Source organism: Ipomoea nil, unplaced genomic scaffold (genome assembly GCF_001879475.1).
Source record: "Ipomoea nil cultivar Tokyo-kokei standard unplaced genomic scaffold, Asagao_1.1 scaffold2441, whole genome shotgun sequence".
In the NCBI taxonomy this organism is placed as follows: Eukaryota; Viridiplantae; Streptophyta; class Magnoliopsida; order Solanales; family Convolvulaceae; genus Ipomoea; species Ipomoea nil.
The window spans coordinates 131,199-203,287 of record NW_017618869.1 but is presented as its reverse complement, the minus strand read 5'-3'; the positions used below and the strand labels follow the sequence as shown (position 1 = coordinate 203,287).

The window sequence follows — 72,089 nt, the reverse complement described above, 5'->3', positions numbered from 1 at the left end:
TAATTTAGTAGCAGCAATAGGAACTAGGAAAACCGACAAACTAAATAACACAAGCACAAGCGGTTGCATTTAATTTAGGAAAATATTCTACCCGAGTCCAATTATCACTAAGCCGTCAATAATTAACCCAGTTGCTACTGAATATTAGAGTAATTTGTAGCACAACATTATCTAATATAGCAAATAATTATATCAAATAAATAACTAGTAGGCCTCCCTAGCAATTAAATGACACAATTATTTCAAATAACTTAGAAGAATATTTAATACTCAAATGCATAAAAAATATATAATAAAAATAAATAAATAACCTTACAGCGTAATGAACTCCGGGGCTTCAATTCACTAAACCAAACAAGAAATTAGCCGCGAATGGACATTGATAACAACCTTAAAGAATATTCGAGAGGGGAAGAATGAACATTTTACAATAGGAAACTCCTACTATTTATAGCATTCTAAAAATAACCTAAGCTATTCTCTACCACACATTTCCCTATTATTGTGCCCAAGTGACGAAGCCCTCCGCAAATGTCGTATTCCCGCCTGTAGAACCGGTCGCTGTAGGTAGGAAAACAAAATGTTTTATAATGTTTTATTTGATTAGCTTAGAATTTGGCGTTGAATGGATTATAAAGCATATAATTAACTAAATGAATTAAAATATAATTAAGAAATTAAGCTCAAACATTATTAACTAAATATTATTATAAAACATTTGTTTAACTAATTAATTAATTAAATTCTAAACTGAAATAATTATTAAATAATTATAAATAACTAATGCAAAATTATTATAAAGATGTACCTAAAATAAGAGTCAAAAATATGCCTATCAAATTCCCCCACACTAAAACGTTTGCTTGTCCCCAAGCAAAAATATTATTTGCGAAGTAAATAGAAATGAAATTCCCAAAACTCATAACATATCATGAACAACAATCTGAAGCACCCTGCAATTAATAAGTTAGCACCCTGTTTGAAAATGGAGAAAACTAAATAAGTAAGCCCTCACCGGAATATCACTAATCACTCAAGTGTTTGATGGGTATAAATTTCACTCAAGTTCATTCCTATAAAATTGATCTACCATAGGCTTGCATATCTTCTCAATCTCCACTACAAGAGTCATGCATGACACAAATCATAAGGACTTTTCACAGGTTGTAATGGGGCTAGGGTTAAGGTATGGAATTTTTAGGAAATTAGCTTAAACAAAAGCTTCAAACTAGAGGAACAAATAAATACAAGTAATCCAACACCCTCAATTTCCAATCAAAAAACACATCCCATTGAGGTACAGAATGCTTCCTCAGTATTACCAGAATTTCCCCTTACTTCATTTATTTAGAAGTAACTTCAACTCAAAATCAATTGCTGATTCTTTTTCATTTTCTCATAAATTTTCAGCAATATTCTTCTTTTTTCAAACGTATATTCTTCATTTTTCCATTTCATTTTTTTCAATTTTTCATGCTTTTTTTTTTTTTTTTTTTTGAATCGTGAACTGCTTCCTCTTTTCTTTTTTTCATAGAAGACCAACGACATATTGGCAACGAAGATACAACTCACCTCACTCTCAATCATATTAATAAGAGTAAGTGATCTCCCCCACACTTATCCTTCCCAACCTCACGTAGATTACAAAAATAATCCAAAATTTGCTCCACTAGTTATTCAGCTGGGTGAAGGCATTATTTTAGATATAAAAGGCTTGTAATGTGGTCCAAAATAAAGAAAGGAATGGCCATAAAGCTCAAAGTGGTTAACAAAGGGAAATAAATCATAGGACAAACCGGTTATTTGGCTAGTGAGGCTCAAAGTCAAATAATGGCCTTAATCACATTTGAATCATGCATGGTCTAATTAGCTTTAAAAGAGAATCAAGGCAAGTTCTAGAGAAACAAAATTATGGAAGAAATCACACAATAGAAAGAAAATAAGACCGAAGTGTCAGTCAATGACTCAAAACACTCACAGGTTTATTGCTTACTTAATATAGCCACTACATATCAAACAAGAAATGCTAACAAACTAATCACAACTTGCCAAACTATTTATTCAATCATGTTATGAATTTCAAGAAAGGAAAATATAAATTTTTTTTTTTCAAAATAATACTTATTTTGCATAAAATACTAGTAAAATATTTGTGAAAATTTTTGAAAATTTTGACATAAGCAATTTTTGACATAAGCAAACAAATAATAAAACTAAATTCCCTCCCCCACACTTATTATCAACAGTGTCCTCAATGTTGAATAAAAAAGCACAGAAAAAGGTTATTGAATGAGAATATGGAATAAGAGGAAAAAAAATGGAACAAACACACCTTAGGTTGCCTCCTAAGCAGCGCCTTTGTTTATCGTCGTTGGCTCGACTTATGATATTTCTTTAAATTTCCATCGTCTTTTTGAGTACCTTCGATGATTATGAGTATTCAAAGAAACGATCCCTTCATGCAGATTAGTACTCAAAGATGATTTATTATTATTTTCTTCTTTATTTTCATTATAAGCAATTTCCTCAAATTTAGCAAACATCAAAGATTCAACAAAAATTGTAATATTATCATCACTAGGAGATTTCATGGTATCATAAATATTAAAAGTCACAAGTTTACCATTAGACTCCATAGTAAGCATACCACTATGAATATCAATTTTTGTTTTTGCAGTTTTTAAGAATGGCCTTCCTAACAAAATATGATTATTATTTTCCATATCAAGCACATAAAAATCAGCAGGAAAAACCAAGTTATTAACTTCAACAATCAAATCCTCAACCACACCCCTAGGATATGTAGTAGATCCATCAGCCAATTGAATTATTATACTAGATTTATTCAGAGGTCCAAGATTTAAAGAAGTATAAACAGAATATGGCATGACATTAATAGAAGCTCCTAAATCTAACATAGCATTTTCAAATTTCACCCCACTTATCATGCATGGAATAGTAAACATACCGGGGTCTTTGCACTTTTTAGGAAGATTGCTTTGACTAGCCATAGAGACATTCTCTTGCTCTTTCACTTCCTCAATTCTTTCATCATTTCGTTTCTTTTTCATAGTGCGTACCTCTTTTAGAAAATTTGCATAGCGAGGTACTTTTTTCATAGAATCTAAAAGTGGTTTATTAGCATCACATTCACGAAAGGTCTCATACAGATCATTATTTGAGTTTCCTCTTATTGGTTCTAAAAGAGCTTGAGGAAATGGGGGTATTGGTTCATAATCAGAAAAAGATGCAAGCTTACCTTGGGACTTCTCTTTATTGTTGGCAATGATTCCTGCACTTATTTCCTTATTTAAATCAACATTATTTTCTAGCGACATACTTTCAACACTAATTGCACTTACATTCTCTTTAGGATTAACAACCGTTTGAGAGGGTAATTTGCCAGAACTCTGTGCTTCCAACCGATTAACCGTAGTTGCAAGTTGGCCCATTTGTCTTTTCAAGTTTTGAATGCTAGCCTTTGTTTCTTGAATACTAGCTCTTGTCTCTTGTTGGAATAGTTGTGTTTCTTGTTGAAACTGCAAAGTGTTAGTAGCAAGAGATTTAACAATATCTTCTAGATTCGTACCTGAGCTAAAGTTTTGGGTCGGTTGTTGTCTTGAAGGAAATGGTTGTCTATACTGTTGAAAATTAAAACGATTCTGAACAAACTGGTTCCCTTGTGAGTTCCCATAGCTAAGGTTTGGGTGATCCCTCCATCCAGGATTATATGTATTGGAGAACGGATCATACTTACCTTGAGGTTGTCCAGGAAAACCTCCAGCCATGTTGACTTGTTCAATAGGTTCTTCTTGAAGAGTTGGGCAGGCATCAGTTTGGTGCCCAACTACCGAGCAAATTCCACATGCTTTTACAGTTTGCATATTGCCTACTGCTAATTGACGAACAAGAGTAGTTAAACCAGTAATTTGTTGTTCAAGAGCAGAAATATTTACCTCATTCACTTGCTTAGACGGTTGGACAAGTCTATTGCCGAACTGTTGAGAATTTGCAGCCATGTTTGCAATTAAATTTCTTGCAGCGTCTAGTGTTTTGTCAACTAAAGCACCACCGCTTGCAGCATCAATCATGCTTCTATCCATCGGAAAAAGTCCTTCATAAAAGTACTGAATGAGTAATTGATCGCTAATTTGATGGTGTGGGCAGCTTGCACATAATTTCTTGAAACGTTCCCAATATTCATACAACGACTCTCCATTGTTTTGTCTTATACCACAGATTTCCTTTCTAATGTTGGCCGCCCTTGAAGCTGGGAAATATTTTTCAAGGAACGCTGTCTTTAAGTTATTCCATGTGGTGATGCTTCCGGAGGGTAAATAATATAGCCAATCCTTCGCTAAATCTTTCAAAGAAAAGGGGAAGGCTCTCAACTTGATTTGTTCCTCAGTAACCCCAGTGGGTTTCATACTTGAACACACCACATGGAATTCCTTTAAGTGTTTGTGAGGATCTTCACCTGCAAGTCCATGAAAAGAAGGCAAAAGATGAATTAACCCAGATTTTAGTTCAAATTGTACATTGGCATCCAGAGCAGGGAAAGTGATGCATAATGGTTGTTGATCTAAATTTGGAGCTCCAAGCTCTTTTAAGGTCCGATTTTGAGCCATGGGTTCCTCTTCTAAATCAGAGTTGGCAGAATCGGTAGCCAGATCACTAAACTCTAATTTCCTCAAAGCTTGTTTCCTCCACCTGCGTACAGTTCTTTCAATTTCTAGATTGTATGGCAAGACTTCTTTGTTAGCAGATCGAGTTATAGGCATAAACCGTTAAAGATAGTGTAGCAATTATGTAAAAGTAACGAAAGAAAAGAAAATTATATTTTTGATGATTTTTTTTTGGGACAAATTAACGAGAAAAACAAACAAACAAACAAATAAATAAATAAACAAACACAAAATAAGCTAGAAAATCTCCCCGGCAACGGCGCCAAAATTTGGTGAGCTGTCGTAGGCTCCCAAATTAAAACCTTACAAACGTAGTAGCGGGAGTAAGGATCGATCCCACGAGGAGTAACTAGTTTAACTTTTGTGCTCAAGGAAATAATGGGGGGTTTGGAATATATCGAGAATAAATATTAAATAAAAGAGAAATTAAATAAACGAGAAATTTAATCGAACGAATAAACAGTGAAAATAATATATCGAAAACACTTATAATAAGAAACCTTGGTCAGTAAAGATCCACCACCGGAGTTTAACACTGATCATTGATTTATAAAGTAATTAATATGCAGTTGAATATTTGTCGTGAAATTATTTCATTTCCGTTTTCCCTTAGTTGTAGGTAACTAAAGCACACGCGGTTTAATTACCCCTAACTACTAAATAACCTAAGACAAGCTCTATAGATTTAATTTAGTAGCAGCAATAGGAACTAGGAAAACCGACAAACTAAATAACACAAGCACAAGCGGTTGCATTTAATTTAGGAAAATATTCTACCCGAGTCCAATTATCACTAAGCCGTCAATAATTAACCCAGTTGCTACTGAATATTAGAGTAATTTGTAGCACAACATTATCTAATATAGCAAATAATTATATCAAATAAATAACTAGTAGGCCTCCCTAGCAATTAAATGACACAATTATTTCAAATAACTTAGAAGAATATTTAATACTCAAATGCATAAAAAATATATAATAAAAATAAATAAATAACCTTACAGCGTAATGAACTCCGGGGCTTCAATTCACTAAACCAAACAAGAAATTAGCCGCGAATGGACATTGATAACAACCTTAAAGAATATTCGAGAGGGGAAGAATGAACATTTTACAATAGGAAACTCCTACTATTTATAGCATTCTAAAAATAACCTAAGCTATTCTCTACCACACATTTCCCTATTATTGTGCCCAAGTGACGAAGCCCTCCGCAAATGCCGTATTCCCGCCTGTAGAACCGGTCGCTGCAGGTAGGAAAACAAAATGTTTTATAATGTTTTATTTGATTAGCTTAGAATTTGGCGTTGAATGGATTATAAAGCATATAATTAACTAAATGAATTAAAATATAATTAAGAAATTAAGCTCAAACATTATTAACTAAATATTATTATAAAACATTCGTTTAACTAATTAATTAATTAAATTCTAAACTGAAATAATTATTAAATAATTATAAATAACTAATGCAAAATTATTATAAAGATGTACCTAAAATAAGAGTCAAAAATATGCCTATCAAGGACCGAATTCTTGCTAAAATACGATCGTGGAGCGCAAAGTTTTTATCGAGAGCGGGCAGGGAGGTTTTGTTGAAGAATGTGATCCAGGCAATGCCCACTTATGCGATGATGATTTTCTTATTACCCCTGGGTTTGTGTCGTGAGATTGAGACGTTAATGAATCAGTATTGGTGGTCTGGCAGCGTAGGGGGTGGCCGGGGCATCCGATGGCGCTCTTGGGAGGGGTTGTGTAAGCCGAAAACTTGTGGTGGTTTGGGGTATCGGAGATTGCATGAGATGAATAAAGCGTTGCTTGGGAAGCAAGCTTTGCGGTTGTTAACAAGGCCAATGTCTTTGGTTGCTCGTGTTTATAAAGCACGTTATTACCCGAGGTGTGGTTTCTTTGATACAACGGAGGGTAGTAATCCCTCTTACATTTGGAAGGGTATTATGGCGGTACAAGGGGTGCTGAGAGAGGGGTGTAGAAGGGTGGTGGGAGATGGGGCTGACACGGTCATTGGCTTGGATCCTTGGTTGCCGGATGACCATAATCCTTATGTTGAAACAGAGCTGCACCAGTCTGTCTATGAAGCTCGGGTCTCGTCTCTGATGAATGAGCAAGGTACGGAATGGGATTTAGATTGTGTTAATGACATTTTTAACTCCTGTGATGCAAGTTTGGTTTTGAATATTCCAGTCAGTTGTCGTAGGCCTTGTGACCAATGGACTTGGCATTGGGATCAGAAAGGGGCGTATTCAGTCAAGTCCTGCTACAAGCGGATTACTATGGTTGCTTCTGATGACCGGCCATGGTCAAGTATTTGGAGTCTTTATGTTCCCCCCAAGGTAAAATGTTTTTGTTGGCAGTTAGCATCTGCGTACCTTCCCACGCGAGATGCTTTGGTCTCTAGAAGGGTAGCCTGTTTACTTGATTGTCATATGTCCAGATTGGCTGCCGAATCTGCAATCCATCTTTATGTCAATTGCACCGAAGCCAAACGTGTTTGGAATCTTTTAGGTGTGCCACATCTAAATGCCTATGCAGGTGATAATATCTATGATTGGTTTTTTTGGTGTGTTAGTAAGTTGGATGTTGATTCTTTGCCTAGATTTGTGATGGTTTGCTAGGGATTGTGGTCAAGCAGGAATGATAGTGTCTGGAAGGGAGTAGCGTATAACTCGGCCTTGGTGGTGCAGCGTGCCCTTGATCTTCTTGAAGGGTGGCGTGGGGAGAATCAGGTTCAATCAACGTCTGGGATAGTGGGCGTTGAGCAGTGGAAGAAGCTGCAAGCTGGCAGGTGCAAGCTTAATACGGATGTTTCTGTGCGGTAGGGGGGAGGGACGGATGGGGTTGGGGTGAGTGTTATGTGATGATTGTGGGGGGTTCATGGTTGCGAAGAATGTGCTTGTAACAGGAAATTTCTTGGTTAAGGAAACTGAGGCCTTGTGCGTTCGGGAGGCTCTTAGTTGGCTCAAGGATACGGGACTAGGGAGCCTGGATGTGGAAATGGACTCGCAAATTGTGTACAATCCTATTCGTTCCTTGTTTTTTAATTCGGCATTTGGTTTTTTAGTGGATGATGTAAAGGATTTAGCATCCGTGATTGAGGATGTTGAATTCAATTTTGTTAAGCAATCTGCGAATCGTGCCGCTCACTTTGTTGCTAGGGAGACCTTTTCTTTGTCAGGTTGCGGGGAGTGGTTGGATTACCCTCCATCTTTTCTTGTAAACATTCTCCATTCTGATTTAATGAATTAAGTTTACCTTCTCAAAAAAAAAAAAAAAAAAAAAAAAAAAAAAAAAAAAAAAAAAAAAAAAGATAGAAGAGAAATTATACCTTTAATGCTTTGAAATATGCATATTAATTTGAATGGCTATTGAACCACAACGAATCAACGATTAAATTGATAAATGGGTGATGAGAGAGTCATCTGCAAGGGAAAAAAGGGATGCAAGGTAAAATGAAGACTCATAATTTTTTTAGTCATCAACTCTTTGTATTTATAGGTGAAAGATATGAGAATTATAAATTTGTAAGATTTTTCAAAAGGAAAGTGTATTTTTTTATTTAAGGTATTTCCATAATCAATTCATTATATTGATATTCCTAATCAAGTCATTATATTAATATTAATATTCCTAATTAATTTTATTCCTAATTAATTCATAACATTGATAATACTAAATTGCCCCTAAGTTTTGGGGGGAAAAACTTGGCTACGAGGATTTTACTTTTATATATATATAGAATATAGATATATAGATATATAGATATAGATATAGATATAGACTATAGACTATAGATTAGAATAGGAATTATATTAGACTATTTTATAATATTCGAATATGAATTTTAACCTAATTATAGTACGAAAAGGAAAGTATTAAACAATATATTTTTATTAGAAAGAGAGAGTTTTTAGGAATTGGGCGGGAAGTTAAAGTTTAGGATTTTGTTTTTATATATAGTATAGAAGTATAGATTAGAATATGAATTGTATTAAACTATTTTATAATATTAGAATACAAATTTTAACCTAGAATTATAGTACAAGAGAAAAGTAGAAAAGAATATATTTTTGTTAGAAAGAGAGATTTTTTAGAAATTGGGCGAGAAGTTAAAGTTCAAGATTTTGTTTTTATATATAGTATAGATTAGAATAGGAATTATATTACACTATTTTATAATATTAGAATATGAATTTTAACCCGCATGGGCAGCTCAACTTGTCATAGAGGTGAAACTTTAGAAGAATGACCAGGGATCAATTCTCACCGGCGGTAGTGTGGGAGCAACCTCTCAAAGTGAAGGGGGGTTCCTTATGCGCAGTGAGCACCGGTTTAGCCTCTTGGAAAAATATGAATTTTAACCTAGAATTATACTACGGATAGGAAAGTAGAAAACAATATATTTTATTAGAAAAAGAGATTTTTTAGGAATTGGGCGGTAAGTTAAAGTTCAGGATTTTATTTTTATATATAACTAGTATTTTCGCCCGTGCGATGCACGGAGTGGATTTGTTATAATATATTAAAAATATTTAGATTGATATATAATTATTTAAATTAGAACATCAAATATTATACATTGCAATTGAAGATATGTTTTGGATTATTTATGTGTTTTGATGTTATCGTTGTTTGAATTTGAGTAAATAATTACTCAAATTAATAGTTAATGTGTAGATGTACGCATGCAATGCTGTAACTTTGAAGATTTTATTTATCATTGTTTAGTATTTTTTTTTTTTTATAAATTAAGCAAATATGTTCGTTCTCTAGCAACTCAGTTATAGGAATGAATTGACATCTTAATTCATTTGTATGGAATATATATATATATATATATATATATATATATATATATATATATATATATATATATATATATATATATATATATATATATATATACATATATATGTGTGTGTGTGTGTGTGTGTGTGTGTGTGTGTGTGTGTGTGTGTGTGTGTGTGTGTGTATGTATGTATATATATCATTGTTTAGTATTTTTTTTTTAAATTAAGCAAATATGTTCGTTCTCTAGCAACTCAATTATAGGAATTAATTGCCATCTTAATTCATTTGTATGGAATATATATATATATATATATATATATATATATATATATATATATATATATATATATATATATATATATATATATATATATATATATATATATATATATATATATATATAGCAATTTTGTCATTTAAAAAAACATAATATCAACGATTATATTTACACATTATTGAAACCTGTTTGTAGATGACATTGGTTGTAGCAACGCAATCCTGTCCATCATCGTATAGAGCTAACACCTTCACTCCATCTGGATAGGTGACTCGGGTGAAAATATATAATGGTAGAGTATTAGTCAATTAGCGATCCTTTTATATTTTAAGTCAATTAGTAGTATAAAATTCATTTTCGGCAAATTATTCTTTTATATTTGTAGTCAATTAGTCAATTAGAATATCATATGCAATGATATTTTTACCTAATTTTTGTTAAATTTTTAATTGATGATGTATAATATTATTATTGAAATATTTACGTTCTATTTTTAATTTATCTTTAATATTGTTTAAAATATGCATTTACTCTTTATGATGTAGAAATATTATTGAAATATTTCCGTCGAATTTTAGGTTCCGTTCCATTTTTAATTAAAATGTAATGATCAAAAGATTTTATTTTTTTTCATATTAATCAATTATGGATCATTTTTTATTTGTAGTCAACTATTAATATTCATTTCTTTTTATATTTTCAGTCAATTTGTAATGCCATATTCATTTTCAGCCAATTATTCTTTTTATTTTATTTTATTTTCATTCAATTAGTCAATTAGAATATCAGATGCAGTGATATTTTTACCTAATTTTTGTTCCATTTTTAATTGATGATGTAGAATATTATTATTGAAATATTCCGATTTCATTTTTAATTTACCTTTACTATTGTTTAAAATATGCATTTACTATTGATGATGTAGAATATTATTATGTAAATATTTCCTTTTATTTTTAGTTTACTTTTACTTGATGATGTAGAATATTATTATTAAAATATTTTCGTTCTTTTTTTAATTTCCATTTCATTGTTTAAAATTGTGAAAGATTTATGACATAATTGTGATTTGATGTATTAAACTGTATAATATTATTGTGAAAAATTTAAATGCAATGATCTGACCATTTCTTTTTTCATTTTAGTCAATTATGGATCATTTTTATTTTCAGTCAATTATTAATATTCATTTCCTTTTCCAATTAACATAACTTCAATTCCTTTTTTTCATTTTTAATTTTCAGTAAATTATTAATATTCATTTCTTTTTCCAATTTACCTAATTTTCATTCCATTTTTAATTGATGATGTAGAATATTATTGTGAAATATTTATGTTCTTTTTTTTTTCATTCTTTTTTTTTTTTAATTTACCTTTACTATTTACTATTGTTTGGACAGGAAATCAAGTAAATAGTATTTTGTTTTTAATTATAGTATAGATTTGACCGTGAGGTTGTAACATATATATGAGATAAGAAAGAAATAATCAGTTAAATGATGCATTTATTTGGATGCACTAAGACTATTACAATGCTCCATCACTTTGCAAACATGTACAACTTTGGCTTTATTTTATACTTTAAATTATACTTTGCTTATCCTTTAGATTTTAATGTATTATTTTAAGCTAATTTATTTATTAACATTAAAAAAATACATTTTAAAGTGTGACAATTTATAATAATAAATCATTTTAAAAAGTGGCAAAAGATGATTTTCTAATTTGATGCCACTGCATCAATTTAAAAAAAAAAAAATTATTGCTATTGTTTACCTCAATCATCTCATAAATATCCATAATTTTTATTAGAGGGATCTAATCAACACATAAACTGAAAAAAAAAATGACAATCATAAACAAAATATGTACAAAAATAAATGATAAAAACATTATGATAATGATTAAGACATAATAAATTTACCTTTTCAAAAAATCACAAAACTCGGGAAATCCTGATTGAAAAGGAGCTGTGTATCAAGAGTTACATATCTTGAAATGGCTAATCAAAAAGAACATTCATTACTTGTCCTTATTCAAACACTTTCAAATATAAAGAAAAATTAAAATACTTGTGTTTAGATTAACTCTTCGTATCATTTTAACTCTACACAATTACATAAGAACAACCATAGGATTTGCAAGGCTAGAATTAAAAAAAAAAAAAAAAAAAAAAAAAAGTTTCAACTCTTGGCCTTGGTATATGTTGATCCCACACTGTAGCTTTCAATTGATTGTCCCTACAAACAAATAAACTACGGAGTTGTTAATAAAAAATACATATACAAAATACAATAAAAATAAAAAAAAATAGATAATTTACTTTGTATCCATGGACAATTAGAAAATCAATAAGTTAAGAAAGCTTCCCTGCAATGATCTTATCCAATGGGGAGTATATCTCAATTCCAACGACCCTACCAATAACGTCAAACATGTTAATAATAATAATAAAAAAAAAAAAAGAATTCAGATGTAGATTAAAATTGTAAATGAAACTTACCAACGAATTGTTTATCATCTACAGACTTAAAAGATGAAAATGATTTCAATACATAAATTTTTCTAGAAAAGTTGTCTTTTTTTATATTCTTTAACCAAAGTACCATAGTGGAATTACAACATAAAATAATGAGTGCATTTTTTGAAAATATAGAAATTATTTATCACCATAAAATTTTTAATGGCATAAACTTTTTATTGTTTGAAAAGTTTACAGTACTTACCAACATGCTCCCTTGGTATATGAGCATGAAGTTTCCTACAATGAAGTAAAAAGGAAAAGTGTTATTTTCCAATTTATTTTTGCAGTATAGGAAGCAGCTTTGTAATGCATCTTTTTCCCAATTTCATATACAACACGAGTTATAGAAAAAAAGCAAAATCAAAAAAAATACCATTTGATCGGGAAATATGCACTCTCTAAATTTTATGGAATCACTCCCTTTCTCTATGGGACTTCATATAGGTGCACACCAATCACCATCTAATAGCTTTGAAAGTCTTCAATGGAGAAATATCCTAGGCAAGAATAAACATTGGAGTCGTATAAAAAAAAAAAAAAAAAAAAAAAAGCAAAATTGAAAACAAATACCTCTTGATCGTGAAGCATGCACTCTCTAGATTTTATGGATTCACTCCCCTTTCTCTATGGGACTTCATATAGGTGCGCACCAATTGCAGTCTAATAGCTCTGCAAGTCTTCAATGGAGAAATATCCTAGGCAAGAATAAACATTGGAGCCGTAATAGTTGTATGTTAGTATACATATCTATATCTCTATATATACTTACTCAATATAAAAGAATGAATAAATAAATATAAGGAAAAAATATTATCAATTAATAGATTTACCAATTAGGTTAATATGTGAATATGGAAACAATATTATCAATTAATAGATTTTAATTCATTTCTATTTAAATTTAGTTACCAAATAAGTTTTACTACAAAAGTTTGGGCGGGAAAATGAAATAGGAGGATTTTACTTTTATATATATATATTTAGATTTTTGCAGTATAGGAAGCAGTTTTGTAATGCATCTTTTTCCCAATTTCATATACAACACGAGTTATAGAAAAAAGCAAAATCGAAAAAAATACCATTTGATCGGGAAATATGCACTCTCTAGATTTTATAGAATCACTCCCTTTCTCTATGGGACTTCATATAGGTGCACACCAATCACCATCTAATAGCTTTGAAAGTCTTCAATGGAGAAATATCCCAGGCAAGAATAAACATTGGAGTCGTATAAAAAAAAAAAAAAAAAAAAAAAAAAAAAAAAAAAAAAAAAAAAAAAAAGCAAAATTGAAAAAAAAAAATACCTCTTGATCGTGAAGCATGCACTCTCTAGATTTTATGGATTCACTCCCCTTTCTCTATGGGACTTCATATAGGTGCGCACCAATTGCAGTCTAATAGCTCTGCAAGTCTTCAATGGAGAAATATCCTGGGCAAGAATAAACATTGGAGCCGTAATAGTTGTATGTTAGTATACATATCTATATCTCTATATATACTTACTCAATATAAAAGAATGAATAAATAAATATAAGGAAAAAATATTACCAATTAATAGATTTACCAATTAGGTTAATATGTGAATATGTAAACAATATTATCAATTAATAGATTTTAATTAATTTCTATTTTACATTTAGTTACCAAATAAGTTTTACTACAAAAGTTTGGGCGGGAAAATGAAATAGGAGGATTTTACTTTTATATATATATATATAGATATATATAGACTAGTATAGATTAGAATTGGAATTGTATTATACTATTTTATAATATTAGAATAGGAATTTTAACCTAGAATTATAGTACGAATAGAAAAGTAGAAAACAATATATTTTATTAGAAAGAGGTATTTTTTAGGAAATAGGCGGGAAGTTAAAGTTCAGGATTTTGTTTTTATATGTAGTATAGAAGTATAGATATAGAATAGATATAGATATATAGATATAGATTGTCCTATTGTATTACGAATATGAATTTTAATGTAGAATTATAGTACGAATAAGAAAGTATGAAACAATATATTCTACAGTGTTGCAAAAATCGCGCCCCTAGGCGCCGATAATCGGCGCCTAGGCGCTAGGCGCTAGGAGGCCGCCGATTAATTGGTCCACTAATTTCTCAAAAAAATGCTTCTTTAGCTCTTAATTTTAGTTTTTTATATATTTAGATGGTTTAAACAATCTTTTGAACAATTTTACAACCACTTTTGTAAATAGTTTCTAAGAAATAACTATGGAAACCTTATGTTTTAGTACTAAATTTTGAAAATTTTTAATTTTAAAATTTTTTTTAATTAAAATAGAAAAATAAAAAAATAAAAATAAAAATAAAAATTCGGCGCCTAGGGGGCGCCTAACGTTTTTTGCAACATTGATATTCTATTACGAATTGTATTATACTATTTTATAATATTAGAATAGGAATTTTAACCTAGAATTATAGTACGAATAGGAAAGTAGAAAACAATATATTTTATTAGAAAGTGAGATTATTTAGGAATTTGGCGGGAAGTTAAAATTTAGAATTTTATTTTTATATATATAGTATAGATAGATGTTGAAATTTGATCTTTGTTGGTCCCGAAAGGGTAGCGAGAAGTCTAGAGGGGGGGTGAATAGACTTCTCTAACTTTTTCAACTTTCGTCGAAAACACACAAGGCAAATAACACTTTGGTAAATTCAACTCTAAGTAACAAGCATTAACAGGATAAACAACTTAGAGTGTGCAGCGGAATAAGTAACGGTAAACTGTTATGCTTATAAGTGCGGTGCTCAAAGAGATATTCTAAAGATGCAACACGTTAGAAACACTTGATATGGTTCAAGGATGATGTACGTAAAGTTTGGCTTGCATGCAAACGTGGGAACTATCAAACCCAGACAGATAAAGATATGCGATAAATCGTAATCGGGTTAGTTCGCAGTTAGAATAAGCATGCACAAAATATATGAGCAGTATGTAAATAGAGAGAGAGATTTATAGTGGTTCAGAGGTGGTGTAATCCTCCTAGTCCACTCTTCTCCTTTCACTTCAAGGAGGAAATTCACTATTCTTCGATCACCCAGATACAATAGTGAATAAGTGTCCACCAACACTTCTCCGAGTGCTTCGCACAAAGCTACACTCCTCCAAGGTTTTTCGCAAGCTCCTCTTGTTACTCTGCCTTCCCGAGTACTTCGCACCAAGCTGTACTCCTACACCACGAGAACTACGCACAAAGCTACGTCCTCACAGGGTTTTCACAAGCTCCTCTTGTTACTCTGCCCTTTACACCGAGTGCTACGCACAAAGCTACACTCAACCAGGTTTTTTCGCTCTCTCTAGTTACTCCGCCCTCTTTCTACACTCAGTAGAGAAATCTACAAAGAGATAAAATTTTTCTCTCACTCAGACTTGAATGTAATTCTATGAAGCTCTGTTTCCCCCTTTTCGGCAAAAAAAAAAAAAAAAAAAAAAAATAGATTGTATCTTTTTCTTGTATGTCTTAGCCGCTGTTCAAATCGTTGAACTGCTCAAATCGGGGTTCAGTCTCTCCTAGTCTTCAAGTCTGCTTAGACAATATACAGCTAGTGAAAGCTATTTGCCCGTTGATCAACTTTCGATCTCGATCGTCCATTTTGAATTGTAGTTGATCAAAAGATATTGTCAACTTGATCTGAAATATTAGGTAGATGTCATTTCTCCTTTTGTCAGATGATTTGAATAATTTGCCATTTCCCGTGTCTTGAATTTTGTAGCTTCCAAAATTTGAATAAGTTCGGCGCGGCAAGCTTGATATTTCTTGTCCTTCATAAATGTTCTGACATGTCAAGTTGATCGAATAATTTATCTGCTGATTCTTGCTTGAGAATAAAATAATTTCTCCGTGAATCAGCCTTCTTCGAGCGTCTCTGGTTCCACCGTAAAAACTTTATGCTCAGATGAAAATATATCAGATATTTTCTCCTTCATGATCCTTGTAAAATAATAAGCTGGAACCTCTATAAAAACTTCGTAGTTGTTCATGGTGAGATACTCTGTTTCGAATTTAACCTTGGTCCACCATACTAGGTGTGTTTATGGCTTGTGAAACTTGTGAATTTTACTTAGTCTCCATACTCTTAGCTAGTCTCCCATACGATCCAAGCTAGTCTCCCAAGTAAGTTAATAATGCTTCCCTTGAAATTCGAACTTAGGATCATTTGGCATAGCTCACACGCATTTCTTCCAACTCCTCTAACATGGTTCTTGGTGACTTATCCGCATCATAATTATGTTAAGCTATAATCCCGCTTAACATTGAAAATCAACTTGTGATTTTCCAGACTTGTACATGGGTTGCATGATATGGGTACACCATACTCGTAGACTCAAACTGACTCAAATAGAATAAAAATGGGGACTACTTGATTTTTCAAGAATACATTCGGCTCATCAAAATTTACAAAATATTCCTAACAATTTCCCCCTTTTTGATGATGCCGAAACTTATACCCAAGTCATTTTGGCTTTGTCAATTTTGAAAAATAATTTCTTTTTATTCGATTTTATTTCGACTAGCCAATTGACGGGTTTAACAAAAATTGAGACTTAGAGATTTTAAAATTGGACAGCCTAACCGTATAAATGAGACTTTAATCGTGGGGTGTTCAATTTTCTTTTAGCTTGAATTTTTCTTCCCCTAAATTTTATATCCTCATTTTATACGTGTTACAATATTAATTCTAAGTCCAAATTAAAATCTTGTGACATAAAAACACAAAATAAATAAATTAACTAAGACTCACTTAGTATGGTACGAAATATTGTCATCATGCAATTTCAACCCATTTTAGCTTAGCATGGATATAATATCAAAAAGTAATGTGCTAGCTAAAATAAATTATACACCAAAAATTGATTTGTCAATCAAACTTGTTACCTCCCTTTCAACTTGGCATTGATGAAATCTCTTAACTTCTTGAAATCCTTCTCGAGGCCCTTGTGTTGATACGGTGCGGCTACTTGTCCGGTGATGTAGTTGCCATAAGCTTCTCTTATATTCTCTCCTTTCAACACTCCGACTTCATGCCAAAAGATGCATTCGTCAAGTGTTCGGCCATCACTCATTTGGTCACTTCGGTGTCCGAACTCCGTTTGAAGCTCTTGCAATTTTTGTATCCTCGTTGCAATTGGCTTCGGCATTTGTGGCATTGGAGCAATCGGCGTAGGTGGCAACACACCTTGAGAAGTTGAACTCGAGCTAGGACGTGTTTCTTTAAAATAATCCATCATGCTTCCTCGGCTTCTAGGTGTTGTTGATGGTCGAACAAGTTCCACAAGTGGTCCTCTTGGTCGTGGAGCCCTCGGTTGAGATGACGCATAAGCATAGGCTTGTGGTACAAAATGACTTGCCAATCCTTCCCCCTTTTTGGCAGCATTAATGAACCTTTGAAAGTTGTCGGTAGAAGAATTTTGCTTGTCACGAACTCCTTCAAGTAGATCCAAGTTGATACGGGATTGTTGTAGTAAACCTTGCACTTGTTGTTCCAAGAGTTTAAGCCTTGCAGTTTTATCGGATCCATGTCTTCCCATTTCATTGAATAACTTCATCACATCATTCTTCAATTCTTGCTTTGCCGTGTCAATTTCGGTCTTTAATAGGCCTTGCCTATTAAACAATTGTTGAGCACGGTCTACCATCTCCTTGTGATAACCATCAAGCTTTGTGTCCATTGCATCCATATTTGTGTTCAATTCACCCGTAGATCCTTGTACAATAGCCTTAACATCCCCAACAATTTCTTCCCTTAATTAAGGCTTGAGCATTGAATGTTTGTTCACTTTGTACAGGTGGTGTTGGATTCAGCAATGGGTGTGCAAAATCATCTTGCGGTGTGGTGATCATTGTGTCAACAAGATTAGGTTCGGCTTCCTCGGTGTTATAGCAAATCATCAATGTGTTTCGGTTCCTTGGATGGTGTTGATCATAAAACTCATAGCAAGGTGGCAAAGTAGGCAAATTCCTTGTCTCATCCAAATTTAAAGAAACCCCTTGACTTGGTGCATTTCCTTCTTCACGAATAGACTCCGTAACCTCCGTTACGGGATGTGGAAAACAAGACTCATAACTCAAATTTTCATCCCCAACATTTGCAGGATACGGATCAATCTCCGGGAGCCCTATATCATCATTCCTCACCAAAGATCCCTCTCCAGGTCCTCTTCGGCTATCCTCCAAAGACAAAACGGTTGCCCGACGAATATCATTTGGGTCAAATTCACCTATAGGCACTTCGGATGTGGCTTCAACTAGGACACTTTTCTCGGTCCTCTTCTTCCTTGCAAGCTTAGTCAAAAAGCATGAATTAATCACCGAAAGACGAGTAGCTCTAGCAAGGTCACGTGAGCCTAACCAACTCAACACCAATTCTTCTCTTTCCAATGTATTTGGCCATATTGTTTCGGCCAACAAGTTATGGTTTCCTAATCTCCATGTTCTCCATTCAAGTGCTCTTTTATACTCCTCCAAAAGTGCACTATCCGCCCCAATTGTTGATATCTCATCATCACTTCCAACTTCAACTTGATCATTCACAACAACATCCACTTCAACTCTATTTTCCTCAACAAACCCGTGGCTCTCAAGGATAATTGGGTTCGGGTTTTGAGTGGTTAAGGGTCTTGAGATTGGGTGGCTTGATTGTTCTTCGTTGGATCGGACGGCATGGGTGTTTGATCCTTCATGGCTTGGTTCTCGGATATATTGTTTAAGGTTTTGTAAGGGGTTGGGCAATTTTCTTTTTCGAGTGGGTTTTGGTAGGCATGTGGGTAAGGTAGGATTTTTAGGTTCATTGGAGTTGGGTGGCCGAAAGAGTTAGCTATGGTTTGTAATATGCTTGGCTTTGGTAAGGGTGACATTTTTGGTTCTCAAAATCTCACCAACGGCAAACCCGTAACCGATCTCCTGTTGAAACCAACCATCCACCAAAGGCTTGGCCTTCCTTATAGACTCACACAACCTTCCAAACATAAAGGCACCCCAATCCACACAAACATTGTTCAAAATAATGTCCATAATCAACAATTTTTCTTTTGACAACTTGTCACGGCAATGATACCGGTATTCTACACATTTATGAACAATATCCAACAACAATCCATAATCCTTCTTTAAATCTCTCTTGTTGCCATTAACCTTCGGAGATAGCGGTGCGTTTGCATCGCGTACCTCGGCCCAAATGGCATTAACATCATGCACATGATTTTCTACTCTCAAACTCGATTCAACAAGATTAAACATCCTCCGAAAGTCATCGAGATTAATTTCTACATCAACACCTTTGATCATAGAAATAATTGAGCCATTTTCTAACTAGCATTCATGTATAATTCGGTCACCTCATCTTTATAGAAACCAACATATCTAAAAGTGCAAAAATTTAACAACCCACAAGATTCGAGAGAGTTGATAATTTTTACCCCAATAGATTTGTCGTCCACTTGTTTGTTGAAGTCGGTGACATCAAGAATCATCCCGCTTAGTACACGGCTAGATTTCCTTGTCCCTCTGGTTGTGAATGACTCCATCTCCACTTGATTAATCTCCATTTGAGTAGAAATAGAATTTAGGAATTTTTTGGGTGAAAGATTGATGTTTCGGCAGTGAGGTCCGAAATAGGATAGAAGGAATGGGTATTTGGATTGTGAGGTTATTTGGGTAGGATTTTGGGTTTGGGTGATGGGTTTTTGTGTGTAGAAGATTTGTGTAGAAAAATTAGAGTGGGTGTTTGAGCATTGAGAGATTTTTAGGCTTTTTCTAGTGTGTTTTTTCGGCCGGCGAGAGGAGGATGAAGAAGACTTTGAGTTCTTCTAGATTTCCAATTCTACCCGTTAGAATTGAGGGAGAAGGGTGAGAAATTACTCTTTTGTCCTCTAGTGGGTAGAGAGAGAGTATTGATCTCCTTGAGGATAAATTCGACCTTCCACATGATTTAAATTTGCCAGCTCAGATTTATATACTCCATTTGTGAGTACATGGCGCCAAAATTTGTGCTTCAAATAACCGCCAACCTGGAGCAAATCAGATAAAAAAAATCTCGAAAATAATCTGTTAGACCAATAAATATACTCCAGATAAATATTATTATTTCAATTTCATGTTTCAATAAAGCTGATTTTCTGAAAAGAAACCTGATAAAAATAAATTGATCAGACAGATACCTAATATCTGAAAAGAAAATTTCAAGTTCCCAAATCAATTAAACCTTTTGACTTTCTAAAATTTGGCCTAACTTTTTGACATTTGATTTTCCAAATTGGGCAAGCATTCATCAGAAAAAAAATTCTTCAACAAATAAACCCAAATAGACATGTAAATTATATACTTAACAAAATTAACCCAATTAAAAGAACATTCCCCCTAAATTACATACTTAAGTCAAATTAATTTAATTAAACATATTTAGCAAACAAATTACACAAATCAATTATGTTAAAACATGACAAATTAAATAGACATACGTATCACATAAATAAATCGCAAATTTAGGTACGCAGATTTCGTAAGATAAAAAATATAACACATAAATTTTACGAAAACATGTACACAATTAAACATATATTATACGTACATACACAAATTCAAATTAAAACACATAGATCACATAGATTACATGCAATACACAGTACGTATCAAAAATTAACAAAAATTAAGAGTTAAGGAATTGCTTAGCTCATTTCGATCATTCCCATTTCATGCCTTAGAGTTGCAAAACGAGATTCACATAACGGCTTTGTGAGAATATCGGCAATTTGATTCTCCGTGGGAACATGATCGATTTTCAAATCTTTCTTTTCGACGTGGTCTCGGATAAAATGGTGTCGAACGTCAATATGCTTTGTTCGCGAATGAAGCACCGGATTTTGGGTTATGGCGATTGCACTTGTATTATCGCATAAAATGCTAACATTTTCGCACTTAATCCCATAGTTCAATAATTGTTGCTTCATCCACAAGATTTGTGCACAACAACTCCCAGCTGCAATATATTCGGCTTCGGCAGTGCTCGTAGCTATGGAGTTTTGCTTTTTGCTGAACCAAGAGACCAATCTTCCCCCTAAGAACTGGCATGTCCCTGAGGTACTTTTTCGATCTATTTTACAACCTGCAAAATCTGCATCTGAATAACCAGTTAGTGTAAAATCTCCTTCTTTGGGATACCATAATCCCACATTGATTGTTCCTTTGAGATATCGAATTATCTTCTTGGTTGCAATCAGATGACTTTCTTTGGGCTTTGATTGGAATCTTGCACATACGCCAACCGAGTACGATATGTCCGGTCTGCTTGCGGTTAAGTATAGTAACGATCCAATCATCCCTCGATACATCGTTTGATCGACGTCTTTTCCTTCATCATCTTTATCCAATTTTTGAGATGTACTCATGGGAATTTTGACTGAGGATTTTCCATCTATGCCAAATTTCTTGATAAGATCTCTTGTGTACTTGGCTTGATTTATGAAAATTCCTTCTTCAAGTTGCTTGACTTGCAGTCCCAAAAAGTAATTTAATTCTCTCATCATACTCATCTCGAACCTGTTCTGCATGAGCTTAGAAAATTTCTCACATAAAGATTTATCAGTACTTCCAAAGATAATATCATCAACATAAATTTGTACTAATAAAATGTGATTATTTTCTTGAATTCTAAAGAGGGTTTTATCGACTAGACCTTTGGTGAATCCACAACTAATTAAGAACATCGACAAGGTGTCGTACCAAGTTCGCGGAGCTTGTTTTAACCCATACAATGCCTTCTTTAATTTGCAGACTAGATCACCAACGTCTTTTACCTCAAAACCGAGTGGTTGTTCGACGTAAACTTCTTCTTCAAGTAAGCCATTAAGAAATGCGCTCTTTACGTCCATTTGATACACAATAAAATTCTTGTGCGCTGCATATGCTAGGAAGATCCGGATTGCTTCGAGTCGTGCGATGGGGGCGAATGTCTCATCAAAATCAATTCCTTCTTCTTGTGAATACCCCTTTGCGACTAATCTTGCTTTATTCCTAACAATGATGCCGTCTTCGTTTGCTTTGTTCCTAAAGACCCATTTAGTGCCAATTACATTTTGGTGCATTGGTCTTGGAACAAGTTTCCATACGTCGTTGCGCTTGAATTGATCTAATTCCTCTTGCATGGCATCTATCCAACTTGGATCGGCTAAAGCTTCATCAATTTCTTTTAGCTCCAGTTGTGATAGAAAGCATGGGAACATTGCGTCTTGTTGTTGGTTCCTAGCAGATGATCGCGTCTTTACTCCGTCACTTGGATCTCCAATGACTAAGTCATGTGTGTGACTTCTTAGCCATTTTCGATTTGGTTGAAAACTCGTTGGATTCTCAGAGTTTCCTTCTTGATGTGATTCCACTTGTTGTGTATTATTGACGGGTGCATCTTCGGGTTCAACTACTGGAATTTCTTCTTGTTGAATTCTGGGTGCAATCTCAGTTATTCGTGATATTTCGGGTATCACATTGGATATTGCCTCAATTTGGTGAGTACCCATATCACTTGATTCTTCTACTTCCTGCAACACATTATCTTCGAAATTGTCATTAGAAATAATTAAATCACGATTACCTTCATCATTTTTGCCATTATTGCCGTGATTTTCATCGAACACAACATGAATCGATTCTTCTACCACCATGGTTGATTTGTTGAAAATTCTGTACACCTTGCTGGTGGATGAATATCCTAAGAATATTCCTTTGTCCGCTCGTTCGTCAAAAGTCTTTAATTAAGACTTTCCATTAACAAGTACAAAACATTTACAACCAAATGTATGGAAATAGGTGAGATTGGGTTTTCTCCCTTTCCATAATTCATATGGTGTTTTGTTATAAGACTTGTGGATTAGACTGCGATTTTGAGTATAGCACGCCGTGTTAATCTCTTCGGCCCAAAATCGTTTTGGTAGACCGGCGGCTGATATCATGACTCGTGCGGCTTCCTTGAGTGTTCGATTTCTTCTTTCAGCTACACCATTTTGTTGCGGCGTTCGTGCGGCAGATAATTGATGTAAGATTCCTTGTGAATTGCAGTATGATTGAATCACTCTGTTCACAACTCTGTTCCTCGATCGGTTCGTATTGTCGCAATCTTCATGTCTTTTTCGACTTGCAGTAGCTTTAATAGCTCGGGCAACTTTGATAAGACTTCATCCTTTTTCTTGATGAATATTGTCCATGTGTACCTAGAAAAATCATCAACAACAACCAAAGTATATTTCTTACCACTTATACTTACTGGGTCTACTGGGCCAAATAAATCCATGCGCAGTAGACTTAAGGGTCTTGATGTTGACTCTTGAGCTTTGACTTTGAATGATGCTTTGATTTGTTTTCCTTTCTGGCATGCATCACAAATTTGATTTTTCTTGAACACAATGTTGGGTAGTCCTTCGACTAGATTATTTCTTGCAAGCTTGTTGATGGTTTTGAAATTCAAATGGTTTAGCCTTCTGTGCCATTCCCAACAAGCTTCATTCGAATTATTTTCCATCAAGCATACGGATTTCTTCATTGTACTCCAATCCACAACATACATGTTTTTCTTTCTTGATCCGGCGAGTACGACTTCATTCGTAGATTCGTCCTTGACTTGACATTTGCCTTTGTAAAATTCTACGAGATATCCTTTGTCGCAAAATTAACTTGTACTAAACAAATTGAATTTTAATCCTTCGACATAAGATACGTCATCAATTCGTAGACCATTTTTCACAATTGCGCCGGTTCCTTTTGTCATTCCATATCGATCATTTCCTCCGAAAACTACTTTTGGTCCTTCGATACTTTTGAACTCAACTAGACTAGCTTTATTGCCAGTCATATGTCGAGAGCAACCGCTATCGAAATACCAAACTTCCTCTTCGTCGGTTTCACGCGCCATATAGCATTCCTCATGTTCGGATATTTTGCCCACTAGGCATAGTAGCGCCGTATCTTCTTGTGATGAATCACTCTCGTCACTAGATGATTCTTCAGATTCACTTGCCTCTAACGGATCGCTTATTAGTGCCTTCTGTTTGGCCTTTTTGAATTTCTTCTCTTTAGATTTGTATTCCACCTGTGGAGAAGTATTCGAATTTTTGTCCGCCTTGGGGTGTGGACATTCGGCCATAAAATGTTCAGGCTTTCTACAATTGTAACACACGTTTGTGTTATCTTCGACCGGTTCCCTTTTTGATTTTCTATTTTCTCGAAAGAAATTTCCTTGTGGTGATCCTTTGTTCTTTCGCATGAACTTCTTGAATTTCCTAACAAATAAAGAAAATTGTTCGTCAGATAAAAAATCATTATTTGCGACTGACCTTGATGTTGAAGGTTGTTTGGCCATCAATGCGGATGTTCGTTCATCGCGTTCTTCTTCGACTCGTGTCTTCATTTCGAACTCATACGCCTTAAGATCACTAAAGAGTTTATCCGTAGATAATGTCCTTAGATCTCTATGATCGCGCATTGCGGTCACCTTCATATCCCAATTTGTAGGTAGTCCGCGTAATACTTTGAGCGATATTTCTTTCTGGGTAATGGTCTTTCCCAGATCCGTGATTTCTCCAAGAATTTTGATCAATCAAGCTTCCATGTCGGTGATGTTTTCGTTCAGTAGCATTTTGAAATCTTCGAACCTCTTCATGGCAATGGTTAGTTTGTTGTCTTCTTCTTGTTCATCGCCTTCACCGATTCCGATAAGTGTATCCCATATTTCTTTTGCTGTAGTGCACTTTCGAATCTTTGGGAATATGGTGTCATCGACTGCTTTGAACAAAATATCTTTGGCAATGTTGTCCAAATTATTTCGCCCTCTATCTTCCTTTGTCCACTCCATTTTTGGCTTTGGTATATATCGTGGAGCATTTGGAGTTAGTGCGGCGACATTGTTAACTTCCATAATTTGGATAGGACTGTTTGCGATGACTTCCTACATTTCGTCATTTAAAGCAAATAAGTGCACCTGCATACGTATTTTCCAATCATCAAATTTATCAAGTGAGAAAAGCAAATTTTGAGCAAGAGCCATATCTCTCTTCATCTTGAAGATTTTGAGATCTATCTAGCAGTCAAAATTGACTCAAATAGACAACTGCTCTGATACCACTTGTTGGTCCCGAAAGGGTGGCGAGAAGTCTAGAGGGGGGGTGAATAGACTTCTCTAACTTTTTCAACTTTCGTCGAAAACACACAAGGCAAATAACACTTTGGTAAATTCAACTCTAAGTAACAAGCATTAACAGGATAAACAACTTAGAGTGTGCAGCGGAATAAGTAGCGGTAAAGTGTTATGCTTATAAGTGCGGTGCTCAAAGAGATATTCTAAAGATGCAACATGTTAGAAACACTTGATATGGTTCAAGGATGATGTACGTAAAGTTTGGCTTGCATGCAAACGTGGGAACTATCAAACCCATACAGATAAAGATATGCGATAAATCGTAATCGGGTTAGTTCGCAGTTAGAATAAGCATGCACAAAATATATGAGCAGTATGTAAATAGAGAGAGAGATTTATAGTGGTTCAGAGGTGGTGTAATCCTCCTAGTCCACTCTTCTCCTTTCACTTCAAGGAGGAAATTCACTATTCTTCGATCACCCAGATACAATAGTGAATAAGTGTCCACCGACACTTCTCCGAGTGCTTCGCACAAAGCTACACTCCTCCAAGGTTTTCGCAAGCTCCTCTTGTTACTCCGCCTTCCTGAGTACTTCGCACCAAGCTGTACTCCTACACCACGAGAACTATGCACAAAGCTACGTCCTCACAAGGTTTTCACAAGCTCCTCTTGTTACTCTGCCCTTTACACCGAGTGCTACGCACAAAGCTACACTCAACCAGGGTTTTTCACTCTCTCTAGTTACTCCGCCCTCTTTCTACACTCAGTAGAGAAATCTACAAAGAGATAAAAATTTTTCTCTCACTCAGACTTGAATGTAATTCTATGAAGCTCTGTTTCCCCCTTTTCGGCAAAAAAAAAAATAGATTGTATCTTTTGCTTGTATGTCTTAGCCGCTGTTCAAATCGTTGAACTGCTCAAATCGGGGTTCAGTCTCTCCTAGTCTTCAAGTCTGCTTAGACAATTTATAGCTAGTGAAAGCTATTTGCCCGTTGATCAACTTTCGATCTCGATCGTCCATTTTGAATTGTAGTTGATCAAAAGATATTGTCAACTTGATCTGAATTATTAGGTAGATGTCATTTCTCCTTTTGTCAGATGATTTGAATAATTTGCCCGTTACCGTGTCTTGAATTTTGTGGCCTCCAAAATTTGAATAAGTTCGGCGCTGCAAGCTTGATATTTCTTGTCCTTCATAAATGTTCTGACATGTCAAGTTGATCAAATAATTTATCTGCTGATTCTTGCTTGAGTATAAAATAATTTCTCCGCGAATCAGCCTTCTTCGAGCGTCTCTGGTTCCACCGTAAAAACTTGATGTTCAGATGAAGATATATCAGATATTTTCTCCTTCATGATCCTTGTAAAATAATAAGCTGGAACCTCTGTAAAAACCTCATAGTTGTTCATGGTGAGATGCTCTGTTTCGAATTTAAGCTTGGTCCACCATACTAGGTGTGTTTATGGCTTATGAGACTTGTGCATTTTACTTAGTCTCCATACTCTTAGCTAGTCTCCATTTCCATTTCAAGCTAGTCTCCCTTAGCTAGCTAGTCTCAATTTCAAGCTAGTCTCCAATACGGTTTGGTATACATGAGCTAGTCTCCCATACGGTCCAAGCTAGTCTCTCATACGATCAAAGCAAGTCTCCCATACGGTCCAAGCTAGTCTCCTAAGTAAGTTAAAAATACTTCACTTGAGATTCGACCTTAGAATTATTTGGCATAGCTCACACGCATTTCTTCCAACTCCTCTAGCATGGTTCTTGGTGACTTATCCGTATCATAATTATGTTAAGCTATAATCCCGCTTAACATTGAAAATCAACTTGTGATTTTCCAAACTTGTACATGGGTTGCATGATATGGGTACACCATACTCGTAGACTCAAACTGACTCAAATAGAATAAAAATGGGGACTACTTGATTTTTCAAGAATACATTCGGCTCATCAAAATTTACAAAATATTCCTAACAATCTCTTAATTAGTTAATTGTATTATGGGTTTTGATTTTTAATGTGTATTTACTTTATACTTTTTGAATTATTTATTAAGATAAAAAATTAATTCATCATATTCACAGTTGGCAGAGCGGATGCAATTTTATAAAATGTCTAATCAAGGCCATCATCATATCCCTAGATTACACATAATAAAACAATATATATTTTTAAAAAATACCCTGCATTTATTAGATGGAGCATTAATTCCTTAATTTTAGCATTTGAGTTATCTTATCTAGTATAAATAGTCTTTGTATTCAAGCTTTTATTATCAATCAAGTTATTCATTCCTCTCTCTCTCATCTCAATTATATATATATATATATATATATATATATATATATATATATATATATATATATATATATATATATATATATATATATATATTTATATATATAATATAGATATATTATATTTAATATATCTAACATTTGGTATCAGAGCCAGTCAACCTTTCAACCCCGAGATATTTTCCGTAGTGAAATATGGCTACAAATTTCAATATTGTATGGACGGGTCCCAAATTGGACGGGAAACTCGATTACAATTATTGGCAAATTATGATGTCCACACATTTGCAAGCTCAAAATCTTTGGAGCTTTGTTGATCCCGGTCTACCCGAAGGAGCTGATGCAGCTGCTATACGGCGAGATAAATTGGCCTTGGGTCAGATTCACCAAGGTGTTCATTATTCCATTTTTGGGCAATTAGCTCGTGCTCAAACAGCAAAACAAGCTTGGGACATCTTAAAGGTGTCACACAAAGGAGTCGATCGGGCACAGAAGTCTAAGTTGCAGTCGTTGAGAAGGTTGTACGATAATTGTGAGATGACCTCTACAGAAACAGTAGATGCGTATTTCACTCGTCTTATTGATATGGTGAATAAGATGAGGCTATATGGAGATACGATTGAAGATGGTGCAGTGGTTGAAAAAGTTCTTCAAACTATGCCGATGAAGTATGACCATGTGGTGGCTTCAATAACAGAGTCACACAAAACCGAGCTCTTATCAATTGCAGAGCTGAAAGGTATGGTAGAAAGTCACATTGACAGGATTGCGTCAAAATCGGAACCACTAGCAGAAGAAGCTTTGAAGAGTCAAGTCACCCTTAATGTGACTGGCACTAATCAAAGAGGTGGAGGATCTGGTAGAGGTCGTGGAAGAGGAGGAGGAGGTTCTGGTGGAAGAGGTCGTGGTAACTTCAACCAAGGAGGAGGACGTGGTAACTCCAACCAAGGAAGAGGTGGAGGTAATACCAAACAAGGTAAATTTCCATTTCATTGCTACAATTGTGGCAAGTATGGGCACAAGATTGCGGATTGTTGGTATAATGAGGACAACAATCGTGGAAATCAAGCAAACATTGCTGAAAACACTGCTGAAAAGTCTGGTGAGAGTTCTGAAACTTTACTTTTAGCCAGCGATAGTTTTTCTGCAGATAAGAACATATGGTTCTTGGATACTGGGTGTAGTAACCATATGTGTGGTAAGAAAGAATTGTTTTCTGAACTGGATGAATCAATCCGGTCTGAAGTGACATTTGGCAATAAGTCAAAGGTGCCAATTTTGGGAAAAGGTAAAATCTCTATTCAGTTGAAGGGTGGTACTCAAAATTTTATATCCGATGTGTTCTATGTTCCTGAACTAGACCAAAATTTGTTGAGTATGGGTCAGCTGTCAGAAAAAGGATATAAGATACATATTGCTCAGGGGTGTTGTACCATTGAAGATGCTAAAGGAGTTTTGATTGCAAAGGTAAATATGTCCCAAAATCGACTATTTCCTTTGAAAATTAAGCATACTCTCCTTGATTGCTTTAATTCTGAAGTTTGTGATGATAATTGGTTATGGCATATGCGGTTTGGGCATTTCCATTTCTCTGGATTAAACTATCTTGCGAGAAATGAACTTGTTTCTGATTTACCTGTTGTGAATGTCCCTGATCGTATATGTGAGATTTGTGTGATGGGGAAGAAGCATAGAGATCCCTTCCCCGTGGGCAAGTCAAGGAGAGCTACAAAACAGTTGGAGATTGTTCACTCAGACCTGTGTTCGTTGGAGGTTCCTTCACATGGAGGTTGTAAGTACTTTATTACTTTCATTGATGATTTCAGTAGAAAAACATGGGTTTACTTTCTGAAGCAAAAGTCTGAAGCATGTGATGTTTTCAAACAATTTAAGGCTTTTGTTGAAAAGCAGAGTGGTTATGAAATTAAAATCTTGAGAACTGATAGAGGTACAGAATATATTGCTTGTGATAATTTTCTGAAAGAAAAGGGTATTCAGCACCAAATGACAGCTAGATACACTCCACAACAAAACGGAGTGGCTGAGAGGAAGAATAGGTCAATCATGGATATGGTGAGGTGCATGTTGAAATCCAAGGATCTGCCTAAACCTTTTTGGGCAGAAGCTGTTGCTTGTGCTGTCTATGTGTTGAATAGGTGTCCAACTAAGAGTGTCCGGGATAAGACACCCGAAGAAGCTTGGAGTGGGAGAAAACCCTCTATCAAATATCTCAAGGTTTTTGGATGTTTGGCATATGCACATGTGCCAGATCCATTGAGAAAGAAGTTGGATGATAAAGGTGAGAAATGCATATTCATTGGTTATAGTGACGCTTCAAAGGCTTATAAACTATACAATCCTGAAACTAAAAAGGTTGTTATAAGTCGTGATGTCACTTTTGATGAATATGGTGCTTGGGATTGGTTAGCTAAAGATGAAAGTTCAGTTGTTATTCCTGCTGTTGAAAATATTGTTGAAGAGCAACCGATTCCAGATAATGTCCAGTCTCCTTCACAGCCAGAGTCGTCAGTTCGACGATCTCAGCGCGAGCGCCACTTACCAGCTCGCTTGCAAGATTATGTTTTGGGTCATGATAATGACTTGTCGGATGAAGAGATTATTCAATTTGCTCTTTTTGCAGATTGTGATCCTTTATCTTTTGAGGAGGCTGCTACAGAAACTCATTGGCTTAAGGCGATGGATGAGGAGATACGTGCCATTGAGAAGAATGGTACCTGGGAGTTAATAGATGTACCTCTTGGGAAGAAGCCAATTGGAGTAAAGTGGGTTTACAGAACGAAATACAAGTCCGTATATCCAACCTGAAGACGGAGACATTTCTTAAATTGAAGAAGGAGATATTGGGATGACCAATATATCCAACTTGGTTTAAAGGATGCAATGTTATAATAATATTATTATTATTATATTAAACCAAGTAAGATGAGTTAGTTGGTTAAAATAATGGGAGTAATTATAGGTGCAGTACATGGCCATGATGTTAGCTTTACATGGAGCATTAATTCCTTAATTTTAGCATTTGAGTTATCTTATCTAGTATAAATAGTCTTTGTATTCAAGCTTTTATTATCAATCAAGTTATTCATTCCTCTCTCTCTCTTCTCAATTATATATATATATATATATATATATATATATATATATATATATATATATATATATATATATATATATATATATATATATATATATAATATATATTTATTTATATATATAATATAGATATACTATATTTAATATATCTAACAGAAAGTAAAATTCAAGTCTTTTATTACACATTGCTTTGTCATATTGTCAAATGTGGTAATGACAGAAGTGCACAATTTCATATTGAGTATCAAAATTAGATTAGTTCGATTTACCTTCTCATATTTCTAAGGGTGACTTCATTGGGTCTAGGATATCTTTATAATATTTTCATGTATGTTTTGGTATTTCCTTTTATGGATTATATTGAAGGCAACTTTATTTTATCATTTTGAAACCTTTTTGAAGTGTCAGTTTTATTAGAATTGAATTCTGTCTCTTTAATTTTGGAGTATTTTCCCTATTATATTGTTATTTATTCTATATGATAAACCAATGTTGTTTTCGTTTGTGCGTCTTTCGGGCGTTGCAGCTAAAGATCGAGTTGTTTCAATTCAATTCCCAGCAAAAATGGTTAACCCAAACGCAGGAGGATGAGCCCCTGGCACTCCTGCTGGAAGAACTTATAATTCAGAAATTGAGGGATTGTTTCCAGACTGCAATGAAGGAGATTGCTGCAAATGGTTACAGACTTACAGTATGGAGTTCTGGGTTTTGGGTTTTATATTGGGAAGAATTATGATATCACTTCAAACATTGTAGCTGGCTAAGCAGAAGGAGTTTGATCCCTGTGAGCGCTACATATTTGAGAGTGTGGAAAGCTTGGCGAATTATGCGTTGTGGAGATGGTGAATGTGGTGAAACAATCAAGTGAAGCCATATCTGAGTGTGGCTGATGCAAAAAATGAATGAGAAGACAAAAAAGGAGGATCGGAGGATAAGTTGATAGCTAAGGCAGAAGAGAAGAGGGTGAAGTATGAGGAACGCATGAAGGAGTTAAGAGATCAAATCTCTGCACTTAAAGTGGGGGAGCTAGCGTGCAATTTCTGGGCAAGATGCAGCAGCCATGAAAACGACGCAAAAGGGAATGTGTTATGTGCTTGAGTGTGAATAAAAGAATAGTTTTCCTCCTCCAAAAGATCAGCTCGTTAGATCAGAGTATGTACACTGCGATACCCGAAAGCCATGAGAACAAGAAGCTAGGCTAAGTTGATAAATGATAATGGCATGCATGCATGCAATTCAAGAAATGCAAGAGTTCGATCTAGTGCTTCATTGGCTGCATGCTCAGCATTCCAGAATTTTAATTATTTTCAATAATGGTTGCATGCAATTTCTTCATAATATTTTCATATTTTGGTATTTCCTTTTCTGGTCCTATTATATTGTTATTTATTCTACTAGTATTTTCACATGTGCGATGCACGGAATGGATTTGTTTTAATATATTAAGAATATTTGAATTGATATATAATTATTTAAATTAGAACATCAAATATCATATAGTGCAATTAAAGATATGGTTTAGATCGTTTATATATTTTGATGTTATCATACGGAGCCAAAGGGGGGGCAGGTGCCTCCCCTCCCCTCACTCCACCCCCACCCCCACCCCATATATAATTTTTGTATGTATATATGTATATATAGTACATGTGTTACTATTAGTAAAATAAAACTATTGAATGTCAACAATAATTGATTTAGATGAGTTAGTTGAGCACATGTTGAGTTATGATAAAGGATAGGGGTTTGGAGTTTGGCATTAACATAGTTTATAGTTGGCTTCAACAGTTTTTTTTTTTTCTCTCTTTTTAATATTTAATACACACACATATATATAACGTTCTTTTATATTAATAATGAGATGTGTTTATTTTTTTTTAAATGATCTCTTTTGTTTTAATGTTTCGCCTTTACTGAAAAAAAATTGCTCCTCATTCCAAACATTTTCGATGTGCGATCAAAATGATATAAAAAGGAAAGTTTGTGGCTCCCCTTTGTCTTTTTTTTTTTAATAAAAAAATTAATTTTATTTTGTCTATAGTTTTGTTTTGATTATTATATTATTATATTATTGATATCATTATTATTACATAATTGTAATTATACTATTATTATGGTCACGATTAGTTTGATTACCATAATAATTATTAGTCAATTATAATATTATTTGTGTAATTATTAGCTTAATTACCATAATAATTATTAGATTCGTATAGTAATAATTTGGGAGATATAAAAATACTTTTTTATACATATAAAAATTAAATGTTGAAGTATACACAATTCTACTCATTTTCTTATTCATTTTTAAAAAATGAACCAAAAACACAAAGACATTTTCTGAAAAATGAATCAAAGACAATTTTCTGCAGCCAAACATTGAAAAGAAAAATATTTTCTGAAAAATAACTCATTTTCCAGAAATTATTTTCCTACTTTCCAAACGAACTTTAATATCCATACAATTAATTTGTTAATTTCCCTAATAATTATTAGATAATAGCCTTGTTCGATTATTGACAAATTCACCAAAATTTTAATCAATCTGTCATTTTAACATTTTGTTTTTAATCAAAACAACAAAAATATTATTTAATAACTCCGCAAATTGCTCCAAACTTCTAAAAACAAAAACAATACATATACATTTTGGGAAAATATTAAGATTAATCTTTTCCCAAAACCTCATAATAAATAATAAATTAATTAATTAATTAATTAATTAATTAGAAAAACTAAAATAAGAAGCCATTAAGATTTTTTTTTTAATATAAGAGCCTTTTGACTTCTCAATACTTGTCCACGTTCATGGCAAGCAATTATGTTTGGAAGAGGAGCATTGCTCCTCTTATATAGAGGAGTTCAAGAGCTTCTCTTTCCAAACATTTTCGATACGTGACCAAAATGATCCCACATCATTTACAAAGACGAGCCCGTGTCTCCTTTTTTTTCTTTCTTTTTTTCTTTTTAAATTTAAATTTTATTTTGTATATAGTTTTGTTTTGATTAATTATTATATTATTAATATTATTTTTATTCTAATTTTATTTTATTATTACATTATTACATAACAATAATAATAATAATAATAATAATAATAATAATAATATAAATTTTCTTTTAGACAATTTTCTACTGTGCAGCCAAACATTAAAAAGAAAAAAGTTTTCTGAATAATAACTCATTTTTCAGAAATCATTTTCCTACTTTCCAAACGAACTTTAATATCTATACAATTAATTTTTTAAATACCATAATAATTATTAGATAATAGCCTTGTTTGATTATTGATAAATTCGCCAAAATTTTATCAAATTCGTCATTTTAAAATTTTCTTTAATAAAAAATTCAAAAATATTATTTAATAACTCAGCAATTTGCTCCAAACTACTAAAACAAAAACAATACATATATTTTGGGTTAATATTTTCCAAACACCACTAATAAACAATTTTTTTTTTAAAAAAAAAAAAAACAAAACAAAAATAAGAAGCCTTTAAACTAAGACTTCTTAAATATGAGCCTTTTGGCTTCTCAATACTTGCCCACTATGATGGGCAAAGGAGCATTGCTCCTCTAATATAAAGGAGCTCAAGAGCTCCATTTTTCAAACATTTTCAATGTGGATCAAAATCAAAATGATCCCATCATTCACAAAGGGGAGCTCGCGGTTCACCTTTGTCTTTTTTCTTTTTAATTTTAATTTTATTTTGTATATAGTTTTGTTTTGATTATTAATAATATTTTTATTATTATTGTAATGTAATTTTATTTTATATTTACATTATTACATAATAATAATATAAATTTTCTTTTAAGACAATTTTCTGCTGTGCAACCGAACATTAAAAAGAAAAATATTTTCTGAAAAACAAAAAAAAAAAAAAAAAACTAAGATAAGAAGTCATTAAGCTAAGGGTTCTTAAATAAGAGCATTTTGACTTCTTAACACTTGCCCACGTTGAAGGGCAAACAATTGTGTTTGGAAGAAGAGCATTAGAGGAGCTCAAGAGCTCATTTTTTCAACATCTCCCACATCAATCCTCTTATATAGAGGAGCTCAAGAGTTCCTTTTTTCAAACATTTTCGATGTGGGATCAAAATGATCCCACATCATTTACAAAGGGGGGCACGTGGCTCGGCAGGCTCTCCTTCGTCTTTTTTTTTTTTTTTTTTAAATTTTAATTTTATTTTGTATATAGTTTTGTTTTGATTATTATTATATTATTATTAATATTAATATTATTGTTATTGTTATTGTAATTTTATTTTATTATTACAACATTACATAATTACATAATAATAATAATATAAATTTTCTTTTAGACAATTTTCTATTGTGCAACCGAACATTAAAAAGAAAAATGTTTTCTAAAAAAAAATTAAAACAAAAAGTCATCATTAAGCTAAGGCTTCTTAAATAATAACTTTTTGGCTTCTCAATACTTGCCTACGTTGATGGGCAAACAATTATGTTTGCAAGAGGAGCATTGCTTCTCTTATATAGAGAAGCTAAAGAACTCATCTTTCCAAACATTTTCGATATGGGATCAAAATGATCCCACATCATTTACAAAGGGGAGCCACGGCTCTCCTTTGTCCATTTTTTTTTTCTTTTTTATATAGATTTTATTTTGTATATAGTTTTGTTTTGATTATTATTATATTATTAATTATTAATTATTAATATTATATATTATTATTATTGTAATTTTAATTTATTATTACATTATTACATCATAATAATAATAATAATAATAATAATAATAATAATAATAATAATAATATAAATTTTCTTTTAGACAATTTTCTGCTGTGCAGCCAAACATTAAAAAGAAAAATAATTCATTTTTTAGAAATTATTTTCCTACTTTTCAAACAAACTTTAATATCTATACAATTAATTTATTAAATGCCATAATAATTGTTAGATAATGACCTCGTTTGATTATTGACAAATTCGTCAAAATTTTAACAAATTCGTCATTTTAACATTTTGTCTTTAATCAAAACACTAAAAATATTATTTAATAACTTAGCAATTTACTCCAAACTACTAAAAACTAAAACAACACATATACATTTGGGTCCTTATGGCCAAATCACCGATGGAAACTGGCTGGAAAAACTTAAACCTTTTTAGTTTTTTTATTCATGAGGGCAAAATAGTATTTTTACGCATGCTGCTTCTTCTTCTTCGCGTTCATGAGCTATGGCAAAGAGTTGCCTCTACTTCCAAGAAAGAATAGCTCCAAGAATCGAAGCCCCAGGTTCAGAAGCAAGGTATGTTTTTTATCCTCACCTTTTTCTTCATGTATACTGCGCATTTCTTGATTAATCTTCCCCAGATCGCACGGTATAAAGCTCTATAAGATATCTAAACTCCCAGAAATATTCTTCTCCCTATTCTAGCCACAACCATCCTCCCAATTCCAGCCACGACCAAAACATAATTGTAGTATTGGTTGTGGTCTTGTGGGTGATGGTTTATTTATAGTGTTGAAGTGTAGATATTCATGTAAATATTGATTCTGAATTTTAAATTTATCTCCAATCAATTAATGTTAGAAACATAACATAATTATTGCAATGTTAATTCTCAATTATGGATCAACAATTATTACTCAAATTAATTTTGTGAATTACTCTCATTATTCACTTTTATTTTCTTTTCATCTTTATTTAATTATTTATGATGATTATGCCTAATCATTTTGCTTTTATATATATATATATATATATATATATATATATATATATATATATATAGAGAGAGAGAGAGAGAGAGAGAGAGAGAGAAAGATATAATATATAATATATGCAATATTTTATAAATTAATGATACAAACATATTATGTTGACTAATTTAATAATTATGTTGATGTTGATTTGTAATTAAAATTACATAAATTTATAAATTAATGTGAATACAATAAATACTTTCACAATTTGGAGGGAAATTTTTTTCCCTAATATATATATAGAGATAGAGATATAGTAAATTTCATCTAACAAGAATTTCAAATGGTCGTGAGATATGTAAGAGTAAATTCGACCAAATTAGAAAGACAATTCATTCACTATCCAGAAAAAGATTAGTACAAATGAGAGGAGGGAAAGATATTCACTCCATGCAACCAGAGAAAATGATTCCCAAGCTAATAAATGGGCAATCCAATTCGCTGACTGCTTGACAAAAGAGATACAAGTGTTAGGAAACTGAGCTAACAAATCTTTAATGTCCAAAAGAACTAAATCAAAAGAAGAAAACCCAAGCAGGGAGGCCATGAATAATCTGCAGAGCATCCGTCTCTATGTAAATATTGGCTAAAGGACAAAGGTTTGGACAGTTCTTAAATTTTCCTTACACTCTGAAATAATATGTACAAATATGACACATGTGAAATCCCCTTGTATACAATGGGAAGAACAAAATACATGCTATTGCTGCAAAAAGGAGATAGAGATAGAGAACCATGCAACTGTGCATATTAATGCCATCTTTTTGAATCAGGTCTTGTCAGATTGGTTTTGGCTTAAAATTTTGCTCCTACCTGTAAAGAAATTTATAGGTTCATTCCATTCAACATAGCAGTTAATCAACAAAAAGGTATAGTTTCATACCACCAGTCGAGTGTTGCAAAGAATGACGGGAATCGCTTGGCGATTTTGGAGCCGTACGTTAGGACTTGTTGCAACTCAGCTAGGAGTTAATTTTGATTAACTTGATGCGATTTCTTCCTCTTTAACGTCTGTAAGAAGGAACTACAAAGGAACAATCAATCCATCAATCATAGAAAAGGAATCGGATATTTAACTAATTCGCTCCTAAATATCTAAATATCTAAAGATCTCAGCATTGCTATAGCGATTGTTGTCATGTCTAAAAAAAATCATCATTTAGACATTCAGGAACTAGTGGGGAAGTTGTTGCTTCGAGAGGAACATGCATACCTCAAAGTGTTCGTCCCGCGTTTCTCACCATTGACTCCAGGCGTTGTATTTTTGACATCTTTCCCTGGAGTATTTTTGACATCTTTCCCAGGTCGCAATCTATCTATCTCCTCATCCCTTTTACCTATTGTATCCTTGAGAGATGCAACCTGCAGAATCAAATAGATTTAGTTAGAAGGCAAAGCATTTAGTTTCTTCAATGCATAAAAAAACAATTTATTTTCTTGCTTCAACTCTTAGAAACAGAAAACAGACAGGCATTTTAAAACGTTGCTACTAAAAAGTTGACTATAAAGGTGGATAAGGATAGCAAATTGCCATACTAATTGTTTAGTTTCAAAGGATGATAATAACATTACCAAGGGCAAAAGAAAAATCGCCTTCTATAGTTTTTTATTCACTGTTGTTTCTACAACAATATATCTCCTTTTGTTGGGCGGAGACCGGTAAAGGACCAAGCTCATCAATTGGTGGCTAGGGGGTTTGTTGGGTAAAGGCCAGTGAAGGGCCAAGTCTAGCACCTTGCCTCTCGAAAATGTGGTAGCGGTCAATAAGGAGATAAAGTTGCGCATTCGCTACTAGCTATAGCTTTTGGCTTAGTGGTAAGTACTTGATCTTAACAAGTGGCATCAGAGCCAGACCGGTAAAAGGTCAAATCCATCAATTGGTGGCCCTGCAACTCGAAAATGTGATGGCGGTTTATAAGGAGAAAAAGTTGCGCCTTCGCTATTAGCTATAACGTTTGGCGTAGTCAAGGGCGGAGCCAGAAATTCTTGGTTAGGGGGGCCAAATTTATAGAATAAATTTATCATGTTAGTCGATATTAATACTAACCATACAATATCATTATATATAACATACATAATTGTGCTAATTATTATTGATAATTGTTAGAAATGAATAGTCATGGGAGATGGATAGGCGTAGAAATGAATAAACATAGGAGGTGAAGAGGCTGTAAAACTGCCCCCTCTTGTGTATATATAGATCTATGTTGTAGCAGTGAATAACAGACAGTAAAAGGAGAAACACATTCTTTGAAATCCTTTCTTTCTAGCAACATGGTATCAGAGCCGGTGAGAGTGAGGTAGTGGGCTGTGCTCGGAACAAGGAGGTGACGCCAGAGCTCGAGCCACGCCGCTATCGGAGCCCCCACGCGCCGCCGCCGTGCAGCTGCTCCGACGCCACGCACAGCGCGTGAGTGATTTTCCGGCACCTTCTTCGACGGCGACTACTCTGGGGGGCTTGCCGTGAGGAGTAGGTTCTGCCCATGTATGTTTTGTAGAGTTTTGGGTTGTTGATGTTCTGCATTTAGGGTGTTTTGTGGAGTTTTGGGTTGTTGATGTTCTGCACTTAGGGTTTGCGATTATCTCCTGGGTTGAACGTGAGACGGCAGCCAAGGCAGAAGAAAGTAATGGGAATATTACTATTTATATCACAAGGAAATTATACTAACGAAGGGTATAATAGTCAAGGTGGGGGTGGTCGCCATCGAGGACGTGGTGGAAGAGGTCGTGCAACCTTTGTCCAAATAGGTAATCCTATTGCATGTGTGTCTTCTTCGTCTACACAGTGGGTCATTGACTCCGGAGCTAGTGACCATATGACAGGTAATTCTAAGGTGTTCTCCACATATTCCCCATCTAACCCTGGGGGCTATGGTTACTCTAGGGTCATCTGTTCCAATTTTGGGTAGAGGTAGTGTTGTTGCAACCTCATCATTACCCCTGTCATCTATATTATATCTTCCAAAGTTTCCCTTTAATTTGCTTTCTGTTAGCCAAATCACACGGTCTTTGAATTGTTCTATCACCTTTTTCCCGGGTTATTGTTTATTTCAGGATCTTTTGACGAAGAAGATTATTGGTAAGGGGAAGGAAGTTAGAGGACTGTATGTATTGGAACAGTCCACATCTCCGTCCAAGACCATGTTAGTGATATCTCTCCTATCCAGCTACATTGTTGGTATGCTCACCCAACACTGTCAGTTCTAAGGAAACTCTTTCCTAGTTTAGAATCACTGTCTACTTTGCAGTGTGAGTCATGTGAGTTTGCTAAACATTGTCGGGTTTCTTACCCTCCTCGTGTCAATAAAAGATTACGATCTATATTTGAACTTGTTCATTCCGATGTCTGGGGTCCTTGTCATGTCACAGGGAAGAATGGGTTTAGATATTTCGTAACATTTGTGGACGATTTCTCTAGATGTACATGGTTATATCTTATGAAATTTAGAGATGAGTTGTTTACAATTTTTTGTAATTTTTGTGCTGAGATCAAAACCCAGTTTAATACAACTATTAAGTGTGTGCGGAGTGACAATGCACAAGAGTATTTCTCTAAACCTTTTTCCACTTATATGGGCCAACATGGGATTGTTCATCAGTCCTCGTGTGCGTATACCCTCAGCAGAATGGAGTGTCAGAAAGGAAAAACCGTCATTTGTTAGAAGTAGCTCGGGCAATTTTGTTTCAAATGAAAGTGTCTAAGGTCTTTTGGTTTGATGCTGTTCATACTGCGTGTCTGCGTGTTTCCTGATCAATCGGATGCCTTCGTCAGTCCTTCAAGGTCAAATTCCTTATTCTTTGGTGTATCCGACTGAACCCCTTTTATTCTTTGGTGATTTGGTTGAGGAAGTCTACATGGAGCAACCTCCTGGGTTTGTTGCTCAGGGGGAATCTGGGAGAGTGTGTAAATTGAAGAAGTCTCTATATGGCCTAAAGCAGTCTCCACGAGTTTGGTTTGGGAGGTTTAGTAGTGTGATTATTGGGTTTGGTATGCAGAGGAGTATGTGTGATCATACTGTCTTTTTCAAGCATACTAATGATGGGTGCATTCTCTTGATTGTTTATGTTGATGATATAGTAATCACAGGTAGTGATGCAGTAGGGATTGAAACTCTTAAATTTTTCCTCAAAGAAAAGTTTCACACGAAAGATTTGGGAGTGTTGAAGTATTTTCTAGGGATTGAAGTTGCTCGCTCTCGGAAAGGAATATTTCTTTCTCAAAGGAAATATGTGCTAGATTTGCTTGATGATACTGGGTTGTTGGGATCAAAACCATGCGTGACCCCCCTATGGAACAGGGTGTTAGACTTGTGGCTGGTGAAAGAGAGGCCTTTGACTCTCCAGAGAGATATAGGAAGTTGGTGGGAAAGTTGAACTATCTCACCATTACGCGTCCGGATATTGCTTTTCCAGTCAGTGTAGTAAGTCAGTTCATGCGAACACCTACGCGAACTCATTGGGAGGCAAAAGTTCGAATTGTAAAGTATCTCAAGAATGCGCCCGGTAAAGGCATTCTGTATGATGATCGTGGACATATGAGAGTTGAGGCATTTTCAGATGTTGATTGGGCAAGTTCATTGAGCGACAAGAGGTCTACAACAGGGTATTGTGTGTTCGTAGGAGGTAATTTGGTTTCTTAGAAAAGTAAGAAACAAACTGTTGTGGCTCGGTCCAGTGCAGAATCTGAGTATAGGGTGATGGCTCATGTGACGTGTGAGATAACTTGGGTACACAATATATTGAACGAGGTTGGCGTGGAAGTGATGAAACCCATACATTTATGGTGTGATAATCAAGAAGCTATACACATTTCAAATAATCCAGTGTTCCATGAACGCACCAAGCATATTGAGGTAGATTGTCATTTTGTGCGTGAAAAGGTTCAACAAGGCTTAATTTCTATGGCTCATGTTCGTAGTGGCGATCAACTAGCTAATTTGTTCACCAAAGGGCTCAGCAGGGACAGGGTTGAATATATTTGTAACAAGCTGGGCATGATTAATATCTATGCTCCCGCTTGAGGGGAAGTGTTAGAAATGAATAGTCATGGGAGATGGATAGGCATAGAAATGAATAGACATAGGAGGTAAAGAGGCTGTAAAACTGCCCCCTCTTGTGTATATATAGATCTATGTTGTAGCAGTGAATAACAGACAGTAAAAAACAGACAGTAAAAGGAGAAACACATTCTTTGAAATCCTTTCTTTCTAGCAACAATAATTATTTTTATTTATACTATGTGCAATAATATATGAAATATATAATTATATGAGTACAATTGTTAAGGTTGTCAAAAATTACTTTCGAATTTTTCGCATAACACAAAATATATATAATAGTAAAAAAAAATAAAAAATAATTATAGTAATTTTTATCACTAAGTTATAGGGTAATTGTAGAATTCATCTGTAATTGTTGGTCATTCTCACTTTTAGTCCTTAAGATATACGGAATACTCCGTAATTGATGTTGTAAATTTTGTTCGTTTACAAACAAAACATTAGGGACCGAAATTTTCAAAGCTAATCATTTAACTTACCAAATATATATCCTAAAAGTGTAAATAAATAATAAAAACACACAATAAGTTATTAATTAATTAATAAACTAATAAAACTAAAACATATATATACCTCAAATTTAGAGAGTAATGAAATTAAGTTAGATATGTAATACCCTCCATTATTGAAATCTTGGCAAAAGAAATAAGCTAATTAATAAAGAAATATGGTGAATTTGATTATTTGATTTATTTACTTTCACTTAATTAATTTGGAATTTTATATATATATATATATATATATATATATATATATATATATATATATATATATATATATATATATTGAATTCATTTAATATATACATAATAGTTTAAAAAAAACTAGAAGGGGCCAAAATTGTAATTTAACCATATTATAATAATATATAATATATACATATATAACTATTTAAAAATGGGGGTGGGGGAAGGCTCCCCTACCCCAAGGGGTGGCTCCGCCCCTGGGCGTAGTGGTAAGCACTTGATTTTAACACCTTCTAACGACTAATATCTAATGCTTTCTTCTCATGATGAAAGACATTTTGAGTATGACTCTTTAAAGGTTTTGAGGAGTAAAATGTGTAGAGTGATAAAAGAGTACCTGTTCCATCAACTCTTTGACATCCTTGCTATCTTTGCTGCTCTTGGCAGCGCCTAGCTCTACTCCAGATACCCTTTCAGCAAATTTTAAGGTGCTTATGGACTCAGAATATGAACTATGGTCGGGATTAAGCTGCACAAACATAAGTGTCTTTGCTTGACCTCCTATTCACAAAATACATAAATAAATAAGTTCGATTGTTATAGATGGAAGCATATTTGGAAATCCTTTAATTTCGTAATTCTAGTAAAAGTTTGGAAGGTATCTGTTATAAAAATATCCAAATGCATTCTTTGTTTAGAACCGAGTTTAAGGCAGCAGAGGATCTATGAATAAAATAAACAAAAAGAGCAATTGCAAGTGAAGCTCCCTTCCATTTTTTTTGGGTGACGAGGGAAACCCGGAGTGTACTGGGTAAACCCAACCTTGTGTCCTAGGCCGGCAAAGGACCACAAGAAGGTAAACCAGACTAGGTTGCCCATAGCTGACCGGCTCAAACCAAGAAGGATGGGATTCGAACTCATGACCTTGTGGAAGTTTGTATCCATTAGTCAATTTAGCTGGGACTACCCCCAACCTCCCTTCCATTTTGTCTCTCCTTCTGTCCACTCACCCTCTATGTCTCTGAGGGGAGGAGGGCACAAATATCCATTTGCAGTGTTTTGTCTTTCAAAATATATGGAATTTAATGCCATGGGTTCAGTATGAAATAGACGGGAAAAAGGGTGTACCTAATGAGCTTTGAAGAACTTGAGTAAGTTTGCTGTTTCGGTATGGAACATGAGAGCTTTTTTGTGCTAAAGCCGATATGACATCTCCGAGGGCCGCCAAAGACTTGTTTATGTGCTGTGCCTCCTTTAGCCTATCGCCTTTTACCTCTGAGCGGTCTACTCTTTCACTTCCTGCAAGATCCACTAAATGAAGACTGCTCCGCATAGAGGAACCACCCTTCAAATCCGTCCCACAAACATGAATAGTCACAACGCTGTGCCATGCATCACGATTAGTTCTATAAACATATGCTCAGAGTCTAAAGAGACTTTAAAGATGACCTCAGAGTCTATCCGTTATCGAACCTGTGTGATCGGCTGCTTCTTTCGTTTAGGGCAGTTGAACTTTTTGCCCTGTTCTTTAATCCAATATTCATTAGGTCCAAAACATCAGAGGTTTCTTTGACTGGATACATGCTAGCATCTGGGACGGCTAACCCGTTTGGTTGGGTTGTAGGCAAAACTGAAAGAGTGTGAAAATTAAGGAACACAAATATTTTTAACATTGCAGTTTGACTCAACTAAAAATTGAAACAAAGGTTAATGTCAAAAAAGAAGGCCATAACATGCTAAAAATAAGTATTTGAGGATATCTTTTCTGAGGGCCATTGCTTGACAGTAAGTCACGAATTTGTTCATTATATATTTCTACCATTTGAACCGATATCTCATATGCTATGGCGTTCCGCCTCTTTTGTGAAATCTGGAAGAGGTCGTTTAAAGACCGATAGTTGACACCCCAATCCTCTTCAGTTGCTCCATCGGGGCCAGTCTGGAGGGTAACATCACTCCACGCAACAACATTAGGAATACAGGACCCACAAATATAAGCAAGAAAAATGTACAGAGAGAGGTGCTTACCATTGTGTAAGTTTTTCCCGAGCCTGTCTGGCCATACGCAAATATACATACACTATAACCATCCAAAACCGATCTTATCAAGGGCTGTATATCTGAAAATACTTGAGCTGAAAATATAAACAAATAATTTTAGAAAAACACACACGCAGACAACAACTAAAATTCATCAAGTCGGATGTTGTTTCAAAAACCTTGTGTTGCAGCGGGATTATAGACCTTATTAAACGTGAATGAACGCCGTCCCTCTTTAACTTGTTTCGAAGGATTCATGACAATTAACTCCCCATTATCACCAACATATTCAACGATTGTCTGTTTGTCCTTTTGTCCGGGAAGAAATGGCCTTACCCGGCAGTATACTCGAATATTTCCTAATTATCATAGAACTATTAGAAAATAAATATAATCTAGTAAAGTACACAAAAATATTCCAGTGTACAACTTATTAGAAGAAAAAAAAAAGTCACCTTTTAACTCCTGGACTTCGTTGTGTAGCTTTTTGTTTTCAGCAAGAACTATACAATAGTGTGAAGCTGTATCTTCCAATGCTTTGGTCTTCACACCTATAGTTAAATTTTAATTTCATATGAATTGAAAATTACAATTTTAACCTTACAATTGAGTAAAATAAAAATGAGCTTAATCGACCTAAGCGATTGAATTCATCTATGTAGATCTTCTGTGTTTTCACGACTTCTTGCCTTATTGACTGGGAAGAAAATTTCAGCTCCTGAAATGATTAACTAACTTGAAAGTGAAAACGATAGAAAAGTTGGAAACCGTGGAATATAGAAAAAATAAGAAAAAAGAAAAAAGATTTTCAAAGCTTACACGTAGTGCACCAAGCTGGAATTCTGTAAATATTTCGTAGATGCTCTGTTTCTTGATCCACCTCTGAGATTTTGTTTCATAAAGAATTTCGAGTTCCCTCGCTTTATTTCTTGATTCTGTTAAGAGGCTCATGACTTCCTTCAGTTTCTCCTCCAGATCTTGCTGAGATCCTCTAGCCTCTTTTTCCATTTTTGAGCAGCGTTGTTCATATGTTTTCCGAGCTGTTTCAAGTTCTTCCTTCAAAGCTTGAATCTCTTGTTGAGATCCACTAGCCTCATTTTCCATTTGTGAGTTGCATTTTTCATAAGTTTTCCGTGCTGTTTCAAGTTCTTGCTTCAAAGCTTCAATCTCTTTTTGAGATCCACTAGCCTCATTTTCCATTTGTGAGTTGCATTTTTCATAAGTTTTCCGTGCTGTTTCAAGTTCTTGCTTCAAAGCTTCAATCTCTTGTTGATATTCTCTAGCCTTATTTTCCATTTGTGAGCTGCGTTCATGAGTTTTCCGAGCTGTTTCAAGTTCTTCCTTCAAAGCTTGAATCTCTTGTTGAGACTCTGTCACTTCTTTTTCCACTTGTGAGCAGCGTTCTTCATAAGTTCTACGAGCTGTTTCAAGTTGTTGTTTCAATTCTTTCAAAGCTGCAATCTCTTGTTGAGACATTGTAGCTTCTTTTTCCATTTCTGAGCAGCGTTGTTCATAAGTCTTACGAGCTGTTTCAAGTTGTTGCTTCAAATCTGCAATCTCTTGTTGAGATCCGCTATCTTTGTTTTCCGCTTGTAAGCAGTGTTGTTCATAAGTTTTCCGAGCTGTTTCAAGTTCTTGTTTCAAAGCTGCGATCTCTTGTTGAGATCCACCGCCAATACTATTTTCCCCTGGTGTGCCGCATTGTTCAGAAGTTTTCCGGGTCGTTTCAAGTTCTTGCTTCAAAGCTACAATCTGTTGTTCCGCTTGGGAGCAGTCTCGTTGGTAAGCTTTCCAAGCTGTATCAAGTTCTTGCTTCAACGCTGCAATCTCTTGAACGGTTTCGTCATTTTCCTTCTTCAATCTAGCCACATCATGTTCCTCGCTTTTCTTTTTCACCTCCATCTTCGTCTTCTCGCTCTGTAATGTCAATCAAGAAAACACGAACTGCATCATATCGATCAAAGTTTGTCATCGAGGATGGTTTCAGACTTTCAGTTTCAGTAAACACGAATCAGAATCAAAAAGTCCAACACACGAAAGCATTCTTTCTCGTGTGTTGAATGACAACGAGAATAGTAGCGGACGTTGAGGTAGAAAAACGAAGGAAAACGCTGAAACAGAAATCATCCCACCTTAATTTGTTGCAGTTGGTTCATGACAATCTTCAAAAACAAAAGAAAAACAAAAATTCTCGTTATGTAAAGAAGCGTGGAATCGAGGGAAGAAAGGGAAATGTTTTGAGGCTTTAAAATGTGTCAATGCCAATGTATTATTGATACCTGCGTCTCTTCACTGGTACCAGTTGCGAGGGCTTCAAGCACTCTGATTCTCGACTGGTACTTCTCTTCCCGAGCTTTGAAAAGGTTGTTTTGCTTCACGCAAAAAAAATAATAATTGTCATACAGACCTGTTAAATTGCGAGAAATAGGATCAAACCCCTAAAGCATACATACCATTCTTAGGTGCTCTGCTTGAGTTGATATCCGTCGCTCAATCTCTTGCACTATTTTTTTCAACAAGCATGCTACACGCTGACAGATGGAAGCAACTAAACGAGTGTTAGAGTTAACATCATTTCGTGAACAGAACTGAACGCTGGGAGGCAACAAGCGTATCTCGTAATTTCCATACATGAGGGATTTCTCCATTCTTCCGCTCAATGCTTTCATCTATAATTCCATTCACAACGGTTAAAAGTGACTGCGTTGGTGCATTCTGTACACAAGAGAGATTGAATAGATCGTAAAAGACAACATAAATGAAAAAACAAAGTCCAACGGGTAGGTAAACGTATTGTTAAGCTTAGCTTACGTCCAAACTGTTCGACTTCATCATTTCTGAAATCTTTGAAGCCGGGAGATCCGCATAACTCTCTTGTTTAAGCTGAAATACTTCATGGAACTTGTGCCCAACATGATGCATCAGTGCAGCCGATGCCTCTAACCACACAAATTTAAAAATAAAAACAAAGAAGCGAGTAATTAAGAAAAATAAATAAGAAAAGGAAACGAAACCATGGCATAGTTTCAAAAATACCAAACTGTTGAAATATGAGAAATAGCCCAACCCTCAATCCATGTAATTTAAGAAACGATGATTATGATGGGTTTCCCATGTAGCAGAGTCTAACGGAATTAATCATATATAGGCATGGAATATAGCCAAATGAGTTAATGTCACATGGGGTCCTCCGAGTATAGTGGTTTTGCCACGTCTAGTCCTAAACTTTCAAATTGACTATTTGTGGTCCTTCGACTTTCAAATTTAACCATTCGTGGTAAGTTAACCACCCATAGTCCTTCAACTTTCAAAATGTAACCATCTGTAGACTGTAGTCCTCTTGAAAGGACCATGGTTGGTTAAATTTCGAAAGTTGGAGGACCATGGATGGTTAATTTGGACCACGAGTGGTTAAATTTGAAAGTCGAAGGACCACAAATGGTCAATTTGAAAGTTTAGGACTAAACGTGACAAAACCACTATACTCGGAGGATCTCAGATGGTAATAACTCATAGGCAAATGGAATTAGAAATATGGCTCGTTTCAGTCTTCAATAAAGTGGAACATCACAAAATATATTGTGTGGGCAAGTTAGGTTAATCTATCTACCAACAAGTACCTGCCATCACAGGACTACGTGTTAATCCACGCTTGTCTGATTTCCGCCTCTCGTCTCTGAAGGATGAAAAAGGACGAAACCGCTCGGATGTTCTACCTTGAGCATCATCACGCCCGTAACGTTCTACCATCGACTTCCACCTTGTCATTCTCCCAGATGCATCGGGTGATGCTGGTGAATTTAAGCTACTGCATCCCCCATCCTGCGGCCTAAATTGTGTTTGAAGTGCTATAAGGCAATCAAAAACATTTTTCATGGAACCCTGGCAAATTAGCAGCCATTCAACATGACTAAGTCCATGACCACCAAAGTCCAAACATTTACAGGGGGGCCTTGTAAGCTAGTATTAGTGACCGATAAGAATTAAGAACTACCTCGATCAAGAAGACAGATGCAGGTTTGCAGTGATACTTACATTTTCTAAGTCCGATGCCTGAAACCTAGGCAACTCCATTTTCTCCATAGCTAATAAAAACCTACTAAGGTTTTCCGAGCCCGAACTGGGGGAATTAGTAGAATCCCCATCCTAGAATAAACCACCGTTAGGATCAACTCTTAACTTTTTTTTTTGTAGTTACCAAGCAAAATTCATGACATTGATTACCTCTTCGGGTTTCAATTTACTCAGTAATTCGCACAGAACTCTACCGTCAATCAAGATTGCTCGTAGTTCCTCATCTGAGGCCTCTACTGACAAACTCAAATGAGGAAGCATACCGTTCATCCATTGCACTACAGTATCACGCTGCTTTACTGCACAACAAGAAAACAGGATAAGACAAGCTTATTCCAATCCAGGCAGATCAAGAAAAATATTATGTTTCGCACCTCCAGGCTCACTATTACTACTTGGCTGGGAGGGCTCTTGAGTTTCACCACTCGGGGATGCAATTGTAACGTTGAGCCTACGACACTCATTTACAGAATTCATGATGGCAAACTACCCGCCCCAGAGCTGGAAAAAGGAAAGAATATTATAAATTAAACGACCCTCAATACCATGTATACATAGAAGCAATCATCCTACTTAATACAGTTTTATATCAAACTTGAACAACAAACTTATATATATGTATGTATAAAGCAAACAAGTTCAGGTGATCTCAGATTGAACTCACTTAGAGAAGTGGGGTTCAAGAATACTTCATTCCATACACATTTCATCTCTTATAACACTGAAATGAAATATAAAATTTTCACAGTTGCCATTATTTTATGATCTCCTTAGTTCTCAGAGTAGAATGGCATGCCATTTAGTTGCCATTATTTTATGATCTAGGATTTCACAATTCAAAAACCCAGATTAATCTTGGCCTCTTACTATTACGGGAAAATGAGTGTGAGTTGCAGAAGAAAAAATTCACAATTTACGCAAAATGAATGATCGCAATTCGATCAGTGAACCCCATGACCACATTGAATGCAACTAAAACAATATTCATCTAAAATTCTCAACAGAAATCATGTTTCATATGCTCTAGAACTTCAAAATCAGGAAAAGTAACATGAACATTGATATCAAGAATGGCGATTATAAAGGAATTTGGCAACGAGATTGAATCTTTAACCTAAAAAAATTTTAAAAAAAAGATTGCAGATAATGGAATGCGAATGCAGAGACACCAACCTGCGCAATACAAGCAAAGGGCATTAAGATAGCGGAAATCATAATTTTATTAAGTTATGAATCATAATTGATTAATTGGTATCATTTTTTTAAGGAATTTTTTAGTTTTTTTCCTTTTCTTGGGTGTGTGTAGTCTAAAGAGTGTCGTTTTTTGTTGGTCTTCCTGCATTCCGTGTTTGTTTGGGTGTTCGGTGGAAGCTTGGAAGGTGGAAAAGCTGACCGCGCTCCGTTAACTTAGGACCTGCTTTCTCACCTCCGATGACTCATCTACCATACTATGCTTACTCTCTCACTATTTTTCCATTTTTCTCCTTTTGCTTTTTCGTTTATAATTTCATTTCCTTTTCATTTTGAAATTTGCAAAAAGAGAAAATTACACTTTTGGTCCTATGACTATAGTGGAGGTGGTAATTTCAATTCGTGACTTTTAAAACTAACAGATTTAGTCTTTTTAGTAAGCTTTTTTTTACACATTAAGTCCTTCCGGCTAAATCACCGGTGGATTTTGGCCGGAAAAACACAATTCTTTGTTTATTAAATATTTGAGGGGGTAAAATAGTCCATTTATGTTTGAGAAAAAAAGGGAAAACGCGATTATTCACACGTATTTTCCGGTGGTTGTAGCCGACACCGTTAATATCTCTGATCTCCGATCTCCTTATATTCATATTGCGGCTAAAAAGCCACCACGAAAAATACCTCCTAGCCGATCGCAACGAGGAATCGGTTATCCAGGACCGCCGCCACTGCGACTCCAAGGCCGCGAAATGGACTGTCGAATTCGTCGAGGTTGCGCACTTCGTGATCCGCCTGAAGAGCTGCTTCGGCAGATACTTAACCGCCGCCGACGAGCAGCAAAAATAAACCCCACGAAACCCAGATCGTAAAACCCGAAAATATTCCTTTCTTGACTACAAAAACAAACACACACCAAAAAAAAAAAAAAAAAAAAAAGAGAATTTATTCTTGAACTTTTAGTTTACGGTTAACAATTGATAATTTGAGGTTGTTAACGTTATTCCATTCATCATCGAATTAACTAAATAGATTTTTATTTTGGTCCTCCAGAATCCAGATTGAAACTGTAGCCCCCACCGTCGAAGAACACCAGATTGAATTTCATACTTGAAACATCAGTGCATTTTACCCCCCAAATACAAGAAGGAAGAAGAAGAACGAAGAAGTAGGAAGGAGAAGGAAGAAGAAGGAAGAAGAAAGAAGAATCTGAATTGACCATTTTACCCCCCAAATATTTAATAAATTAAGGGATTGTATTTTTCCGACCAAAATCCACCGGTGATTTGGCCGGAAGGACTTAATGTGTAAAAAAAAAACTTACTAAAAGGACTAAATCTGTTAGTTTTAAAAGTCACGAACTGAAATTACCACCTCCACTATAGTCATAGGACCAAAAGTGTAATTTTCTCTTTGCAAAAATAGATTAGTGAAGGGTAAAGAATGCAAGTAAAAATTTGTGTGAGATCGTCTCACGTATCTTTGTCGTAAGATGGATCGAGTCAATATGAAAATGTAATATTTAGCATTAAATTTGCTAGTACAAGTAGTACATTTGCATATTGACTCGACTTGTCTCACGAATAAAGATTCGTGAGACAGTCTCACACATGCAATTTATATCGTGCACCACGACGCACATAACAATGTGCGCCAAGGCACAAAACGCGCGCGTTTCAGTTGCTGACGTCACTCTATCTATCCAAACAGCCTAAATCTTATTATGTGTATTCAGATAAAAGTTTTTTATTATTATGTTATGAGTTTCTGTGTATTTCAGTTAAGAGTTTCTGTGTATTCAGTTAAGAGTTCTTGTGTATTTAGTTAAGAGTTTCTGTGTATTATGTATCATGTTAGATTATGTGTATTCAATTATGAGTTTCTGTGTATTCTGTTATGAATTTATGTGTATTCGAAACAGAGAATTTTTTTTAGACAATGCACTAAAACGACATCGTTTTGGCTGGTGCACAATATAACGACTGTCTCACACAAGTATGATGATTTTTATAAAAATAACATGGTTATTTAATTTTAAAAAAAAAAAAATCAAAAGTGTGACATCATGTTTACTTCATGGCCTGAAGTTTGAGAGAATAAAAATTTTATTCCATAAAGAATGAAATATTCAAGAAATATAATCGGAATTCTGTTCCTTTAGTTCGCGGAAGGAATAAACTTTAACAAGGCGTTTGGTTGGAGGGATTTTAAATTCCCTTCCCACTTAATTCCCACTTAATTCCAAAAGTCATTAAATTCCGTAGTTTGGTTGGAGGGAATTGCAATTCCCCCATTTTTATGGAATTAAAATCACATGTCTCCCCCTGAGATTTTAATTCTTGGGAAAAAAAGATAGTGATGAGTCAAAATTACCTCTTCCTTTTTTAACCTAAAATTAATGTCTAACAACAATAATGAACATTTTTGACTTTATACTACTTATTCCCTTTCAATTCCCATGTATACCAAACATTGGAATTGAAATTCCCAGTAATTCTATTCCTGTCAACCAAACACTGGAATTTAAATTCCCACTTTATTCCTAGTAATTCAAATCCCATGGAATTACAATTCCTTTCCCACATAATTCATCCCCTCCAACCAAACGCCCTGTAAGAATTGTATTATAATGTTTTGTTGGATTAAAAAATAGAAATACAATAAGCATTTAAGAACCTCTTATCCAATTTGACAATCTCCGATCCCCCCCTTACCCCTATAGCAAGCTTTCTCTCTTTCTTACGCATTTTATTTTACTTTCTTCATTGTCTGCCCTTATGGTTGCGTCTAGCTCTTATCATATAGTCAAAACATATGCTTCACTATCCTTGACTAGCGAAGAAGAGGAAGGCATTGTTCTCAATGTAGATTATGGCCCTGTTTGGTAAATGGTTGTTAGCTGTTAGCTGATTAGGTTAATTAGAAGGTATATATATAACTAGTTGATAACATTAACTGATTGTAGGAAAGTGTTTGGTAAATTGATTGTTGGCTGTTAGCTGTTTGGTATAATTTCTTTTATCAAAAAGCTAATTGAAAAGACTGGTTTGAACAGCTTTTTGAATTTTAACATTTTGAAATTGATTTTTTAACCAAGTCAAATAATTAATAGTTGTCAAATAAGCCAAAATTGGCTAGGCTAATATTTTACCAAAGAGGGACTATATCTAATTTAAAATACCCTAAACATTTACAATACTGCCTTAGCAATCGTTATACCCTACACCACGGTGCGCGTAGCACTGTGCGCCGCGCGCCTCCCAAAACGACGTCGTTTTGGGGTCGTTTTGGGAGGCGCGGTAGGAAGTTGCTGTGATTATGTGTATTTGTTCACACAATTATGTGTATTTGTTCATACAGTTATGTACATTTTTTATACAATTATGTACATTCTTTTTATACAATTATGTACATCCGAATAAGAAAATTTGTGTGTATTATGTTAAGAGTTGATGTGTATTATGTTAAAAGTTTATGTTTATTATGTATTATGTTAGATTATGTGTATTATCTTTTAAAAAGAGTATGTATATTTTGTTAAATAATTATGTACATTCATGTATACAATTGTGTGTATTCTAGTATAACATTATGTACATTTTTGAACAACGGGTTTTTTTAAAAGAAAAAATTACTGCCATTCACTGGGGCGGGAAATTAAAAAAAAAAAATTTTAAAACGACGTCGTTTTGCATCTGGGCACAGTGCAACGCGCGCCATGGTGTAGGATATAAATTGCCCTGCCTTAGTTGGGAGACTACTAATAGATAAATTGATCAAGTTCCATATTAGGGGCACTATGACAACTATTTAGAGGCTTGGTAATGGTATGTGAGTCTAGGAACTCACCAACAGCCTCTTCTTGTTTTAATTTTTCCATGAAATGTTTCTCAAGTCTTGGAAGATTGTCCATGGTCTTTCGAATAGAGTAATAAGATAAGGAAATGTGAGATTATCTAAGAAATTTGAAGGTATCTCACATTCCCTTCCAATAGTTAAAAACTTAATGCATAGGTTATCTGACATTTCTTGGGAAAGTTACATAACCTGAACCAAACATGAGAATCTTATATTACCAAGCAAATATAACCTTGATTATCTTATATAACCTGAACCGAACGCCCCCCTAAAGAAACGAATCTCCCTTTACCGTCCCCCTCAACCATATATGTAGAATTCTTACTCTAAATCCACAGCCTACCAATCATGTTCATGCAAAAAAAAAATGCTATTGTGATCATTTTTCATGTTAATGAATATATCCATTCTGATAAAAAGTGTTTTGATGGTCTCTAGAAGGCTTTTATGGGTATCTGGGTTCATTTGGACATTACAAACCTCTCATACGAGAATGAAATTCAAAAGAGAAGGGAGTGACTAGATCTAGGTGGATTTTAGATATGAAATATTCCAAACATTCTATTTCATTTGTGGAATCTTGGGTTACGAAGACCGCTTCTTTCCAAAACTTTTTTACATCAACCTGGAAACCTTTGAAAAGCCAATTGAGACGTGGCTTGAAGCTTATGGCCACCGTAATTAGCCAACATTGGGCTAACGTTTCGTTGCTTTTTGAAATCCCACTACTGAAAATTATGAAATTTTTGATCACCTAAAAGTGATCTTAAATCAAGTCGAAAGCCTTGTTCCGACAACTTTTGGTATCCGGGAAAAACCTTTATTGTTATTTCCGATCACTTTTGCTTTCGACTTGATTTAAGATAGGTGGTCGAAAATTCCATAATTTCCAGTAGTGTCCCTAGTTGAATCATGTTAAACGATACGAATAATTGAGAGGTGGAGATAGTGGAATTTTCCACATATGGTACTCCTTTGTCTGGTATGGGAAGTGGAAGAGTACGTGAAAATTTCATAGGACACATGAACACTATTCTAATAGGTGCTATTGTGGAGGATATTTAAAAATCTAATAAGGTTGACAAAGAAACTGAGGTGAATCAGAATTTGGGCCAACCTACCAACGAATGTGAGACCTCTTTCACTAATCAAAATAAAAGAAGAATGGAGGAGGAATTCTTGGACAAGTTTGATATGATTTTCATATTTCTAATGATATAGATAATGGTCGGTCTCGCTTCACATGCATCCAGCTTGGAAAAATGAGTATCTTGTTTTGGAATTGTTGTGGACTTGACAACTCAAGGAAAATATGTTATTTAGTGGACTTAATCCACTTGAAGATGCCAGTTGTGATTTTTCTAATGTAAAATTTTGTAAATACTTTAGGCTTGAGCCCATTAAAGCACAATTGGGCATGAAAGGACTTGTTATGAATTTATAGTAGAATGTTTAAACAAATGAAATTGCTGTTAAATTAGTAATTTCATTTGTGTAAACTAGTAAATTCATTTGTTTAGCATTGCAAATTCTAATCAGTTATACTTGTAATTATGAGAGTAGATTGCTATTAAAACAAATGAAATATTCTAACTAAAACTAGAACTCAACAATGTACTTAATTAACAACGAATTTCGAGAAATAGGAAAATTAATTTGCAGTTGCATACATTAAAGCTCAACCGTAAAATCATTGATTACAATTTCAAAAATGATTATGAAAAGAGAAATGAGAGAGAGAGAGAGAGAGAGAGAGAGAGAGGAACCTGGTAAGCCACCGGAGATCGGGAACCGGAGTTCTCGCACACAGTCGCACTAGCAGTTGAAATGTTTTGGAAGCTTACTCTGGAAGCTTTTGGGTGGTAGTGCGGCCAAAATCTTGTTGAAAGCTTATTCTAGACGCTTTCGGATAGGGCAGATACTTTAATTTTGTTGAAGTCTTACTCTAGAAGCTTGGCGGTTGTTATGTCATGGAATCGTGTCCACCTTGCAAGGTGGACACGGTTCTATGTTTATAATTACTGAACTCTATGTTCATAATTATAAGACTCTATGTTCATAATTTTTGAACTACATATTCACAATTATTGAACTCTATATTCACAATTATAGAACTCTATGTTCATAATTACTGAACTCTATGTTCATAATTATAAAACTCTATGTTCATAATTTTTTAACTTCATATTCACAATTATTGAACTCTGTATTCACAGTTATAGAACTCAATGTTCATAATTATAGAACTGAGTAAATTTCAATTTTGGTCCACTGACTATTGAACTTGTGTTAATTGCAACACTTGACTTTCAAAACTGTTAATTTAGTACCTTGACTATGCAATTTTTATCAATTTTGGTCACCGGCCAAATTATCGATCAAATGTGACCGGTAAATTTTAAGTAAACATTCAAACTGAATTGGAAGGGTAAATTCGTCTTTTCATGTTAAGAAAATAGGAAAAATATTGAGTTCCACCGTTGACTGTAAATCCGTTCTGAGATCGTCGGCGCGAGAGAATCCCAAGTTTCCGACTCTCTTCACCGCGCCATTTCGCAGCTACTTAGCCCTTTAATCAACTTCTTATGCACCTCCTCGACCGGAATCTCCGGTGGCCACTGGCAGTCCACGGCGGCCTTCAAGGATTCTGACTCGAACACGAATATAACCACCTTCGTCTTCTTCGTCCCCCTAGCCAAGAGTGAGCGTGTGCCAGGCCTAGTGGGCCATGATCGTGAAATTTGTTGGCACGAAAGCAGTGGTTAAAGGGATAGGCGGCTTGGCGGCGTCGGAGGGGACAACAGAAGCGCGAGGAGGCAGAAGAGCTCCAGTAGCCGCGCGCAACGGACAGTGAAGGATTTGACGATGAATTGGTCGCCGAATCTGAGACCCTTTAATTTGAAATTCGACAGTGAAGGATTTGACGATGAATTGGACGCCGAATTGGCCGCAGGAAAAGGGGCTAAGTTTATACGCATCTTTTAAAAGGAAGCAATGAAGACTATGTTCATAATTTTTAAATTCTATATTCACAATTACGACAGTTTTGGAACCGTGTCCACCTTGCAAGGTGGACACAGTTCCACAGCATAATTTGCCGAAGCTTGGTGACGGGGGCAAAAAATAACAATATAATATTAATTTAACAGGTGAAAGAAAGCCTAATGATTATAATGAAAAGTCCAGCTTGGTGGTGGTGGTGGTGGTGGTGGTAGTGGTGGTGGGGGGGACAATACAAATTGAAGAATTATGATTTTCAAAGTCACCCATCCATTGTATTAATTATACAACAATGAAAAGCAAAAGAACAGAGTAACAAAATTATACAAACTAGAGGAAATTTTTGAATCCAAGTCGATAACAAGCTTAAAATAAATGGATATTAATATAAAGAACCACTCAACCACCTTGTTTACCAAATCACGATTCACAAAATAAAACCTTAAAATGTTCATATTCTGGCATAATATGCAGAAAAATTAACTTTTATACCTCCGGGAGATGCATCAACATAAAGAATCCAAGTTTAGTTTTGGACTCACAAAAAAAGTTATACTTCAAAAAATAAGTAAAACACTGAGCAGAAAGCCGAGCCGAAGCTGGATGCCGCTAGTCGCCTCACTTATATATAGCTAACGGTGGTCTCGCTAAAGCTTGCTGCCATTGTCTCGCCTCGTAGATGGTCTACGAAGCTCGACGTCGCTTCTCGCCTTGTAGATGGATGACAGTGGTCTCACCGACCTCGCGTAGGCAAAGCCGAATAGATTTCGAGTCAGGCTCAAGCAATATTAGAACTTGCTCAGGCAAAGCCCAAATATATTTCGAGTCAGGCTCAGGCAAAGCCCAATAAATTTCGAGTCAGGCTCAGGCAAAGCCCAATAAATTTCGAGTCAGGCTCAGACAATATTACAACTTGCGCAGGCAAAGCCCAATAGATTTCTCGCTGGTCTCGTCGACCTCGCGTAGGCAAAGCCCAATAGATTTCTCGCGAGGTCGGCGACCTCGCGTAGGCAAAGCCCAATAGATTATTAGAACTTGCGCAGGCAAAACCCAATAGATTTCTCGCTGGTCTCGCCGACCTCGCGTAGGCAAAGCCCAATAGATTTCGAGTCAGGAAAATTTCAAGACCGCTTCTCGCCAATGTCTACAATAAAATGCGTCAACAGCGGGATTTGAACCTGCACAAGCAAAGCCCAATAGATTTCGAGTCTATCTCCTTAACCACTCGGACATATTGACAAGTTTACAACTTGCAAGGGAAAACAACCGACAACAACAAAAAAATGCATCAACAGCAAGATTTAAACCTACGCAGGCAAAGCTCAATAGATTTCAAATCTATCTCCTTAACCACTCAGACATATTGACAAGTTAACACTTATGCAAAGATCATTCTAATAGATACATCAAAGACAACTTACAAGGGAAAACAACTGGCAACAACAAAAAAACACCCATCATGGGGCTTGAACCCACAACAACAAGGTTAAAAGCTTTACGCTCTACTAACTGAGCTAAACAAGCTTGTTGATAATTGACTAAAAATAATATAAATAATCCGTAATCTTAAGCTTGTTAATCATGCATCATAAGCACAAAAACCACGTACCTTAAGCACAAAAACCATCCACCATAAGTTTCAACAACTACTCACCTTAAGCACGCAAACCACGCACCTTAAACTTGACCTAGATGCAAAAATTATCAAATTTTGGTAATCCCATATGCTGATTTAAGCAAGATCAATGGCTTAAATTTAACCGCACAACTGGACGGGAGACACCCAACCGCAAAAGGGAACTAAATTGTATGTATGTATATGTATATATATATATATATATATATATATATATATATATATATATATATATATATATATATATTCACCAATAATTCAACAAATATACACCATCAATGTTAGGAAAATACGTCACAAAAACACACACAAAATAGGTACACATCACCAAAAACACACCATTAGGATCAGTTGTGTAACTTTTGGTGTTTTTTTTTTTTTTTTTTTTTTTTTTTTTTTTTTTTTTTTGTATTTCATTATGGTGTGTTTCCCTATCACTGTTGATGCATGTTGTTAACACTGTTGGTGTATTATGAAATTCCGCCGCACCTCCGCATCTAACGCCCTCGCGGCATTTGAAAATTTTCATATATATATATATATATATATATATATATATATATATATATATATATATATATACATACATATATTTATTTATTTATTTTTATTTATGCATTATAACTACACAACATAAACATATATGTATTACTTTGTACAGAGTATATAATTTTAGAAGCATTATTTTCATGGTATGTCATACTTATGAATTGACATCTTTGGATAACATGTTTAGTTGTAAAATACTCCGTATTGAATAGTACAAAGTTGAAGATGAATATATATGAGTTATTTATTTAAATATTTTTAAAATTTTTAATATTATTTTATAAGTTATAAATAGGGTTGGGGATTCCCCGTTGTGACACCCCGTAATCCAAATTCAATTAAGGGATTAATTAAGTAATTAATCCTAATCCAATTGATAATTTAATTCCTTAAATTCCTGAAAATTCAATAGTTAGGGACTAGTAATTGACTAGTCAACCCAAAGTCAAGTGTGGTACCTAAAGCTTTGTGAGTAGTTTCCTTGTTCCCTTACACCTCTTCATTTTAGTAAGGTAATAAATACATTTCACCTTATGTTAGTATTGCAAGCTAACCTAGAAGACAACCATCATTCTTTCCCTTACACTTTCTAAACTTGAGCTCCTCCTTCTCTCTAAAAGTTAGATAGCTTTTCGTCCAAGCCAAGTTGAAGCTTTACAAAATCTTCAAAGGTTGTCTCCAAGATTCCACCTTTCCTACTATTGAGCATCAAGGAGGGTAAGATCTATGTTCCTTTTGTGTTTTTAGTATTTTCTAAGGTTTCTTTTCTTAAAGATGAAATCTTTATGATCTTTCGGTATAATCTTGAAGTGGGTGTGGAGAGGGGACCTTGTTAGGATCCTTGTGAAGTGGTTAAAGTGAAAGTTGAGTCTTCAAGAGGTAACCCATGCTCTACAAAATCTATTTTGCTTACCTATATGATGATTTATTGATTCTACATGTGATTTTGCTATGAAATGTGAGGGTTGATGCATTGTCTTGTGAAAATGCATATCTAGAGCTTGTTATTAGGGTTCATGTAAGCCATTGCTTGGCTATTCCTTTGATTCAAGTCGTTTTGTTGTATTTGGTGAGATTTGGTATGTTTTGGACTTGAATTTGAGCTTGGAGTTGAAAATCCCCAAAGGGATTATTTTTGGTACAGGGTTGTGTACCCGCTGGCGGAACGGCGGGTAGAGCTCCACCCGCCGCCCCACCCACGGGGTACATGGCTGGTGGGAGTAGGTTCCCGCGGGTATGTATTTTGGTGATGGTTCGGGGATTTGTTCCCCGTGATTCTTTTGACTCGGTATTTGGTCTTTTGACTTCCCGATGTTCTTTTGTGGAACTATTTAAGTGTCTTCTTGATGTTTCGTATGTCTAGAACTATATGGTAGGATTCCATGTAGGTTTTGGTGTCTTGAATCGTGCTAAGTGTTCAACATTGTGATTCGTTGAACCGTGATGAGTCTTGTGTGTTCTTCGGAACTATGTTTGGTTTACCCGTTTGATAAGCATGCTAGTTCGGTGTTTAAATGCTAGCGTGTGCGTTGTTTGTCCTTTTCTATTGTGGATGATGACTTGTGTTAATCATCGTTGGAGTCGGATTGTGATCCATTCCTTGTTGAGTATGGTTTCATATCTTCGTTGTGATCCGTTGATTGATTCCTATTGTGGTGTGGTGTGTGTGGCTGTACCTGGATTGCACGATTAATGGTATGGGACATTAGTCACCAATGTACGACAGTGGTCCTCGTGGTGGCCTTGACGCGATTATGGAGTTTGTGACCTTTGTGTAAGGTTCACGTATTTGTTAAAGGGTAACATGTGTTACCAAGGCATGTGTTGCCATGTGTGATTGGTACCCTCGTGTACTATGAAATCGGTGGTATTGTTGGAGATTGTCGGAGTGGAGACGACGGTCCTCTGGGGAATAAGGTTGGACTTGGTGTACAGGGGTTCTGGAGGTAAAGGTTGGAACTAGATATAAGGTTGGGGGTAGCCAAAAGGTTGGAACCGGACATAAGGAAGGCATCTCAATTCGTGATGGGTGATGTCACGAAGGCTTGTGTAGCCGTTGTTGTGTATTTCTCTATTTGTGACATGTGCTATCACAAAGGCATGTGTTGCCAATGGTTGTGTCCTTATTCTCTTGTGTTATGCATGTCGGGTGTTAATCTACTGTGTGATGGTAGATTATGTCTTGAGTCGTTCTTGTGAGTCGTTATTGGTTCTTGTTATCTTGGGATGTGTTCCCTTATCTTTATTGTGAGTGCAAAGAGCTTTGTGTTGACTTCTATCTTGGCTTTGAAATTGATATATACAATATCCCGTTTCGCAAATGATTTTGTATATAAACTATCTACATATGATATTTCACATGTATTGGTGGGTTACCAGCATCATTCGCAGACCGGGCGTCGTCCCATATATTATGTGTTTCTTTCAGGTGCTGAGTAGACGAGAGCGCGGTCTAGTGACAGATAGTGTAGATTCCCTTGAACCTTATGATTGTTTTGGCCTGTGCGCCGTTGCTAGATTTTAGACTCCTTATCGTTGGCCTTGTTTTGGATAGTGGATTATGTTGCAGATGTTTACGCCTGTGCATTCACCGTTGGGTGGGCGTGGCATAGCACCCTATGTTTTCCATATATTCCATATTTAGCCTTCCGCTGTGTATGTTTTTATGGCTAGTTATCTGCATGATTAAGGTTTATATTAGTATGGAAATCGGGGTGTTACACCCGTCCTCGGATAATCCTCGTGGGGATGGGGATGGGAGGATTTTCGATTTCCCAGTGGGATGGGGACGGGGACGGGGAGTGTGGGAGAAAGTCAGCGGAGGGGATCGGGAGTATGCTTCCTGCCCCGCCTCGCCCGTTGACATCCCTAATCGGTGCGTAGGCACCCACATATTTTTTTTTATATTTTATTTTTTAACAATTTGGTTTAATTTTTTTTAAAATTTTTTAAGACTCGATAATAATAAACTATTTAATACTTTAATAGTTAATTAATACTAAAATATTAAATATTAACCTAAAAAACAATTAGAGTTTGAACCATGTCGTACTAATGATGTTGATTGGTAACTATAATGTTGAGAATATTTATCTATGGTCGGTTGAATATAACATTCATGACAACATGTATGGTGAACTTGTTGAATGAATCATAATTATGAACACAACAATTCATCACTCTCTTTTATTTGCAAGCATATTATTATTACTATATTTATTTCTTAAATTTTTACGTATTAAGTAATATTATTTTATAAATAATTTGACTATAAGTTGTTTAACATTATTAATGTAGTCATAAATTATTTTATCTTATTATAATACAACTAAAGAATAATTACTAATCTATCTAAGTAAAAAAAAAAATGTACTCATTATGTAATTATAACTAATTTCATTACTTTTTTTATTCCTAACAATTAAACATTTATTTTTCATTATTAGTAAACACTAATTACAAATAATTGTTAATTACATTTAACTTTCGAAATTACTATGTAATAATTACTACATACTAATTAACTAACTATTGTGCTTTATAAATGATTAAGGAATGAACGAGGTTAACAACAAATATACATATATTGATATACTACTACCTTTTTTCCATTATTGTTACAATACTATACACATACACGTATAATACTATCGTTTATTACCTTTAAAACATTTTTTCCTAAAAAAACTAACATGCACTCTAGAAGTCCATTTTTTCTTCATCAAACACGAATTCCATGATTTCTCTTTTCCTATCTATGCATACTTTTCAAAAGCATCCTATTTTTGTATCCCAGAGAAAAATTACACCCAACCTTGTTTATTATTCCTAAGATTTGTGAACCTTATGTATAATGCTTAAACTTTAACAATGTGAGAATAATTTATGTAATTCTTAATGCTTAGTTTTTCTTTTCTGATAAAATGGAGGTGTTTTTATAATAAATATATTTTTTTTAAATACTACTGACTCTATTACATTGTATTATAATAAATACTTAAATTTTATGCAACAATACTAATCTAGCTAATTATCTCTCTTCTACTCTTCTACTATAACTAGTTTTTTACGCGCATTGCGCGATTGGGATAATGCCCAATGTTTTTTTTTTTTTTAAATAAGTACTTTAAAGTATATCAAGGCAATATTATATATATTGGAATTGTTCATGCATAGATAATTGAATGTTAATTTTGTGTATTTAAATAGGCAATTCTAAGTTTACAAATGCAAGATAATATAGTCAAGATTGATTATAATTGTCAATGAAATAATTCTATAGGTATGGTTGAAACCAAATACGGGACATAAGGAGAGAAAATAAAAATTAGGGAATAAAATATTAAATATATACTAATATTGAAGAGCTAACTCCTGATTGTCAAACAAGGACATTGCGAGTTCTACTTCAATTTGTTGTGTGATTTGAATACTCTTTTTGTCAAAAAATCCCCAAAGTAGTTAATATGATTGGTTTAATTATATTTTTTTATTTCTTTATTTTTTAAAACAATTATTATTATTATTATTATATATTTTTTTAATTTTTCATCATATTAATAAAATGCTTGGTAAATAAATATATAGCACTATTTTATATTATAACTTTGATATTTAATTAAAAAATAGTGCACAAAAAAAGATAATAGACAATGTAGTGAATATAACCAATTGACGAATTTGTACATTGGAGAAATATAAAGACAATATAACTAATAAAATTATTTCTCTTAACTAATTTATTGATAATGAATAATTTTTTTTTAATAAAGACATTGTAGGAACAATGTAGCGAATTTGAATGTAAATAATTTTTATATTGGAGAAAAATAAATACAATATAACTAATGGAATTATTTTTCTTATTTAATTTATTGATAATGAATAATTTTTTTGAATAAAGACATTGTAGACACATAATTCTAAATTAAAGAAATGCATATGTATTATTTTTTGTTGTAGCTATTAAATTATTATTTAATTTAATAAGAGTAAAATAGAGTACTAATTATGCCAACTTTGATTGGGATGAGGTTCAAACTTAAGACCTTTCTTATTGAATTCAATGAGTAAGTTAACGGTGAACTAACAAAAATTAACGGAAAATATAATATTTAACGGAAAAGTTAACGGAAAATCATATTCATTAAGGATAAATTAGGAAATCTTAAGGAAAAATTAAAATCTGATCAATCTGAGCCATTCATTTGATTAAAAAATTTGACCGCCATTTTTTCTACCCATTATAGGCCTAACTCTCTTGGCCTCTTATTAATATAGTAGATAAATTAGAATCTAATAGTTCTGCCTAATTGTTGTTCAGATAAATAAAACAAAATATAAAATATTATATCAGAATTATTCTCTAATATCACATTTAATAATATATTCAATACATGAAATTTAAATGGAAGATGAGTAGATGACTATTGAAGACTAAACATTAATTTTAAAATGAATGCTTCTATAAACCTAACACTATAAATAAGTCTTCACTCTTCACAATTCATGAAACAAGTTCAATTATACGGAGGAGAAAGACTGAAATGATGGGCGAACTAGACTCTGGAGGGCAGCAGTGCCTGCATGTCTAGAGTTGAAAATTAAAGTGGGAGGAAGCTTAGAATTGAAAACACTAGATTGCACTTTTACAGGGTGCTGTGTTGAATCTGTAAAAGGAGGAAAAATAATGAAGTGTACAATTTGCTACATTTCAATTGAAAAATTATGAATATACAATTTGTAATCCCCTAAACAATTTGTTATATTTATTAATGTAGTTCATTTATTTTAATTTTCATTCTTTTATTTTGTTTCATTAATATTCATATATTTTTTGTTTCTTTAATATTTGTATATTTGTATATTTGTATTATATTGTAATCTTAAAGACTGTGCATCACACACAAACATATATACATTTATGTTTTATTTCTATAACTACTTAAATTAACCATTTTTAAAAGATTATAATCTTATTTTTTCCCGTGCGTCGCACGGGTTAATTACTAGTTGTAATAAGTTTTGTTGGAACAACACCTTACAATCTAATGTAAGAAAGTCCTCATACTTATTCTCTTCCATCATAACCCCTAGATTTTTACAATAAACAATTACAGACAACTCATGATTCGTGTTTACATACCCTTGAATGATCTTAACCATAGCCTCCAAGTCCAACTCAACCACAACGTTACGCAACCCCTTCTCTCGCAAGCCGATTACATTCCTTGAGCTCCCAAAGTTCAATAGTGAAATTATTGGTCAATCCAATTTTCATATTGACCTTGTGAACCATCTATGATCCCAAGATGGTCGCTAACGAAGCTATGTACCCCTTCCTCACCCACTTGCCAACCCCAAAGTTGCTTTCATCACCTCATCAATATTGATGAGTTTAAACCAGGCCAACCATATATCCCTTCCTTGATGAAGACCAATTAACTCACCTCAAGCTACCACCCTCTATAACGCCCCTTTTGATAAAGAAATTACCCGCATCTTCCTTCAACCATGTAGGCCTCCTCACCATTAACTAAACATTTACTCCGTAATAAAAAGTACCAATAAAAACTTTTGGGATAGCTAGAAGGGTCACTTCTATGTACACCTTACTAGTTTTACTATGACCTATAAAATTTTTTGGTGAATGACAACAAATAATTAAATGACATCCTTATCTATAAGGATTCATTGGCTTGTCTGGCCTATAACTTTTGTTAGCATGGCCACAATAAACTCCATAATTGCCTAAACATCCTTGCTTATTATTTTAAGATTCATTAATGGAGAAAATAGTAGAGGTTTGGTATATTTGGCTTTGAATAAAAAAAATCCTTCGTGAGATGAAGTCAAAAACTCTTTTCTACACATTCTTTGCTACATCGTCCTGGGTTTCTCTGAGGAAAGGGAACGCGATTTCTGATTTGCTTTGTACTATTGAAGATTAATGCAAATTTCTTCCCAATGAAATATAAAGCTGGAATAGCTCAGTTGGTTAGAGCGTGTGGCTGTTAACCACAAGATCGGAGGTTCAAGCCCTCTTTCTAGCGGTGGGTAAACCAGTCGGCAGAGGATCACAGGGAGAAACTTGTAATTGCGGGTAAACCAGTCGGCAGAGGATCGCAGGGAGAAACTTGTAATTGCGGGTAAACCAGTCGGCAGAGGATCACAGGGAGAAACTTGTAATTGCGGGTAAACCCGTCGGCAGAGGATCACAGGGAGAAACTTGTAATTGCGGGTAAACCCATCGGCAGAGGATCACAGGGAGAAACTTGTAATTGCGGGTAAACCAGTCGGCAGAGGATCACAGGGAGAAACTTGTAATTGCGGGTAAACCAGTCGGCACAGTCGGCAGAGGATCACAAGGAGAAACTTGTAATTGCGTGTAAACCAGTCGGCAGAGGTTCACAGGTAGGTAATGTTGTAGAGGATCACATGTAGGTAAATCAAACTAAGTTGCTCGGCAGAGGTTAGAGGTTACCCAGTCGGCACAGTCGGCAGAGGTTCACAGGTAGGTAATGTTGTAGAGGATCACATGTAGGTAAATCAAACTAAGTTGCTCGGCAGAGGTTAGAGGATCACATGTAGGTAAATCAAACTAAGTTGCTCGGCAGAGGTTAGAGGATCACATGTAGGTAAATCAAACTAAGTTGCTCGGCAGAGGTTCACAGGTAGGTAAATCAAACTATAAATGGTTCACAGGTAGGTAAATCAAACTAAGTTGCAGAGGATCACAGGTAGGTAAATCAAACTAAGTTGCTCGGCAGAGGTTCACAGGTAGGTAAATCAAACTATAAATCAAACTAAGTTGCAGTTGCTCGACAGGATCACAGGTAGGTAAATCAAACTAAGTTGCTCGGCAGAGGTTCACAGGTAGGTAAATCAAACTAAGTTGCAGAGGATCACAGGTAGGTAAATCAAACTATAAATCAAACTAAGTTGCAGTTCCTCGGCAGGATCACAGGTAGGTAAATCAAACTAAGTTTCTCAAGAAGGCAAACTATAAATCAAACTAAGTTGCAGTTGCTCGGCACGATCACAGGTAGGTAAATCAAACTAAGTTGCTCAAGAAGGCAAATAGGAGTATAGGACCGACTCAAATCAAGAAGGCAAATAGGAGTATAGGACCGACTCAAATCAAGAAGTCAAAATAGGACCGACTGAAATTAAATAGGAAAATAGGCCGACTCAAATCAAGAAGGCATATATGCCGCTCCTATTGGCTCTTGAATAAACTCTTGAATTAATGAATGCATGTAATATCTTTGTATTAAATAAAATTATGTTTACAACTATGTTATATTTATTATTCTCCCAATGTTATATTTATTCTTACTTCTGTTTATACTTGCCCGCACTACAGTTGTCAAGACTTGATCATGGTCCTTCCAAGAGGATCACGGCTGGTTAAATTTTGAATGTTGATGAAGGACCCTGGGTAGTTAACTTGAACTATGGATGGTAACAATTTGAAAGTCGAAAGACCATGGGTGGTAATTTGAAAGTTTAGGACTAAACGTGGCAAAATCACTATACTCGGAGGACCCTAAATGGTGTTAACTCTTATATATTTACTAAAGTAAATTTTTGGAAAAAAAAATAATTTAAATTTAATTATTATATAAATAAATCCAACGACTCATGTTTATCTTAATTACCATAATAATTATTAGGCAATTATTCTAATATCTATGCAATTATACTTTTATACCTTAAGTATATTCCGTTTCACCATATCGCCTTTACTTTTTTCATCCTTCTCCATATGTAAATGAATTAATTATAATTATTATAAAAATAAATCGAAAGAACTATGTTGAATTCTAATTATACTAATATTCGTGTAATTATTAGCTTAATTAACATAATAATTATTAGCTTAATTATACCAAGTGGCTTAATTATATGGGAGGTCTAGGGTTCGAGCCTCGATGCAGGCGTAGATTATATATATATATATATATATATATATATATATATATATATATATATATATATATATATATATATATATATATATATATATATATATATATATATATATATATAGGGTTGAGTTCAAATGAGGACAACAATATATAGAGGACTGTGAGGACAAATTATGGGCACACAACAAATTAATACCAGACACACAACTTAATACATAACGGCACACAAGAATAAATGTAAACATTAGGTTTCGAACCCAGGCTCTATAAATTAACAAATCTAGCACGCGTTATACAAACTGTGGCACACGACTACATTCGGTCATGCACACGACATACCGGTTAATGGCACACACTACATTTGTCCTCACAGTCCTCTATAATATACTTGTCCTCATTTGAATACACACACACACACACACACACACACACACACATATATATATATATATATGTGTGTGTGTGTGTGTGTGTGTGTGTGCAGGTGAACTCACATTAAGCATTACACTAGCGTCTTTAAGTACACAACACACACACATTAAACACACAAACAAAATACATTCAGAACACAAACTCACGCACCTTAAACATAAAAGTCACGCATTTTAAGCACAACCCTCACGCACCTTAAGCACAAAACTCACGCACCTTAAGCACAAAAAACACACACCTTAAGTTTTAACACGTCACATTAAGTACACACTCACGCACATTAAGTACAAAACTCACGCACCTTAAGCACAAGTGTAACACCCCGTGTTACGGCCTCTAACCCAACCTAATTATTTAATTACTTACCATTAAAAGCGAATTGAATTCCCTTAATTAATTGAGAAGGGTCCACCATGGATCATGGATCCTTATCCCTAAACCAAACCCTTAGTCCTATAAGGAATAGAATAAGTAATCTTACCATTCAGACCCTAGTTAGGACTCTTAAATATATATAAGGACCTAGGAGACACCTAGAAATCACACCACAATAGATTCCACCACACAAGGATTCCCAAGAATTCCCCTATCACCAAACGTAGGAGAAATCACGAAGAGGAGATCTTAGAAAAGAACCTTAGTAGCCAAGGATTCTAATTAACGCTAAGAGGTAACCCATGTTTCAACAAAACCTATTTTCCTTGCTATAATCTCTTTCATTGGCTCCTTTGATATGTGATTCTGTGTTGCGTCTTGATAAGGCTTTTCCTGAGATTGATATGATGATTATGAGATAATCTTGATGTTTATGAGATGATCTTGATGTTTATGTGTTGATCTTGATGCTAATGTGATAATCTTGATGTTCTTGATTCTAAGATAAATTATATAAATGATCTTGCATTTTAATTATGACTAGAGCCCTAGGGTTAAAACATGGATTTCGTATTGTGTTATTCTTGGTATGTTTGGGAGGGATTTTGCATGTTCGGGTGTTGAGTCTTGACATGTTTAGAAGTCGTGTTAAGACGTATTTGATGTGATTCTTGGTTTCAATCCATTACTTGATTACGTGGTGTCATTGTTATGTTTAAATGTGTCTGGACATGGTTTCGGGTTCCACGAGGGATCCTGGGACTGAGTTATTACCCGCCACGGGGGGTAGATGGGGGCAGGGGTACCCGCCACCTACCCGCTGCCCATAAACACCGCCTGGCAGCGGGCAGGCGACTGCCCGCTAGGCACCCGCTGCCTCATGACTTGCCGCCGGCGGGTGGCCCTCCACCCGCCGGCCACCTGCTGGAATCCCAGTGTGAATTGTGGTTTTTTTCCCCGTTTGATGTTTCCCCGTGTCCCGTAGTGTCCCGTCGTACCCCGTTTGTCGTGTACGAGTCTAGTTTGATGTATCGGGTACAGTTCTTAGGATAAAAGAGTCTTGTATATTGCATGCTAGTTGAATTGGTATCTCGTCGACCTAGGAGGAAGGTGCATGACCCCTTAGGCGTGTCTCGAATAGTTTAACGTGGTTGGCCTCGCATAAGTTATATTTGGATAAGTGTTCCCCAATGATTCCCCCTCCTTATGTGTTAATGTGGGTTGCATGTGCTTGGCTATGTGTTATTTGTGCATGATACCCCAATTGGTTGTGATCAATTGGCTATACAGGCAGTTGGATATATATATATATATATATATATATATATATATATATATATATATATATATATATATATATATATATATATATATATATATATATATATATATATATATATATATATATATATATATATATATATATATATATATATATATATATATAGGGCTGCTGTCCATAATCTGGTTGCGATCAGATATACATACTATTCGGGCTGCGGTCCACCGTCTGGTTGCGATCAATCTCCTTGTGCTGCGGTACAAGTAGGGTGCTTCGGGGCCGTGTCAGAGCTATATGCACTAACCCTCATGTATGGGCATGCGATTGGTCCCGCGGCACCACCAAATGTGTTACGTGTTTGAAATAGTGATTGAATACTGATTTGATTGATATGAAATAGTCTTGTGACCTTAGGGTGCATGCTTGTATCTTTATATGCGTGACTAATTATGTTAAATGTGCCTACCTTTGCTTGATTGAGTCTATTCTCGGTTTTAAATTAGAGTTTCATAAGTATATGTGTGTTTCGGCTTCAAAATGGTTTTTCCGTATATATATCTACCTATATTGTATTTAACACGTTGGAGAGGGTTACCAGCATTATTCGCTGAACAGATATATTTGGCTTTCAGGCACAGATGAGTAGCTCCAGAGCGCGTTAGTTGGACCCGTGGCTTAGCTAGTTTAGTTCTTTGATCGGCCTGTGTACCATGATGATGTACTTAACATTGATTTGAGGATTTCTACTGTTTGGATAGTTTAGCCTGTGCATCTGAGTTCTCCAGCTCAGATGTGGCATAGCTGTAACACCCCAGATTTTCAAGACATTTAAAACTTATAAAATAAAGGTGAAATCTCATTAAATCCCAAAACATAACACAAGAGTACGGGGTGCTATGCCACACCTGAGCTAGAGAACTCAGGTGCACAGGCTAACTAACTAATATCCTCAATAATGTAAGCGCATAAGCATGGCACGCAGGCCGAAAAGGAAACTATCTACTTCTACGCTCCAAGTTCTAGCGCGCTCCAGTGACTTATTCTTCTGTGCCTGAAAGCCAAATATATCTGTTCAGCGAGAGATGCTGGTAACCCACTCCAACGCATTGAAATACAATACATATAGTTATATACATAGATATACGAAAAGTCATTTGGAAGCATGAAGATATATCCTAAGAGACTTTAGCTTTCAAATCAGGGAACCGACTCGACAAATAGGGGCACACACAATCAACAGTCATAATCAAGCATATACAATTCTCACATAGGGCACAGTTATAGATAAGCACAACCAATAATCACAATTAAGCATTACTAGCAAGAGCCCTATAACAGTCACCACATCAATCCTTCTTATCTCATCATATAGCACACTTTGTTGGCGCCACAAGACCAATCGCATGCCCATACATGAGGGTCAGCGCATATAGCTCTAACACGGCCCCGCAGCACCCTGCCCCGTCTCACACTACGGAGGGGTCGATCGCAACCGACCGATGAGCCGCAGCTCTATATAATATTTATATACCTGACCGGTCTTTACCTGCCTGGTTAACAGTTGGGATGGTTCTCAACCCATTCAACTGCCCGTATAGTGGACCTTTGTCCTATATAATATTTATATACCTGACCGGTCTCTACCAGCCTGGTTAACAGTTGGGATGGTTCTCAACCCATTCAACTGCCCGTATAGTGGACCTTAGTCCTATATAATATTTATAAACCTGACCGGTCTTTACCAGCCTGGTTAATAGCCGGTATGGTTCTCAGCCCACCCGACTGCCCGTATAGCCCGATTGATCTCAACCAAATCGGGGTAACATGCACACATAACACATAGCAAGCACATGCAACCCACATTAACACATTGGGAAGGGGGAGAAAACGTATAACAAAACCTATGCGTGATCCTTCACATACTAAGAATAGTCCTAAGGGGTTCATACTTCTTTCACCTAGGCCAACGGGATACCAATTCAACTAGCATGCAATATACAAGACTCATACGACCTATGAACGGTACCCGAAAATCAAACTAGACATAGGCACGATAGACGGAGCCCGTTGGGACACCACGGGGGTCGGGGGAACATCAAACGGGGAAGTCGGGGTCTCGAAGGGTGGGAATTTCCAGCGGGTAGCCGGTGGGTGGGGGTTCACCCGCCGGCTGCCCGCCGGTATTTACTGTTCCGGGCAGCGGGTGCCCGGCGGGCAGCTGCTCGCCCGCCGGCTGCCCGCTGCCGGAGTTCCTCTTTTTGGCCGCGGGTAGGTGGCGGGTCCCCTACCCCCACCTACCCCCCCCCCCACTGACTCTTTTCACCAAAAACGCCCCGGGAACCTTTGTGGAACCCGAAACCATGCTTAGACACTTTCAAACGCAATTG

General features: G+C 35.1%; 1 protein-coding gene and 2 non-coding genes across 5 annotated transcripts; 1 reads left to right on the top strand and 2 right to left on the bottom strand.

Moving 5' to 3' along the window:
• Positions 1–36,956: 36,956 nt before the first annotated feature.
• Positions 36,957–49,911, bottom strand: LOC109152543 (kinesin-like protein KIN-14P). Of its 3 annotated transcripts, none has more exons than XM_019300243.1 (24): positions 49,626–49,908; positions 49,117–49,173; positions 48,827–48,953; positions 48,603–48,751; positions 48,414–48,524; positions 47,999–48,260; positions 47,190–47,317; positions 47,010–47,093; positions 46,832–46,909; positions 46,658–46,750; positions 46,511–46,540; positions 45,198–46,295; positions 45,015–45,096; positions 44,834–44,929; positions 44,558–44,737; positions 44,367–44,473; positions 44,099–44,277; positions 43,812–43,976; positions 43,467–43,720; positions 42,736–42,899; positions 37,880–37,954; positions 37,806–37,840; positions 37,476–37,616; positions 36,957–37,405 (listed from the first exon to the last, which is right to left on the bottom strand). In XM_019300243.1, exons 3-23 carry the CDS (start codon positions 48,927–48,929, stop codon positions 37,562–37,564), a joined length of 3,528 nt encoding a protein of 1,175 aa, XP_019155788.1. In that variant the 5' UTR covers positions 48,930–48,953; positions 49,117–49,173; positions 49,626–49,908; the 3' UTR covers positions 36,957–37,405; positions 37,476–37,561. The 3 variants fall into 3 exon arrangements, with proteins under 3 accessions (XP_019155788.1, XP_019155789.1, XP_019155790.1); XM_019300244.1 differs by having other exon boundaries at positions 37,476–37,603; positions 37,806–37,841; positions 37,881–37,954; XM_019300245.1 differs by lacking the exons at positions 36,957–37,405; positions 37,476–37,616; positions 37,806–37,840; positions 37,880–37,954 and having other exon boundaries at positions 42,786–42,867; positions 49,626–49,911.
• A 7,744-nt stretch (positions 49,912–57,655) lies between these two features.
• On the bottom strand, positions 57,656–57,737 carry TRNAS-CGA. Its single transcript has one exon. It is a non-coding gene; the product is annotated as a tRNA-Ser (tRNA).
• Positions 57,738–65,661: 7,924 nt separating this feature from the next.
• On the top strand, positions 65,662–65,735 carry TRNAN-GUU. The gene has a single exon. It is a non-coding gene; the product is annotated as a tRNA-Asn (tRNA).
• The last annotated feature ends 6,354 nt before the right edge of the window (positions 65,736–72,089 follow it).

Excerpts from the sequence above, each read along its gene's own strand:
- LOC109152543 (XM_019300243.1), bottom strand. The coding sequence starts at position 48,929 with ATGAATTCTGTAAATGAGTGTCGTAGGCTCAACGTTACAATTGCATCC. Across the intron at positions 48,525-48,602 it reads GTAAATTGAAACCCGAAGAG|GATGGGGATTCTACTAATTC; the intron begins GTAATCAATGTC and ends GGTTTATTCTAG. Across the intron at positions 37,617-37,805 it reads CGCGGGACGAACACTTTGAG|TTCCTTCTTACAGACGTTAA; the intron begins GTATGCATGTTC and ends GTTCCTTTGTAG.